The following is a 72,089-nucleotide window of genomic DNA, read 5'->3' as shown; positions in this document are numbered from 1 at the left end:
CCAGAAAACATGCACTGGATAAAATTAGTCCTCTTTATATTAATTAATAAAGGTTGCTTGCAAACTAGAAGACAGCAAGTTGCCTTGAACTAAAACCGAGGTGGAGGTCATCTGTTTTAGAGGAAAAGAATAGCTACGCATCAAAGCGAGAATAGTATGCTAGTGAAATTAGCAAACGGGAGGAGGAGAAGGAGAAGGGGCATGATGGTTTAGACAGCTCCGGCACTAAGCAGATCCGGCTCATTTTGCGTCTTTGACTGGTACTTCCGCGAGAAAGAAGACAAAGGCGACGGCAAGCGCAAGGCAGCTGTGGATGACTTTTCCCCATAGCTTAGTAGAGCATGGCAATTTTCGGTAGTCCTCCGATGTCATGCAAGATGAAGTAGCAGGACCCTACATGTGGAATCAAGATTTAATTTACGTAGAGGTAGTTTACAATGTATGTGATTGTATGGCTTCGAGTGTTTTCAAATGATGTATCTGATTGTGGAAGCGATCTTTTGAGGGGTGACCAGTCACTGTCCGCGGAAGCACCTGGGCGCGTCCGCCGACATCTTGGTGGTCAGATTAGATAGGTCCGGCTGCAGATACTCTAACTCCTTTTATAAGTTTTCAGTATTTTCTGCTAACCAGAGTTGAGAACTGAAATCTCCAAACTAGTCCAAGTTCCTGCAATTTGAGGACCACATTTTTCTGTTTCGGTATTCCCTCCCGTCATTTTGCTTCGGCCAGTCAATTCTCGTATAATATCAAGGTTGGAATAAATGTTAGGCGTAAGTGAGGCGGCTAGCCTTTGCCTAGTGCATAAGTGGTCCTTAAGAGCCTTAGGCAGTCCTATAGTTTAAAATATTATGGGTCTATTTGGGGTATTATATGTGTATTGATATTAATTTTGATGAGTAAATGACTATTTACGGTCATTGGAATATGACTAGTTTTGCATACGATTGCAGCATGGCCTAATTTCTTGCTTGAATCAAAAATTTCGTGCTTATGCTGCATAGACATCCGCTTATGTTTTAGGAAAGAAGCGTGGTCATAGCCTAGCACCTAACTATGCCTAATCGCCTCCTAGGTATCGCCTTCTCCACAAGTGGTTAATATACCAACCCCTAACTACAGGGATGTTAAACATAATCTCATTCCTTAACAAGGTGTTTGGCTACAATGGGGAAAGAGGATGGGAGTTTACAAGTGATTTAATGGGGGATCAAACTTGGGAAGTTGACTTTTAGTCCCAAATCCATGTTTGATGTCTGGTGAAAATTAGTAAGATGAATTTGAGAGAAAGTAACATCTAGACCAGGGAAGAGATATGTGGGAATGGACCTCCTAAATTTATTTTGCTCTCCCTTCCCCAACTCACATGCCCTCCAACAAAACAATAGAATATATGTCTTATACCCCTCAAATTCCCATTCCCTAGCACTAACTCCCATCAACCAAACAGGCTGTAAGGGTAGGCAATCTCTTATTGAAGTGTTGTCTGTATTAATTCGAAGATATATGAGAGTGCATTATTCGACATCAGAATTTTAGTCACCATAAAATGTGCTCCCACTCGCACCATGTCACTCCCATTAATATGCCACACAACGCACCACATTAAAGCACTCACAGCTCACGAGTATTGTCAGGTAATATATTTCTCAAAAGAATGAGTAAACTTATTTTAGGATGAGTTTTATTGCATTCGCAGTGTTGAAGGCTCCCCATGTGCCAATGCATTGTGAAGGTCAGTGCGATGATGTCTGACGAAGTTTTTCAACTAAATGCATATTTGGAATGGGCGGCACCGGGAAAATCTCCACCACGAGGCTCGACGAGGTAGTATCTAGCCTGGCTAAAGTGCCCAGTCTGCACTCTACCATCTGCGTGGAAAAACCTACAAAATTCAGAATGGGAAAGAGACCATGTGGACACTGTGGATATGCCTGCCTGTGCAAGAACTAATGGTTCGCGTGCAAAGGTCTAGGTTCAACCCATTAGTTCAATGCTTTTGGCAAAAAGAAATAAAGTAGCCAGACCTGTCGGAAGCCTCGTTGTAGGTGTTGCCAGAACTGCATCGGCCCACGAAACAAGTGATTGATTCATTTTGTTCTCTGAAGCCTCGTCGTAGGTGTACCTCGCCTAGGCTAGCTGTTTCATTGTCCGGTTTGGTCTAAGAGAAAAAAAAAATCAACCCCACAGAAGTTGCCCAATTTTTTAAAGGGATGCTTTATTACTTAAAAAGTTTAAACATTACACCCAGCCTCTACATAACTATGATGCACAAAACTGAACGAGGTCTTCTCGCACAAACGAAAAATAAAAGACGAAATACAGAGACATGTAGAGTCTATATAACCCCTAAAGCAGAGGATCCACACGTTGTAGAGAGCACCATAAAAGAAGAGTCCCGGCATATTTGTAGATAACCTGCATCAGGTAAGTACATTTATCGTTATTTATTATTATTATTTTTATATAGCGAAAGCGATCAAATAACGGCAAGCGCTCCCAGCCAGAGAAGAGATCTAAATCTGTGATCAATCTCATGTAACCAGTTGCAAAATACATTAGCAACACTACATGGAGGATACAAGCCTGAAGCTATGTGGATGGCTGACCATACAGAATGGGCCAATTTGCATTGGGAAACTAAATGTTTTATTGTCTCATCATGATGAGAAAAGACACATTGCAGACATACATGCCAATAACTCTTTATGAGATTATCTTTAGTGAGAATGACTCCACGACAAAGATACGATGCAAAGGTTTTATTCTTAAGAGGTATCTTCATCTTCCAGATCATCTTGTTAATATCATCTGGCACATCAGACTAGTTTAACGCTTTATACATAGACTCCACTGAGAATTGTTCATTCCCATGGAGACAATTGCACCATGGACAACCGTTGGAGAAGGAAGTTCCACGATTGGAGTCTGGATCCAGTTAAATCTCTTCTGAATGTCATATTTGTCGGAAATGATTCCATTACCATCGCGGAAGTATAACAATTGAGGTGTTCAAGTTGCGATTGGCCGATACCTGCATAGTCTTGAGCCGTAGCGTTAGGGTGGCAACAAATGATGGGCCAGTGATGCGCGCGGCCGACAATTGCGCTACCAGGTCAGAGGTAGGCGCATTGTGGCCGGCCACTAGCAACGCATGCATGGCGTAGGATGACATGATGCAGAGTCAAGTCTAATATGTACCTTATGCAGAAGATTTTTAATTCAAACTAGTCAGGAAGACAATTACATAGTCATCCGACAACTGATTTATAGTTAAACTAGGATGTGTTATGCAATGCTTCCCAAACTGCCGTATCAAGTCCAATATGTACCTTATGCATAAGGTTTTTAATTCAAGCTATTCAAGAAAGACAATTGCATAGCCATACAAAAAATGATCTATAGTTAAACTAGGATGTGTTATGCACTTGAGAACAACGGAACGTGAACACAACAGGTTTCTAGTTATATGTAAATGATGAATGTTGTAGTTAGGTCGTCTCCGACAACAATCACAAATTGACTTCCTCAAATGTCATGTGTCCACGGAAATTCCACCAGGCCTTGGCCATCTAACGGTATCCCTCACTTCCGAACTCAGGTTGTTCATCATGTATCGGGGACACTGTACAAAACTAGAAAGGAAGACGGAGGTGAGGTCTTCGACATTTTCAATGAGTGGGTGTTGGGTGGGTCAATATTTCATTTGCTGCCCCTGGGCCCGGGATTATGCCAGGCCTTGGAGGACAAGTTCACCACACGAGTCCGTGAAGTACTCTAGATCGCAGAATCGAAGGATCTGGCCTAGAGTGTAGGTCTCGACTTGGCCGAGGTGGATGGTCTAGTCGACCACATAGCCCATGGCGCTGAAAATAATGATTTGACCCAACGTGCAGATCATGCCAGCGTCAATTGGCGATCCCATATGATTTTTGAGTTCACCACGCGGGACCTGCATGCTCCTCCACTGTCGGAGTAGAATCAGGCAGATCCCTTGATAGGCCATAGAGGTGAGTAGATCACAAGGGAAAGACGAAAATAGATGTATCCAGGTTCAGGCCTTCTTACGAGGTAAAACCCTATTCCTTTTCGTGTCTCAACCTGTGCAGAATAATTGGCTTCAAGCTTTTGCAATTTTGGAAGGTTAGAGGTGCCAATTCGTGTATGTCATACAAGCCGAGCTCAATTACAGAAACAAAGTTCTCTAGAGCATGGAGACATTGGACACTCCATATTTGTGACTTATTCAGAGCCATTGCAGGAGACATAATCCACGAAGGCATAACTTTCAAAGCATAAAAAAGCAAGTGTGGTAAGATATTTTCTTTTGTATCAGTTCTTTCAAAACATACATTGACCAAACCATCTACCATTGTACCACCACATTTTAAAGCAAGTGTGGTAAGATATTTCCTTTTGCATTTATCCTTGCATTTGTAGACAACAAGGCACTAGATACTATTTATAGACTATCTAAGGAAAGACAAGTGAGCTGTGAAAGAGAGCTCAACTCTCCCAAACTACAGCAGTCACCATCAATATAGGTTGGAAACCCGGATACACCATAAAATTTGTAGGAGCCCGAAAACACCCAAGATTACTATTTACATGTGCGTCGACAATGTCAAGATATGTCGATCCCCATAGCTTGATATTGCTATCTGAAGGGTAACAAGACATTCACAACCCTGAAGGTCAATATGTTGTACGAATTTCATATTGTGGATGTTTTGTAGTAGTCTACATAAATCAGTGCAGCTTAATGCCAAATATCTGAAGTGCCTGACTTGGTACATAGATTCGACTAGTGCAACAATTTTTGGAGATTGGGTGACGATACCGTAGGGGAGGTCCTGTGGCAAAATAGCTCAACGCTAGAATAAAAAAATTAAATGTAGAACATGTACACTTGGTGGAAAATCAAGGAACCAGCAGACTGAATTTTGATGTTATATTTATGTCTCACTACAACATGAATGCCTAGCAATGGCGGACGCAAAAAGGCCAGCAATGACGTGACGTGCTACCAGGGACGCACTATTAGTGATAAGCCTAGTTGTGGCGCGGGGTAAAACGCTAGCAGTAACGCATGTGGCCGCGCTACTAGTAGTTCGCTACAACTAACTTTCTAGTAGTACCGCAGGGTACCACCCCGTGCTACTGCTACTTCTGCTAGCATAAGCTCAACCCGTGCTACTACTACTTAGAACTAGCACAGCGCCGTAGCCCGCGCTGCAGCTATACCCGCCACTGCTGCTATCCCTTTACCCTGTGCCACTACTTTTAATTTCTATATGTTTTCTTCTTCGTATTTACGCAGTCTATGTATAGGTGTTTATACAATACAACAAAGAAGTTATATGAGATGGTACAGAAGAGAAGATATATGAGACAACAATGCCGGATCATTATCATCATCATCATAGTGTTACAACAAATATAGTCTCATCATCATCAAATAAGTTATTACCAGTCCCGAATACAACTAAATGGTCACGTACACATTTCCGCAAGGAAGTTGCTCGGGTCCCTGAGCTTGATGCTCAGGTCGTCGATCTCATCGGAGACCCCGGTCAGCATGGCCACTTCTTCTCTGGCCATGTCGTCGAGCATCTTGGTCACATAAGATGCCAAAGCATTTAGAACCCCCGCCATTTACTTTAGTTGGTATTGAGGAGCTGCATATACAGTTAAAAAAGAAATGAACCATCAGTAACAACTGATTGGTGACAAGAAATAAAAGTGAGGCGAGCATCGAGCATGCATATCCTAAATTTAGATGAGAAATAGCTATGAATTAAAAACGGTAAAGGTAGAGTGTTTGGGTCGCGGAGACAGTTAAGATCACATAAGATGCGTTGATGGCTCGTGCTTGGTTATCTTGCCGCACCTAAATGGCCTCTGGGCATACGAGCTTTGGACATTACTATAGACCGTGTCTTGTTAGCTCTAGTTTAGCATGGATTGTTAATTAATCTGATATGGATCGATTCACACAATGACACCATTATGATTTTTTAATGTAAATTTTTGTTTCCTAGCCTTGGGTTAGGCCGGTCGGACGGACGGTGCAACCAATGTTGTTGGCCCGGCCAGCATTTTATTCTTATTTCTAGCTGAGCTAGACATACGGACAGCCTTTTTCATCTTTTCTGGATTCTATCTTTCATCTGTCGTTACAGAGTTGCTCATCTTTCTTACTGCTTGCGTTAATTTGTTTAAGTTGTGAATATACATAATTTGTTGCTACGTTACTTCGAAGTTTCTTACAAACAATAACTTGGTAGTCCAGCGGAAACACTAGCTTCTTTCATTCTTTTCTTCGTTTTTCGGAGAGAATCTAAGGCCCTAAACTACATTCGATTGCACTGCATAAAGAATCAACAAGGCGCAGCGAATTATTAGCGAGTGCGGTTTTTTGTAGACTAAGCTACATGGTATCCTCTATCTCAGCCGTGCATATGTAGTTCTATTCATGGGATATGTGCCCACTCTGACTTGGTTCAGAGAGTGCCAGGAAGATTAATACCGCTAATAGTGGGAGAGATTCCTTACCTGTGCACCGCATGTGGCTAAGTAGGCCATAGGGGACTGTTGCACCATGTCCCACATGTGACATGACCAAACGAGTACAGTGTTTGGAATTCCAAGGCAACTGCATCGTTCGGAAGAAACTCCAATGCTTAATTAAAGTGGATGTTTACTAAATCTGCAGTCCTATCGTTCGGAATTCTGACGCTTACTCTAAAATGTTCTGTAACATCAAGTGTGATGGTTCTTTTATCCATGGTTTCAGCATTTACGAAGACTGTACATAATTAAGCAATTGCAATCTGGAAAGTTTGATGTTTCACGCACAATTTGATAGCATGTTAAACGAGAATTAAAATCTGCATCTCTAAAACAAGGTGTCTGCGGTTCAGTTTTGTTATTAAGTTTTTTTGGATAAACTAAGCATCTTCGGATATTATAAACTTGTAACAATTGGTGTAGTAATTTTGGTTGTCCAGATTCAGAAACTAACGGTGTCTCGGTTTATGTGGATAGAAAGCAGGAGGAGCGGCTGACAAGACGTGAGTCTGAGAGAGGTAAGTGCGTGGGGCAGAAACCATCGGTGCGAACAGTGACATATCAGCAAGAATGGGGTGGACCCAAAGGGGCATGCATGCAGGAGCTGTACCAAACATGACAGCTCCTTATAATGTCAGCTAATCTAACAAGTGCATGTCTGGTGATGCTGTGAGATGCACACACCGCGAGGCAAACCAAGGGTCCAGATATCAGGTACCGTGTAGCTCAGTCTACAAAAGAACTTTGCGATTATGAGCTGAGCTGGATATATAGTTTATCTCTAAATTGGTATAGTAATCTCAAGTGGGATTGATGATGGCCTGGGTAGCTAGGCAGACACACTCGAATGGCCATTGGCCAAACTTTATTAGATTGGGGAGAAGAATACAACAGGACTGTCAGTCTAGGCGATGTAGAACTGAAAAACCAAAAGATACAACACCGAAGAACCCACTATTGATGCCGTGAGATCAACAATACAACCCGCGGCCCTCCAGAATTGTATATCTTCCTTGACCTGGTACAGGACGCGATCCGCACTATAGCAATCTGCTCAAAGATCTGAGTATTCCGCTCCTTCCATATCTCCAGTGAAGAAGAATTGTGACGGTATCGAAGTTACGACTCGGATGCTTGGGGACCTCACTCCTGGCCTTCAACCACCAGTCCTTTGTGTTGTTGAAATTCTAATCTGGTGTGATGAAATGCTCCCGGGTTGATAATTTGAAGAGCCACCAGAGGTGCTGTGTGAAGCGACAATGCACAAAAAGATGCATGCAGTCTCAGGTTCCGCCCGACAGTGGGGGCATGTCGTTCTGGATGGCCAGCCTCGGCGTTGTAGATTATTAGCCGTGAGGCAACGTTGATACACTGTCAGCCACATAAACCACTTGCAACGAGGAGGCGCCTTGGATTTTCAAATAGGTTTATTGCAGGCAAAACGGACGTTGGCCATGAAGAACATTCTGTACGCACTACTGACAGAGAATTGGTGGTCCCCACAGCAGGCGATCACTGTTTTCAGGCGATAAATGTGTCTCCTGCGCCATGTCCCAGACATGCAAATATTGCCCCATTAGGAGGACTGACATGCCTCCTCTGATATCTCTGATCCATCTATGAATATGCAGTGCCTCTCTGACCGACAGGCCTGAATCTTTGACAAAGAAGAAGAGGGGGCCGGAGCACTGTTGGCGATCGAGTGACCATCCACTGGCCAGTTGTCAGTTCAGAATCATGCAGTTGTGCCGACCCCAAGAGCTACCACGCAAGCGTTGGAAAACATCAGTTCAACCACTTTCTCCAAGCTGTTTGGTAGTCTCCGCCATGGCATCTTGTCTGCATCCCAGCTCATCCAGGGCCAACGACATGAAGTGAATTTGAAGGGCCGTATGAACTGAGCTTGTCACTACTAGGGAAAACCTTATACACAGAATTTTAGCAGTAGCACTTGTTAAAAAATGCGCTAGTGCTAAATAGCAGTAGCCCGTGCACGATAAATGCGCTACAGATATAAACACAGCAGTAGCGCGTCTAACTTTAAACGCGCTACTACTAAAGTACTCACTACTAAGCGGATAGGTTACACATAGTAGTAGCGTTCTTATAGAAACCGCGCTACTGCTAAGTTTATTGTAGCAGCGCATTTACGTAGAAAAGCGCTACGGCTAACGAAAAGAAAATAAATTGAAAAACAAATAGAAAAGTAAATGAAAATGAAAGAAATAGAAAAAGGAGAAAGGAAAAAATAGAATGTAAAGACGAATAATTAAGAAAGGGAAAAAAGGAGAAAGGGTTAGTACACTAGTAGAAAACGGAGCTTTAAAACCGGTTTGTAAGGGCCTTTAGTGCCGGTTATGGAACCGGCACTAAAGTGTGGGCACTAAAGCCCCCCCCCCCCTCTTTAGTACCGGTTCGGCACGAACCGGCACTAAAGTGCCAGCACATGGCGTGAGCTCGCGACTTGGTATGGGGAACCTTTAGTACCGGTTGGTGTTACCAACCGGTACTAAAGGTTTTTTTTTAATTTTTTTTTGAAAATTTTGGAAAAAAAATTGATTTTTTTTTATTTTTAATTTTTCTGAATTATTTGATGATTTAGTCTCTAATCACCTCTCTTAACTGCTCAAGTGTGGATCACTCATTCCAAATCATCTAACTTCCCGACCGGTCACCCGTCCCTCTCACTACTCCAGCCCGAGCACGCTTAACTTTCAGGTTTTATTCTCCTTCGTTTCCGAGTCTACACTTGTTGTTTTCCTGACAATAATAAGATGTCAATCCTATTAACCCTCAGGAGTTTAGCTTGAGCATGAAGTCACACATTTCACCGTTTGAGTTTGAAACTATTATTCTAAAAAAACAGTAATTATTTAGTAATGCTAATATTTCTTGAATAAGTTTGACCATAGTTTGACCAGATTTCACCAAAATTCAAAAAATTGAAATAATTATTTAGTAACACTTATATTCTTGAATAATTATGTAGTAACACTAATATTTCTTGAATAAGTAATTTGACCATAGTTTGACCACAGTTTGACCAGATTTGACCAAAAATCAAAAAAACTGAGATACTTATTTAGTAACACTAATATTATTGCGTAATTATTTAGTAGCACTCTATATTTCTTGAATCAGTTGTTTGACCGGTTTGACAAGATTTAACCAAAATTCAAAAAAAAACTTAAATTAGAGCATATCTTTTTTTCTTTTACAATTTTGTCATTTCAAAAATTGTCCTAAACCCTAAACCCGGGACTTAAAACGTCGGAAACTCTATGCTAAACAGTAAAAACTAAGGGTTTAAACCATAAAACCTAACCCTAAACTCTGAAATCTAAACCCTAGCACTAAACGCTAAAAACGTCTAAAACGCCCAAAAACTCTTTTTTCCCTTTGGAATTTTGTGATTCTAAAAAATTGTCAAAACGGAAAACTGGTTGCTTCAGCGGATCAACCATTTTGTTCTGCAAATTTTGATATATTATATGTATTTTCTGAATTAGGATGATTTACTTATGATTTTTTCATGTTTGAAAATTGCCTTATAGTCCCGGTTTGTGTCTCCAACCGATACTATAGGTCAGACCCCTTTAGTACCGGTTCATGGCACGAACCGGTACTAAAGGTTACTAAAGGTTAGACCTTTAGTACCGGTTCGTGCCACGAACCGGTACTAAAGGTGATCGTGGGGCCCCGGCCTGACGCCAGCCTGCCAACACGAACCGGCATTAATGCAAATCTGTTCGAACCGGTACTAATGGTACCATTAGTACCGGGCCAAAATCAAACCGGCACTAATGTGCTTCACGTTTGACCCTTTTTCTACTAGTGGTAGTAGCGCGTTTTGTTAAACGCACTATAGCTAACTTATCTATAGCGCGTTTTTCGTAACGCGCTACCGCTATGTCTCACTTACCTACCGGTTTCCCCCCCCCCCCCGACCACCACTTATCCCCGAAATCCCTCTCCCCACTTCGCCGCCGTGTCCCCGATTCATCGTCGCCCCACTTCGCCGCCGTCTCCTACCGCCGCCGCCGCCCCCGGAGCCACCAGAGCCGCGCGCCGTCGACGCCACCAGAGTCGCCCCCAACGCCACCGGAGCCGCGCGGCCTCATCAACGCCACGGGAGCCGCCCTCGGCGCCACCGGAGCCACCAGAGCCACCCTCGACGCCCCTGCCTCCCTCGCCACAACTACCTCCCTCGCCGTCACTGGAGCCGCCCCTACCTCCCACGCCACCACTGCCTCCCTCGCCACCACCGGAGCCATCCTCTATAAGCACCCCTCCTCTCTCTCTCTCTCATGCATAGCACAAACATTGGACATACTAACTAGCTAGGTTAACTAGTTTAATTAGGTTAATTATCTAGGTTAGTGCAAAAATTTAGTTAGGGCTTTGACAAAGAACTAGTTAGGTTAACTAGTTTAATTAGGTTAATTATCTAGGTTAAGAAAAAATTTATTTAGGGCTTTGACAGAGAGCTAGCTAGGTTAACTAGTTTAATTAGGTTAATTATCTAGGTAATCTAGGTTAACAAGCTAGGTTAACTAACTAGGTTAATTAGGTTAACTAGGTTCGCTAGGTTAGAGGAAAAATTTATTTTAGAGCATTAAGTCGGAAGGATTAGAGAAATGGAGTTTCTTTGCAATTTAATTGGGTTCTGTCCTAGGCAGAGAAGGGTTAGAGAAAATAATGTGTGTATGTGTGTGAGAGAGAGGAATAGCTAGAACAGAATTTGGGTTCTGTCCTAGGCAGAGAAGTGTTTAGTAAGATCATTTCGCAAAGGTTTTTGATTTTTGAAAACACCACTATTTTTCTAGGAAAAGAATTTAGGCAAGTTATATTTTAAAGATGATCTCTTCCTAGACTTTTATTGTTGATTATATCTTTTCATTGAAGTGGTCATGTTATATCTTTTCATTGAAGTGGTTCGATTGTCCTCAAGTGGCCTTTTGTTGTTTCCAGGAAATGAAGCCGAGTGGCCTATGTTTTGCTGGAATGTTGATTCATTTCCGTTCCGACAAATTTCAGGTGCTCGATTTGTCCACTTTTTAGCAAAGGTCATGCCGAAATTTTCCATGAATTTCGGCATGACTTGTGCTACAAACTACGATATATCAAGTGCCCGGGATTTGCCGCACCGCGAAGGAGTCGACGTTCCTTGAAAACACAGGCTTTTTTATGTCATTATTCATTTTATTAGGTATAGAATTAATTGACTAGATTTAATCATAGGAAACATGGCTAGCAACGATGAAGGACATGGTTCTTGTGATTGCGACGACGTCTACCTGGCGGCAGACGAATTTTTGAGCCTTGCCGATGTTCAACGGATGTTGTTGCTGGGCCCACCTGTCGCATCGGGCACTGATACCGACATGCAGACCGGCGATGAGACTGAGACCGGCGCCGAGACCGGCGCTGACACCGTTGCCGAGACTAGCGGAGCCGGTCTAGAACCGAAAGCAAAGAGGCCACAGTGCCCAAACCAGCTGATAACTACTATACTGGTGGTCACGGAGATGGACCACGACATTTTTGAGCCAATAGCGTCTGAGGAAGCCCGATCGTGCTACGGCAATCAAATAGGTTGCATCGTACGGACAACCGCCACAATCAACGATGACAAACTACAGAAGATAGATAATATGAGGCCCTCCCTCCTAAAGAAACTGCATCAGGTATTCTTGTTCTCGGGCCGGAATGAGAAGGATTATAAAGATCCAGATGAGGACCCGGCAATGAAGAAGATAAACAAACACGCCATGACCAAGTTTAGCGACACATTGGCCGCTTGGAAAAATTGAGTGAAATCAAGGATCATCGACAAGAAGGAACCCTACTCTGAGATTGTAAAGGATAATCCGACAATCGCGGAAGAGCACTTTGAAAAATTCAAGGCGGCTTGCGAGGCCGAAGCTACCAAAAAAAGTTAAAGTACATGAAGGGGCTTCAACAGAGGAACATGGGGTGCCACCACCTCGGAAGCCGTGGTTACGGCGGGAAGAGGTCCATATGGGCCAAGGAGGATGCAGAACGTGAGAGTCTTGGCATCCCAGACCACTTGGCGGACTTCACCGTCCCGCGGGAGCATGACGTCCTCAGGGCACGGCACCATTGGGACTCATTCAAGAAGGTTTTCGAGACGGACCCGGTCACGACGGAGTTCATGAGACTGCTGGTAATTTTTGTTTTATGATCAGTTCGACTGCATGTTAGTCATATTTGTAAACGATCCTTGTTCATTTTGCAGAGAGAGCAACACAGGATTGCGGCCGAAAGCGACTCGCCGTCTAAGGCGTTGGCGAGTCCCAAGGGGGACACTCCATTCAACCGAGCGTTGAACATATTGAAAGGAATCCCGCTTGAGACTCGACTGTCGTATGGATGCATGCACGGTGTTAGAGACGGCGCCACGTGGAGGAAGTACTACCGTGTGACCACGGAGGAGAGAAAGGAAAGACAGAGGTTAACTGAAGAAAACATCGACAAGAAGGTTGAGATTGCGGTTGAGAAGAAATCATCTGAGACAGTCGCAACAGTGGTAGCTGCCGCAAAGCAGGTGGTTGCAGATATGTCTACTGTCTTGGTTCCGGACGTTCTCAATTGGAGCAGGCAAAATCCAGAAAAAAATGCGGTGGACTTTCCCCTTGCGGACTTCTTTGGGAGCAACTCGACTAGCGTTGCACCAGCACCTACACCTGCTCCTGCACCTGCTCCCGCACTGGCTGCCGCACCTGCTCCCGCACTAGCTCCCGCACCTGCTCCGGCACTTGCTTCTGCACCTGCTCCCGCACCGGCTCCGGCACGGGACGTGCTCGGCGGTGCTTTGTCTTTGGCTGAGCTCGACGCCCTCACGATATCTGTCACACGGGCCCTCTTCAATAAATGTATAATCTCCCGTTTCCGTTGCCTTTCGGATGTCTCATGTCGCAGACAAGTCTTTGCAGGCCGACATAACCCCGTGCACCATATTGTACACTATAAGCGACCAGAAGGTGGACGTGGGGAAGGCGACGATAATGAAGCCGAAAGAACCATTGTTCCACGGCCGGCCGATCCCCCTGGACGCCTTCAAGGTTTCCGTGGCATGTATCAAACTGGGCCACGAGAATTTGGCTCCTCCGATACTAGGGGGGTGATGACGAGACCCCGCAGCGGCTTGGTGATTGCAATGGGTGAGTCCTGTTGTGGTCAAAGAGTCTGCTTCGTCTGGAGACGGCCGGGAGCACACCCACGAGAACGCAGTTAGGTATAAACATCAACACCCCACCTACCCAATTAGCGTCGGCCACTACTAGGAAAAGGCCTACTAATGGCGCACCTAATTTGGCCATTAATGACGCATTAGTGGTGCGCCATTAGTGCCACGCCATTAGTATATTTTACTAATGGCGCACCACTGGTGCGCCATTAGTATCTGGTATACTAATGGCGCACCTTAGATGCGCCATTAGTATATACAACAGTGCGCATTAGTATGCCTCCCAGGGGGCCATGTATACCCAGGTTCTTTGGCATACTAATGGCGCACAACAACAAGATGCGCCATTAGTAACTTCGGCATACTAATGGCGCACTGTTTAATGATGCGCCATTAGTATCCTTTGGCATACTAATGGCGCACTGTGATGTGATGCGCCATTAGTATGAATATTAGGTTTTTTTATTTTTTTATTTTCTGTTTTTTGCATAGGTTACAAAATGTATAATTGGACAAAATATAGACAGCACACATCAACAACAGATTCATCGAATACAATAGAAGATTAGTCTCTGAATACAATTCATCATATTAGTCTCCGAATACAATTCATCATATTAGTCTCCGAATTGAAAAGACCGAACAAAGATAGAACATTATATTACAAGTTTCGAGACCGCGAGTAGCGAGTTTGTCTTCACATTACAAGTCGATATCGATCATCTAAACTACCATCACATAGAAGAGAGCTGCGGTCATCACGATGAGCATCATCACGATGAAACTCGTCTTCATCCGGTTCCTCCAACGCTCCCTCCCCTCTCCTGCTAGATAGCGGGCGTATCTAGAAAATGCCTTTGCTGTAGGAGCTAGCACTTACGAGTTTGGAAACATTAGTCAAACCCCAATCAGATTAAGTTGATCAAAGGAACAGTAGAAGAGAGCCAACACTGCATAAATGGAGCCAATAACCCAAAAGACAGAAGTAGAGCCAGCAAAGTATAGATCAAAGCCAAACCCAAAGATCAACTCAAACTAGAACTAACTCCATGATTAGGGGATCCCTCAATTAAGCTTGGGTTAGTTTTCAGATGAAATCCCACTACTAATCAACTAGCCCAGAGGTAGGGTTTGAAGTAGGGATTGTCCTCAGGCAGCCTAGTAGTGCTAGGACTATTGCATCATTGGATCAAGTAGTGCACCATCTTTAAGTAACGATGAGAGCCTCAGGACACCATCATTGGCATGGCAAGATTAAGGAGCACCTGTTCTTATCAGTGAGAGTAGGAGAGAAAGAAAGAAAGTGAAGAGACCAGTGCAGCATCTGTTCAAATCAGATTTAAGAGAGAGGGAATTGGCAAGGAAAGATATAGTCCATAACCTGCAAGAAGAAATAGGCCATTGATAGCACATTTACTAAACATCTGCTATAAGCAGAACACATACACCCACTTACACATGGGTACTATTCTGTATATAGGTACACAAGCACAACACATGCACCTGGTATAGATAGGAGTATAAGCATGCATCTAAATTATCTGAAACATATGAAATAGCTAATGCAAAGAAAGAATTATCACTACATGCAACCGTCAGGACTATGTCCTGTACAATATACAACTAAACCGCCAGTAGATGATGTACTAAACCATACAAGAAATACCAATACATGGTATTTAGATAAAGACTAGTATATATCAAACACAGATACCAGCTTGAAAGAGAAACTATAATTTTATACCACTACAGGAGCAAATCATGAAGTACACAGAGTAATTGCAGTAAAGAGATGAATCAGTATATGTTGATCAATAAGAGAGTTACGGCTATATACAAATGAAGGACTATATCCTTTATAAGATAACAAAGAAACAGTAGCACTTATGCATATGAACAAACAGAACCAGCAGCCAACCAATAAAGAAACTAGCATGTGCTATATGACAGGAACAATAACATCTATAAGACCAAGATAATTGAAATGATAGGCCAACATTAGGGTCATGCAATCATTCGATCCCATCATTGCAGCACTAGTTGAGCAACAAATCAAATATAACAGTAGTTCCATTGGTTCAACCAACAAGTTAAGAAAAGTTTACTTCCCACTACTAATTTTGCAACTCGTGATAATAAAGAAAACAGAGCACAAATAAATAGGAATGATCTTTTCCATGACACAAGCACAAACAAAATCACCCATACACATGAAACAGAGCAAGGTACTAATATAGCAGCACAAGAGCGGGAGCTACAGGTAGGAGACGGATTCACGGGAGAGGAGGTTGGTCGATGCCGCACACGACCACGTCGTCGTCACGCGGTGGATGTTGTAATTGAGTTGGACCATGTGCGGGGTGTCGTCGTGGCGGTGGATGACCTGGTTGTCGTCATCGTCCACGGAGGATGCCTGCTGCTCCGAATCTAACAAACAAGTAAGTGCTAGTATCGTTGATCTAGTACAGAAATTAAGCAAGCTACACTATTGGAATCTGGGAATTTGCCATCAGCCAGCTCTTTGCCATCTGCCCGCTGATGGCAAAGAACGTCTTTGCCATCTGCTTATAAAAAAACAGATGGCAAAGAACTGACAGACGGCAAAGAACATGATTGCCATCAGCCAATTCTTTGCCATCTGCTAGTGGATGGCAAATAATCTTTGCCATCTGCCAGCAGATGGCAAAGAGGTTGGCAAATCCTGTGGCCGTCAAAAGTGTAAGGACGTACCAGCCCCACCTCTTTGCCATCTGCCAGCAGACGGCAAAGATTCTTTGCCATCTGCTGGCAGATGGCAAAGAGATGGGGTTATTTTTTTCCAGGTAAAAAAACCTGTGGGGTTATCCCCTCCCTCTCTCCCCACCCATCCAGGTAAAAAAACATACTACGTTCCCATCTCATCCACACACCGAACAGCCCCCGTCGATGGCGCTCTAGGCTCGCCCGCCGCCACCCTGTCGCCGGCCCGGTTGCTCCCCCGCTCCGTCGCCGGCTCTCCCCCGCCCCGTCGCCGGCCCTCCCCCGCCACCCTGTCGCCGGCCCCGTCGCTCCCCCGCCCCACCCACGCCGTCGCGGCTCTCCTGGCCGTCGTTCTCGCGCTGGCGTCCGGCGCGGCGTCGCAGGCGCCGGCGGCGGGGCCGGCGGCGCCGGCGGTTGACTGTGGCTCCGCGCTGACGGGCCTCATCAGCTGCCTCCCCTACATCTCGCCGGGGTCCATGCAGGGCAAGCCGCCCAAGGAGTGCTGCACCGGCGTCAAGACCGCGCTCGCCAGCCCGGCCAGCGTCGCCTGCCTCTGCGACACCTTCGGCAAGGACTACAGCATCCCCATGAACCTCACCCGCGCCTGTGAACAACTCATCCATATGTGATTTGTATATGTTTAATGTGCTTTTGGATCCTAGTTTCAGAACAATTCAGTACCAACTATCTGTGAACCTGCAGAGATAAGCGCAGATTAGTAGTGCTCCAGTCTCCTCTGCTTTCATAGGAACAGTCTGGTGTTTTGTGTTACTTTGTATTGCATCCAGTAAGTTATAACCTACTTTTAGTGAGATAGATCTTTGTCGGTGTGCATCATTGGTATTTTGTCATCATTTTGTTGCAGAGTCCTGTGTGAACTAGATAGCCCATTATTATTATAAAAAAGAAGCAAGATAGATCTGGATGATGCATCATGAATTAGTGTGGCCATGTAATCATTTTAAAAGCATTTCCTATAAATCGTCATGATCATCAAACTTGTTCACAGAACTTGTTGCTGTGGTCCCCAGCTGATTTGTTCTTTAATTCAGAAATTGGTCTATTTTTTTGCATATACTGGGGCCTCACGCAAGGTTTGTCCGAAGGAGACGTTATATCACGCCCTGGCACTTTTCATCAGGATTGTCTATCTAATAATATTAGACCAAAAAACAAATACTACTCCCTCCGTTCACAAATATAAGATCTTCCAACTTTTTGTGAATTGGATGTATGTAGACATGTTTAATGTGTCTGTTCTCTAATTTCAGTCCGTATGTAGTTCATATTGAAATATCCAAAACATATCATATTTGTGAACGGAGGGAGTACCTTATAATATGGGTTGATGGGGGTGAATTCACTCGCTTGGTTCATCTAGAATCCACCAGAGCCCCTAAAAGAATTAGAATCCCCCAACCCCCTTCGATTTGAAGAGGAAAAAGAATTTATACTCCATCTTCCAATGGTGCTGCTTAGTTGAGTTTTCCCTAGAGTGTTGCAGGTGCATTGGTTGTCATAAAACCTAATCCTTTGAATCTTTGGTATCCTTCAAATCTTCCCTATACTCCTATATATGTAGTCCTACTAATATAAAAAGACAGCGAGGAAAGAGTGGACAGAGAGATCTTAACAAGGAGGCACAAGATGCCAGAAGGAAGAAAAAGGGGGAGACGTCCCCTTGTTTTCTTCCGAACATGGAGCCACGTGATCTGTGCTGTGCAGTTGGATATAGAGTACATAAATCACGCCGCCTGCGGCGGCAACCCGGCTGCCCTCAACAACTGCAGCCGTGAGCCATCTTCCCTTAGCGCCATCTTGTTCTGATTTTCTTTTCCCCGTGTCGATTTGTGATCTGTCACATGTGGTGTTGGTCTGACCTTGTTTTTGGTTCTCCTGCAGTGAAACTGCCCGGCGGAGCCCCTAACGGCGCCCCTACTGAAGGTAATTCCCCTCTCTCTTCTCCTTTGCAGTTCCTACATTTTGAATCCCTCTCTTTATTCCTGTAGATCCGTGCAGAAAAAAAACGTTAATTAGATCTAATCAGCAGATGCTCCAATCTGACTGATTAAAGAACTGCCGAGAGCTAGAGTCGATTTATCTCCACCTCCATTTTCCACTCTTGAGATCGAAGGGAAAACATATGAATGTGTCCTTGGGCATTGACATCAATGCTTTCTTGGACTACAGAGAATTTTTCTGGACACCTCTGGCATCTAGAGTACAACAGGACTATCTTTCAGTGGTCTGCATGTGAAAAAACAGAACATATTTTGTTGTTGAGAATCTCCATTTGAAAAAGAAACATCACAAAGAAGAATGATTTTCTTTTGAGATTCATAAAGAAGAATGAAATTGGCACATAGCACTTGTAGTGTAAACGAAGAAATTCCTAATAAAGAACTGCTGTCATAGTGGCGGTGCTTTTCAATGTCATCGTAATTTTGAGGGATGGCAGCCAGATGTTGCACTGGATCACGCACACAACAGAATTGATAAACAATTATGATGGGCGGCAACCACCAAATGAGCTCGTCCCTTTCTCTTCTTCCCTATGGATCAGTGTCCTGGCTCATGTTCTCTGTCCTGAATCATGAAGGTTTGATATAGGATTATAGGTGACTGCGTCCTCAGCTAAGCTGACATTTGACAATTATTACTGGGCTACACCCTGTCCAAAAATTAATCAGGCAAGCTGAAGCTATATTAATTCTGTACATTTTCTCATGGTTGACGAAGATAGATGATGCAGTTTGGCGATCCCAAAAATCATTATCTAATATGTAGTTTTCAACAAATAATTCCAGTGTCAGTTTTCAGCACTAATCTACTCTCTGTTTCACTTAATTTTCTCTCTAAAGAACACAACACACACACCTGAGGTTGAAGGAAACAGAGAAGAGAAACGCAGTCATAGAGAGAGGCTTTTGCCACGCCACAACTTGCGTTAGTTTCTGTCTTTCCTTTTATTTCATTGCTTAACTGAATCAACGGGAAATTTGTCATGATCTAATAGTTGCATGTGCCGTCCCACAAGCTCGGATCATGCCGTGTCAAAAGCTAACTAAACAAGCTAAAAGAAGGTCTGGGCTCCAGCAGGAATGCAGCAAGATTCTGGCTATAGTAAACATTTAGATCAAAGACATATTTGACTGCTTATGTAGGTACTGAAGAGATAAGAGAAACTAAAGAAAAAATTGCAGACACATTGAGGTTAACATCAACATCCACAAGCATGAATCGTCCGCCAGGAAAACAGCAAGCAACACCAGCCCTTCGTCAACTCTAATAGTACTGTTGTACGTACTGAAGTTCATTTGTTTCACTTCTTTTTTTTATAGCCATGAAACAGCCTTGGTACGTTACTGATTTTAGATTCTTAGATATCTCTGCACATGCTTCCATGTGGTAGCCCATGAAGAAAATTACCCGATATTCTCTCTTTTATACTAAAATCTAACATATAGTAAATCGAGAAAAATAGCATGTGCCATCCGCAGCTCCTTACTGTTCTTTGCATATCGTATATTTATAATACGTGGAGCTTTACCAATGTGTACTGTATTTGAAACAATACGTGGATTATGGCATCAAGGGTGAAAACAAATATGTAGTTGTATATGATCTCCAAATTTTGTTTCTCCTAGGTATTTTAAGGATACACAAATGTAGTTGTATATAATCTCCAAATATCTATTTCCTCAACAAGCTTCTATAGTCCCCTTAAATTAGGTCTAGATTCATTGTGCCACTTCATATTTCAGAATACATGTGTGGGAACGAAGCATATAACTAATATTTTTTCATGTTGTAATTATAAGAGGCTGATTTCATCTATTCATCGTTTCATCCATGTTGCATGAAAATGCCAATTGTATTTAAAGAAGAAAGAAACACTCATTGTTTGAGTTCAGGAGTTAATCTTCCAGATGATTGCGTCATTAACAGAATTCTCCAATCACTACCACCAAGCTACAAGAGCTTCGTGATGAACTATAATATGCAAGGGATGAATAAGACTATTCCCGAGCTCTTCGCGATGCTGAAAGCTGCGGAGGTAGAAATCAAGAAGGAGCATCAAGTGTTGATGGTCAACAAGACCACTAGTTTCAAGAAAAAGGGCAAAGGGAAGAAGAAGGGGAACTTCAAGAAGAACGGCAAGCAAGTTGCTGCTCAAGAGAAGAAACCCAAGTTTGGACCTAAGCCTGAAACTGAGTGCTTCTACTGCAAGCAGACTGGTCACTGGAAGCGGAACTGCCCCAAGTATTTGGCGGATAAGAAGGATGGCAAGGTGAACAAAGGTATATGTGATATACATGTTATTGATGTGTACCTTACTAGAGCTCGCAGTAGCACCTGTGTATTTGATACTGGTTCTGTTGCTAATATTTGCAACTCGAAACAGGGACTACGAGTTAGGCGAACACTGGCAAAGGACGAGGTGACGATGCGCGTGGGAAACGGTTCCAAAGTCGATGTGATCGCGGTCGGCACGCTACCTCTACATCTACCTTCGGGATTAGTATTAGACCTAAATAATTGTTATTTGGTGCTAGCGTTAAGCATGAACATTATATCTGGATCTTGTTTGATGCGAGACGGTTATTCATTTAAATCAAAGAATAATGGTTGTTCTATTTATATGAGTAATATTTTTTATGGTCATGCACCCTTGAAGAGTGGTCTATTTCTGATGAATCTCGATAGTAGTAATACACATATTCATAATGTTGAAACCAAAAGATGCAGAGTTGATAATGATAGTGCAACTTATTTGTGGCACTGCCGTTTAGGTCATATCGGTGTAAAGCGCATGAAGAAACTCCATACTGATGGACTTTTGGAACCACTTGATTATGAATCACTTGGTAATTGCGAACCGTGCCTCATGGGCAAGATGACTAAAACACCGTTCTTCGGTACTATGGAGAAAGCAACAGATTTGTTGGAAATCATACACACCGATGTATGTGGTCCGATGAATATTGAGGCTCGTGGCGGATATCGTTATTTTCTCACCTTCATAGATGATTTGAGCAGATATGGGTATATCTACTTAATGAAACACAAGTCTGAAATATTTGAAAAGTTCAAAGAATTTCAGAGTGAAGTTGAAAATCATCGTAACAAGAAAATAAAGTTTCTACGATCTGATCGTGGAGGAGAATATTTGAGTTACGAGTTTGGTGTACATTTGAAACAATGCGGAATAGTTTCGCAACTCACGCCACCTGGAACACCACAGCGTAATGGTGTGTCCGAACGTCGTAATCGTACTTTACTAGATATGGTGCGATCTATGATGTCTCTTACTGATTTACCGCTAACGTTTTGGGGTTATGCTTTAGAGACGGCCGCATTCATGTTAAATAGGGCACCATCAAAATCCGTTGAGACAACGCCTTATGAACTATGGTTTGGCAAGAAACCAAAGTTGTCGTTTCTTAAAGTTTGGGGCTGTGATGCTTATGTGAAAAAGCTTCAACCTGATAAGCTCGAACCCAAATCGGAGAAATGTGTCTTCATAGGTTACCCAAAGGAGACTGTTGGGTACACCTTCTATCACAGATCCGAAGGCAAGACATTCGTTGCTAAGAATGGATCCTTTCTAGAGAAGGAGTTTCTCTCGAAAGAAGTGAGTGGGAGGAAAGTAGAACTTGACGAGGTAACTGTACCTACTCCCTTATTTGAAAGTAGTACATCACAGAAAACTGTTTCGGCGACACCTACACCAATAAGTGAGGAAGTTAATGATAATGATCATGAAACTTCAGGACAAGAAACTACTGAACCTCGTAGATCAACCAGAGTGAGAACCGCGCCAGAGTGGTACGGTAATCCAGTTCTGGAAGTCATGCTACTAGATCATGATGAACCTATGAACTATGAAGAAGCGATGGTGAGCCCAGATTCTGCAAAATGGCTTGAAGCCATGAAATCTGAGATGGGATCCATGTATGAGAACAAAGTATGGACTTTGGTTGACTTGCCCGAAGGTCGGCAAGCAATTGAGAATAAATGGATCTTCAAGAAGAAGACTGACGCTGACGGTAATGTTACTGTCTACAAAGCTCGACTTGTTGCAAAAGGTTTTCGACAAGTTCAAGGGGTTGACTACGATGAGACCTTCTCACCCGTAGCGATGCTTAAGTCCGTCCGAATCATGTTAGCAATTGCCGCATTTTATGATTATGAAATTTGGCAGATGGATGTCAAAACTGCATTCCTGAATGGATTTCTGAAAGAAGAGTTGTATATGATGCAACCAGAAGGTTTTGTCGATCCAAAGGGAGCTAACAAAGTGTGCAAGCTCCAGCGATCCATTTATGGACTGGTGCAAGCCTCTCGGAGTTGGAATAAACATTTTGATAGTGTGATCAAAGCATTTGGTTTTATACAGACTTTTGGAGAAGGCTGTATTTACAAGAAAGTGAGTGGGAGCTCTGTAGCATTTCTGATATTATATGTGGATGACATATTACTGATTGGAAATGATATAGAATTTCTGGATAGCATAAAGGGTTACTTGAATAAGAGTTTTTCAATGAAAGACCTCGGTGAAGCTGCTTACATATTAGGCATAAAGATCTATATAGATAGATCAAGACGCCTAATTGGACTTTCATAAAGCACATACCTTGACAAGATTTTGAAAAAGTTCAAAATGGTTCAAGCAAAGAAAGGGTTCTTGTCTGTGTTACAAGGTGTGAAGTTTAGTCAAACTCAATGCCCGACCACTGCAGAAGATAGAGAGAAAATGAAAGATGTTCCCTATGCTTCAGCCATAGGCTCTATCTTGTATGTAATGCTGTGTACCAGACCTGATGTGTGCCTTGCTATAAGCTTAGCAGGGAGGTACCAAAGTAATCCAGGAGTGGATCACTGGACAGCGGTCAAGAACATCCTGAAATACCTGTAAAGGACTAAGGATATGTTTCTCGTATATGGAGGTGACAAAGAGCTCATCGTAAACGGTTACGTTGATGCAAGCTTTGACACTGATCCGGACGATTCTAAATCGCAAACAGGATGCGTGTTTACATTAAACGGTGGAGCTGCCAGTTGGTGCAGTTATAAACAAAGCGTCGTGCCGGGATCTACATGTGAAGCGGAGTACATAGCTGCTTCAGAAGCGGCAAACGAAGGAGTCTGGATGAAGGAGTTCATATCCGATCTAGGTGTCATACCTAGTGCATCGGGTCCAATGAAAATCTTTTGTGACAATACTGGTGCAATTGCCTTGGCAAAGGAATCCAGATTTCACAAAAGAACCAAGCACATCAAGAGATGCTTCAATTCCATCCGGGATCTAGTCCAGGTGGGAGACATAGAGATTTGCAAGATACATACGGATCTGAATATTGCAGACCCGTTGACTAAGCCTCTTCCACGAGCAAAACATGATCCAGCACCAAAGCTCCACGGGTGTTAGAATCATTACAGTGTAATCTAGATTATTGACTCTAGTGCAAGTGGGAGACTGAAGGAAATATGCCCTAGAGGCAATAATAAAGTTATTATTTATTTCCTTATAATCATGATAAATGTTTATTATTCATGCTAGAATTGTATTAACCGGAAACATAATACATGTGTAAATACATAGACAAACAAAGTGTCACTAGTATGCCTCTACTTGACTAGCTCGTTAATCAAAGATGGTTATGTTTCCTAACCATGAACAATGAGTTGTTATTTGATTAACAAGGTCACATCATTAATTGAATGGTCTGATTGACATGACCCATTCCATTAGCTTAGCACCCGATCGTTTAGTATGTTGCTATTGCTTTCTTCATGACTTATACAAGTTCCTATGACTATGAGATTATGCAACTCCCGTTTGCCGGAGGAACGCTTTGGGTGCTACCAAACGTCACAACGTAACTGGGTGATTATAAAGGAGCATTTACAGGTGTCTCCAAAGGTAGATGTTGGGTTGGCGTATTTCGAGATTAGGATTTGTCACTCCGATTGTCGGAGAGGTATCTCTGGGCCCTCTCGGTAATGCACATCACATAAGCCTTGCAAGCATTTCAACTAATGAATGTTAGTTGTGAGATGATGTATTACGAACGAGTAAAGAGACTTGCCGGTAACGAGATTGAACTAGGTATTGGATACCGACGATCGAATCTCGGCAAGTAACATACCGATGACAAAGGGAACAACGTATGTTGTTATGCGGTCTGACCGATAAAGATCTTCGTAGAATATGTAGGAGCCAATATGGGCATCCAGGTCGTGCTATTGGTTATTGACCGGAGACGTGTCTCGGTCATGTCTACATTGTTCTCGAACCCGTAGGGTCCGCACGCTTAAGGTTACGATGACAGTTTCATTATGAGTTTATGCATTTTGATGTACCGAAGGTTGTCGGAGTCCGGATGTGATCACGGACATGACGAGGAGTCTCGAAATGGTCAGACGTAAAGATTGATATATTGGAAGCCTATGTTTGGACATCGGAAGTGTTCCGGGTGAAATCGGGATTTTACCGGAGTACCGGGAGGGTTACCGGAACCCCCCGGAGCCATATGGGCCTTCATGGGCCTTAGTGGAAAGGAGAAAGGGGCAGCCCAAGGTGGCTGCGCCACTTCCCCCTCCCCTAGTCCTATTAGGACTAGGAGAAGGTGGCCGGCCCCCCTCTCTCCCTTCCCCTCCGAGGAATCCTAGTTGGACTAGGATTGGGGGGAGGAATCCTACTCCCAGAGGGAGTAGGACTCTCCTGCGCCTCCCCTCCTTGGCCGGACAGCCCTCCCCCTTGGCTCCTTTATATACGGAGGCCGGGGGCACCTCTAGACACACAAGTTGATCCACGTGATCTATTCCTTAGCCGTGTGCGGTGCCCCCTGCCACCATATACCTCGATAATACTGTAGCGGAGTTTAGGCGAAGCCCTGCTGCTGTAGTTCATCAAGATCGGTCACCACGCCGTCGCGCTGACGAACTCTTCCCCGACACTTTGCTGGATCGGAGTCGGGGATCGTCATCGGAGCTGACGTGTGCTTCGACTCGGAGGTTGCGTAGTTTCGGTGCTTGATCGGTTGGATCGTGAAGACGTACGACTACTTTCATCTACGTTGTGTGATCGGTTCCGCAGTCGGTCTGCGTTGGGTACGTAGGACAACACTCTCCCCTCGTTGCTATGCATCACATGATCTTGCGTGTGCGTAGGAAATTTTTGAATTACTACGGAAACCCAACACTTTCTTCATCTAAGCTGTTAGTAACATTAGCTGTCATCAATAGGGTGGAATGCATTAACCAGTAGAAACCTTGCTTCAAGGTAGATTCTTACATGTTTGGAGTTTTGTCTGGATCCAGGTACCTCAACTATTGGCCTTACATGGCCTGACATGGGTATTCCCTCTTTCTAGTCCCACTCTTCTCCAACAGAGCTCCCTCACTGAGCGAGCATTCGGCATTCCTAGTATGCTCCACTCATTCTACGCCAAGCACCCAATCACGGGATCAGAATCACACTCTAGATCATACCTTTCACGAAAGAAAAGGACAGGCAGCCGCTGCTAAACCAAGATCTCCATCTCTTGACTCCGTCAATCAATCTTACCTTATAGGGCACAAAGGTATATTTACCATACGAGATGTGTGCACCTACTAAAGGGAATAGAAAGATCTTGGGCACAAATACTCCACTTTTCACGAAAGACATAGATTCACCAATGATTGGTTGGACTAAATACTACATTTATTTGCTCAGAAGAAGGAAAGTTGGCTGTGAGAATGATTTCTCGTACGTAGTCTTTCCTAGGACCATTCCAACAGGATGCTCAGAGGTGGGTGGAGAAAAAGCTCAAAAGGCATACTTCCTGCGCTTTCAGAGGATCTAAATCAGTCTTCATCCTTTCGCTTTTCAAAGCCCCTCGCAATAAATATGTAAATTCGTTTCGCAGAAATTCAGAGATTTTCGATCTCCTCGAAAGAAAATGAGTTCGATCAGCAACACCGGTCTCCGCAGCACCAGGATAAAGACCTTCTTTTTACCCATAACCTTTCTCTGCAGCATTGGAACCAAGATCGGGCTTGGCATAGTTACGAGGTTCCCGTTCTATTTAACTAACACTAACTGAAGCTAACCGGAAGCTTTCTTCTCATGCGACTCTTGGATCGAAAAGAGGCTGCTGGACTGGACCACGGCTGAAACTGCCAGGCACGGACTAAAAGCTTTTATCAGGGATTCCCGAGTCAAACGACTACCATACATAGCATAGAGCTGGAAGCTGCACTAGTGTACAGAGAAGACTGGATGTGAACACGGGCGGACATTGGCTATGTATGGGGCACTCACTAATCACTATTAGCAGGAAACAACTAGCAGAAAGAAAGATGAACGCACTTTCACTCCTTGCTCTTCAGCACGTACTCACACGAGGGACTCTCAAATCTCTATTTCAGACCATAATCTTTCGATCCCTTTACCGAAGTGATTGATAGCAGGGCTAAAAAATCATAGGGCTTCTTCTATTTTTAGTGTGAACTCACTTCTATTCTATATCAAGATAGGGGCTTCAGTACTTGGCTGACCGCCCGGTGGAAGACCTGGTTCTACCACACAAGGGCAGCTTTCGTAGTCCAGGATTATTTTCCTCATATGTAATTTCACCTCAATGTGGAAATGTCCGATCTTATTCCAAAATAGAAGGTCTTCATGAAGGTCTGTCTTGTTTCAGGAATATAGGTACCGAAGTTCAATAGCGGTAGGTACCAAGGAGAAGACGAGTCAGGGCCGATTGACAAGACTAGCTAGGCTGACCTTCCAGCCATACTCCATCCAATATCGAACGGAAGTGCTAAAGGTTTCATGTGATGCTGACCTCAATGAACCAGACCTCGAGAATTCGTTCATCCCTTCGCTCCGAGGATTGGTCGAGTACTTGGCCACATGCATGAGTAGGCCTGTTGCCGGGATGTCCCATTAAAAAGGCAGGTCCCATATTTGAAATACAAAAATAAGATCAGATAGCGCTCAAGAGGTTTTTCTCCATACGAGAAATCCTTCACTCGCAGGGAATCAAATAGATGTGTTGAAGATCATCAAAGAAAGGAAGACTAAGCAGCTCAATAGGGTCTCGAGTACGACTATAGTACCAAAGCTTGGTGCTTCTACCAGTCAAGCAATTACCACGGGTGGATATTCAATAGAAAGCCTACTTGAGTAGGTCAAACAGCGGGGATCTCTCAGTTCCAATGGCTGGATCTCAGAATCGCGTAGATGGGTAGAAGTAATGGGCAAACGCACCTAAGTTAGAGATTTCAACTACTACTTTTTTGATTCTGAACTAATTGTATCCTTTTTGTTCCCATCGAGCGGGGACTTTGATCCAACTTCAGCCGATGGGGAAACGGCAAGGGATGCACCGGTATCTGGACACGTGATGGACCCAGTAGTAAATATTCCTTTGTGGAAGGATTTGGTTATACCTGGGTGGCAAATGGTGGGTAGGTGTCTAAAACAACCCTCTGCAAGGAAGCACGCCCGTATCAATCCTATAATCGGAGACTAGACTAGCATTAGGAAGGACAAAGGAGACAGACCGAATTTACATCAGAAAAAAGGACTTTTTGAAGTTTGAGTGAGGATAATTGTCTTAAATTTCAGAGAATCGGCTGAAAAAATGCGGAATTGTCTTCGCCTTTGTAAGCGAAAATGTCCAGTAAAGCCTATCTCGCTTTTAGCCTTCATGGTGAATGGCCCACCCTTTCTTTGAACCTTGTCAATGATCGAACGAACTTATAGATATCGAACAAGGGAGAGGGATATGGAAAGGATGAAGTAATGAAAGAGGAAGTCATTGCTAGTAGTAATGACTTGTCATGATCCATTGGTTCATATAGAATCCATGTCCTAGGTCTATCAAAAAACATTCTTTTCGCTAAGCGTATATAATAAAATAGAGTGAAAGGGTCCACCCCCAAACCAAGGGGGTACTAATTAACAGCTGAGTCCTCTCCGAACCGCAGGAGATAGTTGCCCATCATATGGCTCACCAACTTCACTTGCCTCTAAGGGGGGCTCGCTCCGTGCAGGTTCGGATCACTTACTATACACGGCCCTACGAAGGGGTTAGGAGCGTTTTCAAGATGATTCTTTCTTTGTCGAGACGAAAAAGGAACCCATCTTTTCGATTGAAAAATGTGAGTCTGTTTTGCCCACTTTATCCATCCCCCTCTATCAAAATGATCAAAAAGGCATTTCAAATGCTTCTTATTCCCGTGTTTGATCTTATCCATCTCTGCCCCGCTTCCATGTGGGCAGAGACCCCTGTAGAGAATGAAGAGGAGCCAAGGATCTTACTCTCAAGAGTGCTTCGATAGGCTCCACTCTCTCCCCTGAATAAGTCAGGCTCCGTTAGCCTGGGCTGAGATGGGGATAACGAGTCGACGATTGAAGCCCCCAACGTTCTGCCAGACACTGGACAGGGGTAAGCTCTGTAAATGTGTAGAGCCAAGTGTAGTGTGGTGTAGTAGTAGGCACTTCTAGGCCCCTTCCCGGCTACTGGATCACTCCAGTGCTTCGGGTACTACGGACCCTCTGCCATCCATTGCAGCAGAGCCGTTTCATGAGCGGGGGGGCTAAGCGCAGTTCTTTGAATCAAAGGTTTCATGAAATCGAAATCGATTCTTTTTTAGATATCTGGATAGATGGATGGATCTATCTTTCTATTCAGATATCTTTTGCAATCAGCCCCAAATCCTTGATTTGGCCAGGAAACAAAGCACTGCTTTGGGCCCAGGAAGCGAAGGGAATGAGCTCGGCTGCTTCTCCCCCACACTTCTTTATTTCTCCGTGCCCCTTCCGCATGCGCTTCGCGCGCCATTGGCGCTTTGCTCTCCTCTTATTTCTTCATTGGAGGGTTCGGATGGACTTCGCCGTTCTTTCCCAACGAAAATGGAAAGGGCTGTATCACATCGAGATGTCGATTCGTTTTCCGCCCCAAATGATATGGGGAATTAGTCACCTCTGTCCCTTCATCTTTTTGAAAGGAATCGAGGCCCGGCCCGGCTCGCGTCGTTCCAACAACCGACGGGGAGCACCTCAGTATACGATCGCGCGCAGTAACTGGGAGTCCTATTACACCTAAGGCCAACTTCCATTCACCAAACCCAGGTTCATCTCGTGTAGTGATTGTGGACTCGTACAAGGATATGGAGTCGACGGTTGATGTATCAGACTCGACCCTGTCTTTCGTAGCATGCATTCCCATCTGTGTTGCAACTGATTCGGTAAGCTACGTGTCCGTGCACGGAAAACTGCCTTCGGTCTCCCAACCTTACTCATGGCAACCTTCCGGCCGCCCAACGACCTATAACGCTAGTCACTACTCCCACTGGGGCTAGGAAGTAAGCCCCACGACCCAAAGCGGCGAAGAACAAATAGAATTTGCTACAAAAGCCGGCTAACGGGTGTATTCCTGCGTATGAGAACATTGTAATGGAGAAGGTCATAGCCGAAATAGGATTCGTTTTTGCTAGAGCGCCCAAAATCCGCTATATATTTGACACGGGTTTGCCGTAATTCTGGAACTATGGCGAATGCATCTATCGTCATTGATGCATAAATAAATATACCAATTAGTGGTGATTGAATTCCTTCTATGGTTCCACATGAGAAACCAGTACGAATATAACCTACATGTCCAATCGAATTATGAGCTAGAGGTCTTTTGACTTTTGTTGGGGCCATGGCGGCCAGTGCTCCTTAGATCATAGAAGCAATGCTGCAGAAAAAGAAGATTTGTTGTAATGTACCCCCATAGGAAGCAACAATAGAAACACGTGACATATTTGCAGAAATAGAGATTTTAGGCGCAATAGAAAGGAATGCTGTCACCGGGGTGGGTGAACCCTCATAGATATCAGGTGCCCACATATATAGAGTCAAAAGAGAGATTGAGTCCGAGGGAGAGGGGGTTTTCTTGGGGCTCGAGAGATTGAATAGATAGGGCCCCACAAGTTGTTAATTCCCCGCTGGGGAATTCACACAAAAGGGAAGGACTTATTCTCAACAAAAAAGTGCTCTCTGAACCGAACGTGAAAGTTGTTTTCCATCAGACGGCTGTTCACGTAACTCCACTCTTGGCTTGGATTATATATCCATTTGGTCCACTCTCGGCCATTCCACACGCTGCCTAGCAGAGACGTGGTTATCTGAAGTGGATTCTCTCTTTTGTAGTAGATGACGAACCTCTGCTCAGTGGGCGGGCGCAGCAGCTACATGGACCCCTTTCTTTATGTTGTTGCCAGTGCTTTCCTAGGCCGAGCCGGAATTCTTTATTAGAACGTCGGCAGGCAAAGCCCGAAGGAAGGCTGCTATCCCCTCGGCCTTCTTCCTTTTCAATGAAAAACAAATTGACATCTCAATCTCCGAAAGCGTTTTCCTTACCCAGCTAATATCCCCCCTACGTCGATCCTTTCCTTTAGTGGTAAGGGATATGCACCTTATCTGAACGTCGGCAGGCATTCCGGAATTCTCCTTTTTTGGCCCCGGGTGAACATAGGCTCAAACATGATTGGAGGGGTCCTAGCTATGCCATGCGTTCAATAAAAAAAAGAAAGCCTCTGGGAAGCTGCAGGGATTACAAAAAGAGGGTGCTTTCCTGTGTTGCACTGAAAAAAGGACAAAGGAGAAGACGCTCTTTGACTTTCTTTCTTCCTCCCGCGCCCGCCTAAGCCCGGCCCGCGTTAGAGGGGAAGATTAGCAAAGCGGAAAAAGACAGAGGGAGGGGGAGCTGCATCTTATTCTCTTCGCGAGAACTTCAGGATCGGAGAAGCATTCGGAAGGGGAGAGGCCTTCATTTCGTTGGCAGAAGCTGAAACGATCCAAAAACGAACTCTGTTTAACATTTTCATAGATAGATGATATATATGGGAATAATATATACATCCCTTTACTTTACATGTCTATGTATCTATTTTGGAATCATCTCCCGATTCTCTTTTTTTTTTCAATTTCACACTGCTTTTTCTCTCTAAATTGCATCAAAGAAAATAGAGAGAGAGAGAGAGCAGATGGATCCTATCCCCTATAACGAACACTCATTCCTATCTATTGATAGAAAAGAAAGATCTTCGTCACGGACTTTTTCTTTGTTCTTTTTTTTTTTAGATTGGAGGAATTCCTCATATCCAAGGCAGCTCCCCACAAACACCCCACCCATATGACTATGCCCCCTTTTGAATCGACAGTAGATTGGGCTTCATAGCTACTTTCATTCTAAAGACGAATATTCGTCAATAGGCAGGCTTCTTTCAGTAGCAAACATATTCATTTTCAGCGGGCTCCGCGCACCTTTGGTACTTCTGGAGGGCAAGCAGTTTTATAGTGACTTCTTTCTTAGGGTAGGGCGACGAATACTTCCAATTCCGGAAAGGTCATTGGGTCGCCTTTGGAAGCTAAAGCGAAAGTTGTAGAAAGCCAGTAGAAAAAGTGAAAGCTTGCTCGAAATGGCCTATACCCTAACCCTCGGAAGCGAAGACGCAAAGCGTCACTTTTTTCAAAAGGAAGGAGTTTTTTCTGACTGAATCCATCCATAAAGCCGCCAAGGAAACGAAGTTCGTTCCCTTTCATCAAGTGGGTAAGGTAGGCAAACCACTTAAGCTTTGCCTTAGACTGACGGAACAAAGCTAAGAAGTAGGCTGAATGGAAAAAGGAAAGGGACAAGGGCGGTCGTCACTTGGTACGAAGGCTGCTGGTTCGGTACGGTACTAAAGGTCCTCGGACTTCCAGGCGGTTTTTCTTTTGGGCTGCTGTGAACCCTTGGATCTCGCCAATACAGCCTCCTATGGTTTTCGTTACCGAGATATCTTTTCTTTTTTCCCAGGGATTTTTTGGGTAATCAGCTCCCATGCTGCAAACAGTCAAATCTGAACCTTGTCGCTCTTCTTTCCTCGTGGGCAGGAAGCACACCAGCAGCGTGCGTTGCATGATTCCACTGTGTTTTTTGCACTTGACTGGGTGGACAGTTGACTGGAAGATAACTTCGATTCGCCCGGCCAGCAGGCGGGCGGCGTGCTTATCTTGTGTGACAACACTACAGAGCGAGTAGCTCTTCTAGTCGGGCAGCTGTGTGACAACACTCCTGAGAAAGCGGCGCTTTTGTGTAACATGCTATGGTCTCAACGCCCTTACGAGGTAGTGATGAGTTTCACGCGCTCTAAGCCCGTACCGCGCGCAGTTAGGAGGATTGGCGCTATCTGAGCGGTACCACCCACCCTACCCTACTACCTATAGGGGGCTGTCCATCCTACAGCCGCCCGAAAAGGAACTGCAGTAATCTTGAATAGGAATCCTACAGCGATAAAAAGAATCCCCATAAAAATACCACTAGATCGAGCACCAGTGATTTCGTATCCGGTCAAAATCTTGGCTAATTGATCGAAGTGGGTAGCTCCAGTAGACCCATAGATCATGGAACAAATAGGGTGGGTAGGCCCAACCACCACACTACACGTATAGACGCGAACCCCCCTCCTTACCGTACGTGCGACTCTCACCGCATACGGCTCGCACAAAGACTCCAAAATCCATCCCGAGCTTTTTATTCCACCTCTCTCTCCTCTCCAATCCTCGATCAAACTAGCCTTCCCCAGCAAGAAAACGTATCCGCATTAGCAACAAAGCGCTCATCCCTTGCTTGTTTTTGAGCGCGCAAGGCGCTCAAGACGGTGATTCTTGCTTAAAAAAGGGCTAAAGCACTCCAGCTTCGAAGCTGGAGTTTGCAACTTCAAAATTACAGGTTTTAGCCCTCCTACTGGGTGGGCGCTTCCTTCGTCTATCGTATGTCTCGCTTGGCTTCGTCCCGAACCAAGGAGGCATGATGGCGGGCGCGTGCGTGTGCCGACTGCAGAGACTACAAGCCGACACGCCGGAAGCGACTTGCTTCTATTCTCGACTGGATATAGATGGGGAATCTCTATAGATCGTCTTTTTTCGATAACCTCTCTAAAACGCATACGAGAAAACTGCACTTCACGGCACGGCAAAAAAAGAGCTTCGCTCGGTTGGCCCTCCTAGGCTTCCGCCTACTTTCTCTTCTCTTAAGTCTACAACAAGTGGGAGAGGCAGGATTCGAACCTACATAGAAAACCTTCAACAGATTTACAGTCTGTCGCTTTTGACCGCTCGGCCACTCTCCCCTTCCCGTGGATACGCCCTCCTCAAACAAAGGGTTCCTGAATAAGAAGGATGGCGGCCTTCGTTCTTAAGTTAAGAAGAGCAGATGGAACTATTAGATTTGCTAGCGTTCCGGGAGAATAAATAAGGTCATTTAGTAAGTTCATAACAACATGTAAAGCAAGGGGCAAAGCTTCTACGACAGCTTCCCCCTCATTGCCATCGTCGGCCTTCCCCAGCTCCCCTCCTTCGTCGCTTCTGGCTAAGCATCTTTCGGCGGAGGAAAGGAGGCGACTAGTCGCTTCTGGCGAAGCAGCGAGTTCATGAGCAAGTGAATGAACGAGCAGCGAGTGAAGTGCAACAGTCGTAAGTAAGGCTCGCCATGTTCCTAAAAGGAGTGACCATCTTTTCTTCCCTTCTACTGACACTGAGCGAGCAGCAAGCATAGGCAATAGTTTCCGTAGGGGTGGGGCGCAAGCAAGCGTTTTCAGGATCCGCTAGCTAGCGTACTCTTCTGCTATCAATGAAACCGAAAGAAAAAACCAGTGCCCTTTCGTATAGATTGAGACGCAGTACTTTTTCTTTACTTCTTCCATACTAGGAAGAATGGAAGGAAATCCTTCGATAACACTTCTTCCTTATTTGAAGAAATGATATCCGACGCCCGTGGAAACTCTTTCATTTCAAAAAAGTTCTTCTTCTTAAGAAGCAAATAGCATTTCCTATTGATTTGTCCCCTGGACTAGACCTATGTAGATTCGGAATTATCCGTCGCTACGCTGTTCCCAAGGACTAGCAAAATCGAAATAGCGAAATTCTTGGGTCATCTCAATGGGTTCAGAAACCACACGTTTCTCTGGATCATCATAGCGTACTTCCACATATCCACTCAGAGGAAAGTCTTTTCGTAATGGATGACCCTCGAAACCATAATCTGTTGATATACGGCGTAAATCCGGATGATTGATGGAAGAAACACCAGACATATCCCATACTTCTCGCTCCCACCGGCCGGCTGATGGAAATAGACTGACTACTGGAGATATTCGTGTTACTTCGTCTGCACTTGTTTGTACACGAACGCGTGAGTTATACCGAGTACTCGGTAGATTATGGACAACTTCAAATCTTCGTTTTCGAGAGGGATGATCCACTCCGCAAATATCGATCGAAACTTGAACCCTTGTATAGGTATGCCATTTTAGAAAGCACAACAATGGAAATGGGTAGTCAGTATTGGTATAAGATCTATTCCCATGTTCCGATCTTTTCATTTTATGTACCCATTTCTTTGGTAAAAACTCCCAACTATATTGGAAAATGGATTGGTTATCCATAAATGAAAATAAAGAAAGCTTCATTTTGGTTCCGCTTCTTGCTCTAAGCAGAAAGACTTGAATGGCCGGTTGGGTTGGTCCGACCAAGAAAGGCATGGGAGTGGAGAGGCAGAAGTGAAAGACTGGCTACCAATAAAGAACCAAAACTGCATGCACACTTTATATAGTGATGTATCCAGGATCGGCTGCATGCTCTAGTGTTGAATCGGGTATAGAACCCAGGATGCTTTGTTACAATTCCGAATCCGCTAAACCATTGCTCGGGGAAAAGTATTTTACAGAGCATTAGTACTTATTCTGATCCTTTCCTTATATTAAATTCTAGTAGTTTATTTCAGTCGTATTCGTATCCTTACTACAGTTTAGTAAGGGTAACAAATAAAAGTATGCAGGTTCTATTTTATTGTTCCGAGACATATGATGATAGCATTGAGAATGAGAAATCTTTGCAAAATGCACGTATTATTAAGGAGTTCTGGAACGATTACTACGCTAAGCTGTTGCTGTCAGGACCCCGATCCTAAGTCACACCGATCTAGCATGTAACACATCATATCACTTTGCGGCCTCATGCACGGTATTCCCATGGGTGCCACCTTACCTGGCCCGGGACCGTTTGCGCCTTTTGGCTCACGTATATGATAGTGTCGCTAGCATCCATATGACAAAGAGCCCGGGCCGACATGGCTAGTCGTGAACCCAAAGCGGCACTAACCCATGGGGACAGGCATACATGAATCAACTTCGAGCATGTCGGTCAGCAGCGTGCGAATCCGGGCTGTAGCACTGGGCTAACAGGACTCCGGTAACCTGGGCTGTAGCAGGCTAGGCAGGACTCCGGATGTCACCGCGTGACATTTCCCCGAAGGGACAGACACAGGAACGAAGTGAAACACATGCCGGCCAGTCAAGTGTCCTGAGCAGTAGTGCTGGGCTAGCAGGACTCCGGTGAACCGGGCTGTAGCGGACTACTATGGCTCAAGGAGCACTAGACTACATTTCCCCATATGAGAGGCTGCCAAGGATAAACAACTAGATTGTCGGATCCCACACATACCAAGCATTTCAATCATACACACAATATGCTCGATATGTGTAAATACAACATGGCATCACAACATAACCCTACGACTCAAGTATTTATTCATTAGGCTCCGAGGAGCGAGATATTACAAACATAGGTCTCATGACCCAACATTCTGAGCATACAAGTCAAAGCACATGCGGAAGCTTAACATGTCTGGGTACAGACATCTACAAATGAAAAAGGCTTGAGAAGCCTGGCTATCTACCAGATCCTGCCGAGGTACAAGATCGTAGCTGAGGTATCAAGCTAAACGTCGAAGTCCACACAGAACTACTAGCGAGACTGACGTCTCTCTGCAAAAACATAAAATAGGCAAACGTGAGTACAAATGTACCCAGCAAGACTTACATCAGAACTAGCTACATATGCATCAGTATCAATAAAGGGGGTGGTGGAGTTTGACTGCAGCAAGCCAGCTTTGACTCGGTGGCTATCCTGAACTACGACTGCAAGAAACTCTCTTGAGGTGGCGCACACGAGTCCACATATTCACCATGCAATACACCACTATGGATCCGCTCCCGTCTACCTACGAGAACGCCATCCATAGCACTCACGCTTATCTTGCGCATTTTAGAGTATCCACATTCACTTGTCTATGTACTGTTATAGGCAACCCAGAAGTCCATTACCGCAGACACGGCTATTCGAATAGATGATGTTAACCCTGTAGGGGTGTACTTCTTCACACACGCTCTCACCACTTACCGCCGTTTACATGACATGTACTCGGCAACCTTCAAGCGGAAGCCCAACGAGGGTGTCGGCAACGACCTGAGTAACCACACAAGTCTCTAGTCCAAGTTTATCGCCTATTCGGGTTCCATCCATGAGGAGATCAGGCCGGAGTTTCGCTCACAGCCCCAAACAATGTGTGCAGGGTTCCCGAGACACCAAACGGGCGCCCGGTACACCATGCCACGTGCCTACCACAACACAGCCCACCCCTCGGTCAGCGCTGCGCACGGCCCCCAGCATACTACAAACACCAGTAACTACTTGCAACTCCTGGGCAGAGGACAAGGGCAGTTAATAAGTCGAGAGGGTCCATTGGTTTCGGGCCCAATGCATGGTAGTAACTGTTTCATGGATCACAAACACAGAACTCAGTTCCGGAGGACGGCTTCAATGAGACAACCCACCATGTACTCCTACATGGCCTCTCACCGCTACCTTTACCAAATCGTGTTCACACACTTAGCTCTTAACAGTAGGACATGTTTACACACCTCTGATTCATCCCCGATGAATCAGACCTGACTCAACTCTAAGCAGTAGCAGGCATGACAAACAAGCATGAATGAGTAGGCACATCAGGGCTCAAACAACTCCTACTCATGCTAGTGGGTTTCATCTATTTACCGTGGCAATGACAGGTCATGCAAAGGATAAAGGGGTTCAGCTACCGCAGCAAGTAACAGATGAATCGTTGTTGTCCTAATGCAGTAAAAGAGAGCAAGAGCGAGAGAGTGGGACTGTATCGGAATGAACAAGGGGGTTTTGCTTGCCTGGCACTTCTGAAGATAATATAGTTCTTCATCGGTGTCATCGAACTCGTCGGAACCACGTCTATCGGGAGGGGACAAACACCGGCAAACAAGAGGGAACATAATCAATGCAATGCAACAATATGATGCATGCTATGACATGGAATATGAATGTGTTTTGGGCTAATGCAAGCTAGAACAGACTGGAATGAGTCCATTTGAACCAAAGATTCAAATGCAAACCCATTTCATGAAATCATATTAGTGCATTAACTTGTTTCACCTAAACAGCAAGGTTAAAGTGTTCTAACATGCATGAAACCAGTACAGATGGATAGATTGAATTTTTCTGATAATTTTTCATATATAATTTGTTTGATTTGGAGTTACGGTTGAATTACTATGAATTTTTGAAGTTTGCAACATTTTCTTGAATTTCCTATATAAAAATAAATCCAGAAAATGCTTTACTGCGTCAGCATGACATAGGTGTGACCTCAGCAAGTCAACTGGGTCCGCAGGTCAAACCTGACCTGTGGGACCCATACGTCAGTGTCTTAGGCTGGTTTGGGTGGATGACAGGTGGGACCAGTCAACGTTGACTTGACCAAAGTCAAAGCCGACACGTGGGGTCCACACGTATTAGTACTAATCTTAACGTGGTGTTCGGTGGTGCACGGGCGCGTCGCTACGGTGCATTCGTGAGCAAATGGAGAGGCTGGGCAGCACCTGCTAGACACGGGGAGCACTAAGAGCAGCACGGTGAGGCCAGGGGAGCACGGAGGCTATGCATGCAGCAACAATGGCGGACGGCGGCTCCGGTGCTCGTGGGGAACGGCGCTACGGCATGGGGGCGAGCTTGCTGAATTAGGGGAGAAGGTCAGTGGCTCACGGCGATGACGAGGGGACGCTCGGCGAGGTCGGGGACGGTCCGGAGCCGACGAATTTGACAGAGATGGCCGGCGGTCCCGAGGTTGAAGAAGGAATCGATGGCGGCGCTTCGAGGCGTCCGGCGTCGCGTGAGTCGACGGAGAGGACGAGGTAGACGAGGCAGAGCTTCTGGACTCGGGTGGAGGGCGAGGAGGTGGCTCTAAGCATGGTGGCAGCGAACGGCGGCGGCGGTTGCTCTAGGGTGAGCTCGGGGAAGGGCTAGAGGCGAGGGGGAGAGCAGAGAGTGAGGGGAGAGGCAGAGGGGATCGAGGGGGGTCGCGTGGCAGTGTCCAAGGCGAGGGGGAGCAGCTGCGGGGCTAGCAGGAGGTGGCCGCGGCTCGGCTGTGCGCGCGCCACGCACAACGCCAGTAGGCGTGAGGAAGACGACGCGCGAGGGGCTGGGCTGGGCCTAGTGGGCCGGCTGTCTACTGGGCCGCTAGTGGGCTGCTAGGTAAGTTGCACAGGTAACCTCTCTCTCTCACCTTTGTTAATGTTTTTCTATTTCTGTGTAACTTCTGGGCTTTATTAAAAATACCAGAACGTTTCCAAAAATCCTGAAAATAATTGTGGCCTCTGGTTGGAATATTCCCAACAGCCCTCACTTAAGTTATGATTAATTGAGCATTTAAAATATTATATAGCATTTAAATGCCCAATTGTAAATAACATATGATTTAATTCAAAAATCCGGGATGGCCTAGAAATATGTGCATCATTTTTGTCAGAGGTGCTGGACCAATTCAAAAATGATGAACATTTCAAAAGGGCATCTTGGGATCATTGAAAAGATTTAAGTTTGAACCTGGTTCAATTTCCTTTGCTGCTAGGGTTTATTATCCCCCATTTCAAATTAAAGAAGTAATTTAGACAAGATGCATGGATGCTTGTGCCACTAATTGCAAACAATTCTAGGGCTGTGACAGCTGTTGGATATTGACAAAACGAAAAAGACTTCTAATGTTGATAAGTATCAGGATGATGTTAGAAAGTTGTTGATTAATGAAAAGAAGAATCAAAATGGTGTGTTTTACGATACTGAATTAATAGATTTACATAATCAAATTGCAGATTGCACAATGAAGTTCGATGAGGATAATCTATTTAAAGTAACTCCTAACATAGTAAAGTTCCTTGATTAATAAAGATCAGCCTAACGCTAAGCAATATCTAAATGGTTTCCTACCAAGTAGCTTACCTATGCTTAAGATGTTTGGTATCTATACGCTTGAGGCTATCATGATTCATGTACTAGGCTTGGTATTCAACACTCTTCAGGAATCATCCGCAGTTAAGGCAGCTAGATTTATAGATCAACTTAATTCAACTGTACGATAACAAGCAAGGTTTCTACAATACAAAGCACCAGGTAGTGGTAAGGTGGAAGCAGTACTCACTAGTAAGGTAGAATCAGTTAAGGATGTTGTTCAGCCCAAAGGTGCTAGCAAAAAAGAGAAAAAGAAAAAGATTCAGTGTCACTATGATATCGGGAAATACTTGCTCCAATTCATGATTGAAAGAAATGTTCTACATATATCAACAGATAGGGGAGTAACAAAAGAAGATCCAGTGCTGGTTCTTAAGAAAGGTCAAGGGTATATAGAGAATTCTAGTTATGTTATGTGCAATTTGAACATAAATCTGCTCCCTATCAAACTCAATCTTCCGATGCTTTGCAAACCCTTGGATTGGCAACCAGCAGAGAGGGGGTCTGATCCTGATACATTATCGGATCTGATAGGAGGTTACTTATGCAAACCCACGGGGCATATCTAGAATCACTTTCGGCTATTAACTTCCCATGACTTAAACCACTTCTATATAAAGTTACATAAAAAAGAATACAAGCAGATGTGTGATATTTTGAATGGGCTTCAGTCTCAAGCGTTTGAAATAAACAAAAGGCTCTTGAGATTTCTGGAAAAGAATCGTCAATGTTTAGTTGAGTGTGGGCTTCTTTTACCAAATGCTCTAGCCCGCGTGAATCCGACAGAAGCCTCAGACATATTGAGGGAGTGCTACTTCAATAACGTCAAAGGTATTAAGAATGCTTGTAGCTATAACATACTGTTAAATAAATTATTAAAACAGGTGCAGCAGGCTAGTTATGAAGATTTTGTAATAAGACTTGCGTCAGCATACGAAGGTTATCAATTCTATTTGCCAGCATTCATGGACTTCCATGGTAGAATCTACCGTTCAGGTGTATTGCATTTTCATGAGCGTGATTTGTCAAAAAGTTTATTACTCTTTTCTGCCGATCATCCTCAACCTCCAGCACAAAACCACCTGTCGGAAAAAAAGAATCTCAGTCAACACTTAGCATGTGCTGCAGCCTTTAAGTATCCAAAGTTCTCGAACTTAGATGATGCCCTTAAATGGTATAACGAACACCAGACTGAAATGTTTACTTCGGACGAAAGTTTCATTCAATTTGCTGCGCAAGCTAGTGATCCATTTTTTTCATAGCCAAGATCCTTTCTCAGGATGAAGGAGTGAGTAATTATCATCAGGTTCCAGTGACCCAAGATGCGAGTGCGAGTGCATATCAAATTATGAGTTATCTCTTGCTTAACTTAGAAATGGGAAGGAGAACGAATCTTCTTCCATCTTAAGACGGTAAAATCCAAGATGTGTACATGTGCTTGCGGGATGAGCTTAATAAATTCTTGGATACCAGATTGAATAATGGTAGTAGTAGTAATTAGAAGAAAAAAATCATAGATTCTATGTTAACCAGAAAGTTCATCAAAGGATTGTTTATGCCATCTCCACAGGGGTCCGTCCGGTTCTTCCTCAAATGGGTTGCCTCAATCTTTATCAAAGTTTTGGTATCTAGCTTATCCAGCTACAGTATAGTATACTCCTTCTTTGCTCGATAGAGCTCTTTGAATCCGCTTCAACTAAATGCGTAAAATAGAGTAATTTCTTCAAAAGCCAGTTTCTTTCGAGAAGGCAGGAGGCCCATAGCGAGTTACAATAGTGCCAGTTCTTGTATGGAAGGCCGTAATTCCGGTAACCTCGACTGCTCTAAGAATGATCCGGGCTAGCCGGGCACATCACATCAAAGTTAGGTCATTTGTTAAAAACATGGCAAATAGCTCAGTTGGTTTGGTAAGGGAGCTATTCTCTCACTTAAACCACTCCCATATTAGGTATTCTATCTCGTCTTAAAGTTCCCCCGCATTACCCATAACTTACCACCTGTATCTCCGGAACTCAAATCACAAAATGACAATGCTTTCGATAGTCTGTACTAAATTACTTTGTATGAATGCACATCTCGGCCGTCAGGTAGCTGATCACCATTTCAAAGTCTATATCCGTGGTTCAAGAAATGGAATTGCTATTCTCGATTCAGACAAGACACTGATTTGTTTACGAAACGCTCTTCATTTTATAGGATCTCCCAGTCGTCAAAAAGGCCGTTCCTTCTTTTTAAAGACCAATCATTTATTTATTTATGAGATAACGAAAGAAATGGCGAGCTACTTAAGAAGCTATTTAAGAAATGTGAATTCTCATTGTTTCGATGATTCTCAATGGAAGATCGGGGCGTTTTTGACCAATTCTTTTGCAAATAAAAAAATTCCATTCAAGAAAGAAGAAGATCAATTTTGGGTTGAACCAACAACCTGATTGTGTGGTTATTCTGAATGCAGATAGAAAGTCTTCGGTCATACTGGAAGCTGATCGATCACAAATACCTATTCCATCCTTAGTTGATTCTACGATCCCATGGGAATCCTATAAAAGAATCACTTATCCCATCCAAGCGAATGATCCTATATAGTTCGTATATCTATTTCGTCATTCAATCATGAAAACAGTGATTCTTGAACAGAATGCGATTAGTAGAGAAGCACAATCTCTCAGAGTCACTTTGAGTACGGGGAAGTCCGCGGGAGGGATGAGATCCGCCTGCTACTCCACCTCTTCTTCTTCCCCAATAGACGAAGAAGAAAATAGGGCCAAGGCACTATTGGAGATGCGCAAAAAATATCCATCGGGAGATGGCGCTGACGCTGACGCTAACGCTCGCAAGGCAGTTTTGTAGGCAATTTCTAAAAATACTTTTTTTTTCGTTGAGCTCATAACCCGGTTTGGGCTGATTGACTCTGAGAGAGATCAAGGGGTCGCGGGCTCACACCTTGCTTTTGCGCATAGGATCGAAGAGATCCTAGAATTTAATGGAAAGAGCAGCGGCTCTCTGAAAGACCTCATTGATCTTAAATTGGATTTGGAAGACGCCTCTAAAAGAGAGGAGATTCTACTTCCATATTTTTCCTCAAAAAAAGAGGCAAAGTCCTAGTGTGATACAAAAAGAAATAATGGGCAAGGGCGGGGAATGATAGGTTCATAGATGTGGTGTAATCAGTTCTTCATTTGAAGAGTTAGTTGGCTGGCCTACCGGCCCACAGATGTAGAGAGGTTGCCCCCACCATCCTCTTGAACTGCAAAATCAAAGCGATTCCTGTTGATGGAAGAAAGGCTAATTTCGTTTGATCCGATCCGCCTATGCCAGTTCGAGTCTGGCGAGTCGCTATCATCTGTTGCCCTAACTTTTTCTATTAGCTCATCTTGTCCGTAGTGATATTTTGGAGAAGGAGCAATTAGCGGCGTGAGAAAGGTAGAAAGAAGCAATCTCGAAAGCTAGTGCTAGTTGTGGCTTTTTGTACTAATCTTGTTTGTTCGGTAGCTCGCATCAGCAACTTGAAAAGGAATAGAAAACAAGGCTATTTCCCCCACACCAGGGGCGGGCATTACGCTCAAGCAGGGGAAGTCAATTTGACTGCTGCTCGAGAACCTGTTTGAACAAGAAGAAGTAGCATGGCTCCAGCAGGGCAGAGCCAATTGGCTACGACATGGTGACCGAAATACAATTTTTTTCCACCACTTTGCAATTGCAAGAAAAAAGAGGAATCTGATCAAGTACTTGATGAGAGATACTGGAGATCGAATAGAAGGTAATGACTTACTCGATGCACATATTTAGGGCTATTTCTCTCATTTGTTTAATACGCAATTCTCTTCGATAAGAAGGGTTCTCTTGTGTTCCAGGGTTGATTAAGCGTCTGGTGGAACAGAGATACATTGTGTGAGGCCAAATTGCCTGACGAATTGATGAATATGGCTCAATATAGACTGGTCCAGGTATACCGGTCAGTCTTGAGCCACCAGGATAGCCTTCCACATATCTTGTTCCTCCCTTGAGTGGTAACTCTTTTCTAACCTTAGAATCCTGAACCAATTTGCTCCAAAGACTCTGTCATTGAAAGGAGTCCATAGGTTGATAAAATAGGTTTTCATGAAAACCACACGTAGATAGAAAAGGTAAGAGTTACACGTGCCAGAAGCGAGGAATACCGCTCGGAAGCACGATTGAACCTGTCCTCATTCACTGCTATCTCCATATATTGGATGCCAAGCTTGAAAGGGTAATGGTCCGAGAGGATGGGGCCGTAGTCTTCTATTACGCACGCTACGCAGACGATATGGTCTTCGGCTTACCGAGAGGGGATAAGTCCACGCGAGTCACCCAGGGTCTCAAAAATGTCTTAGCTAGAGTCCTTAGGGAGCTCCTACAGGGCTTCACTTCTACTGAAATTTCCAGAAAATAACCAGGGAGGCTACAAATTATCGGCTTGCCCCTGTCTCTGAAAAGTGAAGGTCAGCTCCACGTGGGTATTCCATCCAAACGATGAGAGAAGAGGATGACACTTGTTCGTATTGAAAACCAGAGATGAAGGGAAAGAGGTTTGATTGGAACATGTTCTACAAGAACTCCTGTGTAGAACACGCCCGTTTCTATTCTATGGGCTGGCTTCAGGCCAACCCTACTGCTGAAGTAGAAAGCATCATATTCCGGTTTTTCCAACACTTGATCAGGAACCGGGCGCAGAAATTCCTTGAAGAGAAGGGGATGCCTACAACCAATGCCTAAATAAAGGCATATGTTGAAAAGTGCAACTACTAATAGATTCAGTAAAGGAAGGCCCGGAATGGGCTGAGCTACTGCCCGAAATAGAAGAGGACGACTAGAGTAGAGGAGCCTAATTCCAATCCAAACAATTGACGAGGGAGTCTAATTATTTTTCCGTTCTTGATTGTTTCAATTGCACTTTCTTCATTGGAGGGTTGCTTGGAAAGTGCGATAGTTACGGCGCTTGGAGTATACGGATTGAATTCTTCCTTCTTCTATAGGTCTTTCTGGGCGGCGAGACGGAAAAAAGGTGTAGAGAGGGAGAAGGTACATAAAAAGGATTTCTAAGGTAGAAAAGAGGCATCCACCAGTCATTGAGAACAGCTAATCCCAGAATTAGCAGGCCGGTATGCGAAGAGAATTCGGTATTGGATCCGCGAGTCCAGGTGAAGAACAGTCCAATATGGGTGGATTACCTTTTTCTGAAGGATAAGTCTGGGACTGACTGAACTGAATGTATAGCGTCAAGATAAGAAGCACGGTAGTCGAAGATGTACCTTGTGGGGTGGGGTACGAGTAGACCAGACCAATGATGAAAAGCATAGATACGAGCATGGCCTCCCTGTCTCAAAAGCAGGCCGCCAAGGGTGCTCGCATGAAGCATTTCTCACTCATAAATAAGTAGTTATCACAAATTTAGAAACATGCTCTGATTTTTCTTATCGAATTTCATTCAGATTTTCCAGTATTCGGAGTTGCTTGGGAAAAGGTCTAGTCAGGGTCGGTTCTGTTCGGAGTTTCGGGTTGATCGGAAAAAAACACCTTAATTAAGACTTTTGTATAGTTTGTGTCAACCTGAGTTTGGTTAAGTGCCCGCCCGCCTAGATAGATACATAAGTGTCAGTTTGAATGAAGTCAAGTGTAAACCGTGTCAACAACGAGAAATTGAAGTGTAAATATGGATGGTTTGAAGTGGAAACCTTAACATGCAAAAGTGTCTACCTCATTAGAAAAGCAAGTATCTACCGGCGATATATTCATTCGAGTATCAACCGGCGTCAACCAGTTGTCAAACTCCAAATATTTCCTTCGTAGGGGCATGAGGAAGTTGCTAAACCGGTTGTAAAGTGGCTCCGATAAAAACCATCATTGCTTTATTTTTTTACATTTCATCTAGTAACATGCATGAATGGATATGGTGGGTAAGATTTGAAAACGTTTGACATCAACCGGGCTCTACTTTGCTTTTACTTTACTTCACTTGCCAGGTCATTGTTGTTGATATTGAGGTGAGGACTCTCTCTTTATTCTCGTTTTATTTCTCACTAAATGATCTAACAAACGCATGATTTGATTACTAAATACTGAGTCATTGAACGGATATTTGAGTAAATTCACCTTTTTCTATGAAAGCAAGGATTGGGCTGGGTTGCTTATTCGTCATCACGGAGCAACCCGGTACCTTTTCTTAGGCGAGCGACTGAGACGAGAGCTTTCAATTATGCTGTTTTGGTCAAATCCCAGGGCTCTTTCTGATTTGATTAAATACTTCTATGTTGTATGATAATAGAAAGTCAAGATCTCACTCGCTTTTTCTGCTTTGTATTCTCGGCTGTTGCCTTTTTCCACATCGATTGCTATATGAGTTCCATCCTCAACCTATCTATGCTCAAAGAACTGGATCACGGAACTCCCAGCCCTTCGCCCCAAGGCTACGAAAACGTTTCTACTCCCTTTCCCTTCCCAACGTCATATCTTTCTTCGACAAGAAGGAAAGATCACTCTCTATCTAAATGATAGAACCACTGGCACGGTACCTTTCACATTGGTAAGTCAAATCCTGGTGAAGACATCACGAGCAATGACACGACGACATCATCTCCACTTCGTAGCCCATCGGTCTTCATTCATTGAAGCCAGGGCATTGACTGACTTTCAGCGATCGCTATAAGAAAGACATAAAAAAAGTTCTCCTAAACCTGTTCCTTTCCGTTACTACTACATGGAATTGGAAGTCTAGGAGCAGGACTAACCTTTTTCTTTCATTTAAATAAAGTCGAGATGTAGCTTTCTCTATCTCAGTAAATTATTCCACCTCCATTCATTGGAGAACAAAGCGTTATCTGATTAGATCCTTGCTTCAAACTCAACCAAATCAAGTTTCCAAAATAGATGTGGAAGAGGCAAAGGGAAGAGCGGGGTTGCTGAATTGTTTCTTAGAGCCGGACGAAACATCTATCTCTATTTACAATACCCTTACCCCCAAGAAAACTTTGTCGAAAAAGGTTTTCATCGTAATAGGGATTGCACCTCAACATGGCAGCCCTCAATTCTGCCAATTGTGTGTGAGTTGTACTCTTCTAGGCTTCCTCTTTGCCTCAAGTGATTAAACTCATCAACTACACCAACCACATTTCTTACCTCAAACCTCTCTACAATCTCTTGAATTCACTCTTGCCAAGATACTTGTCCCCTATTCACTAAGAAACTGTTGTACCAGCTTTCAGCTCTCCCCCTAAGGTGCATAGCCGAAAGTTCTACCTTGTACCAATCCGTAACTTGGTACACCGGAAAATAATGTTCACACTTTTGTATCCAAGACCTGGCCCCTTCAAATATTGGAAAATAAACTCTAGGAGGTTGATGTATCTGCTGCCCATATTGATATTGATTTTGCGGCCTTTGTTCTTGCAGGTATTGGTACGGGTCATGTTGTTGAGTTGGAAGCAGTTGGTTAATGTAAGTATATATTGGCACTTCTGGTTTCATGGAATTTCCAGCATAGGGCAAATGTATTGGTTGGGAAAATTGGATATTTGGTATTGAATTGGGTCTTGGTTGTGGTGGTGGAGGTGCAGGATTAGGTCTAATATTATCATGTTTTGAGCTGTGAGGAAGGCCATAGGTGGCTGGAAACAAGTGTTCGTGCCAAGGTTTTGAGGGGTATAGAGAGGGTTATTTTTGTGATTGGGTCTTTTAGTTGCTTTGCTACTAGAGTTCTAGGTGGTCAGGGGTTTAAAGGTCTGGAATAGGTGTGAGTGGTGGTCGTATTCAGTACCAATGGTATGGTAATTGGAGGTTCGGGTGGTTCAGGCCTAGGATAAGAGCTAGAGGCTTGTTGAGGGGTAGGCATGGTTTCAACTTCACTGGCAACAGCTAGTAGGGACATTTGTTGTGGTGTTCTAGGAAAATGAACCATATTGCCCCTAGTTGTGTTAATCGAGCTATGCTCTTCTTCAACGCTCCGCGCCTTCCAAAAAGTAGTTTTGTTGCTTGCGCTTTAATTTAGGAGTTTCAACTTAACTAGCATATGTGCATTTGGGTTGTTGGCATATGTCGGCTACATACTGGATGCTTTTCCATCATTGTTCGACTTGCACAGAAACAATGGGTCCCTTCTGGTTTATTTTTCTCCCTCCAAGTTTGTTCTTCACTGTAATGTGTGTCAACTCAACAAGAGTGAGCACACCCTTCCTGCTAGTCTTCTTCAACCTTTGTCTGTTCCATTACAACCTGGGTCTTCTATTTCAATGGATTTTATTGAGGCACTCCCCAAGTTTTATGGTTATAGCTCAATACTTGTGGTCGTGGACCATTTCACTGGCTCATTTCATTCCTCTATCTCACCCTTTTAGCTGTATACCCTATCTTGTATCCAGTAGTAAGTCTACTCTTCTTACCCCCCTCTCCTCTACCTTTTGTGGCCCATCTATTAGCTTTTTGACCATCTTTGAGTCATAGCGAGACGGCTCTATCTCTTTTCACAAGTACAGCCGTAAGTACAATTGCGGGCGTCAACGATCAGCAGTACTGAGCTACGGAAAGTATATTGAATTATAGCTACGGAAAGTCTATTGAAAGGACCTAATTATTGCTCTATATATCAATATAGTGGGGCTTCATTCATAAGATTTATAAACTTCCATAATATTTTCTCTATGGTGAAGTAATTTCATCGATAACCACTAAACGATTAAGTAGCGATGTATGCAAAGCTAGACAACAAACATTTCATAATACACTCGTTCTGCATATCTTTAGGATAAAAGATAAAACTGCGAAAAAATCCGTTTTCCTAAATAAAAAGATCAAGAAATCTATTATGTATGGTTCTTATTTCGTTGAAAACGTTTCCATGAGACTTTCTTTCATTGAAGAAGTCCATGACTTGTTCTAGGTGATATGAGGTTGAACAGGCTTTAGAAAAAAATGCAAAGAAGGGTACATGAGGGTGGAATAAAAATCAAAAAGATGACCCCTTCTTTCTTCCTGAGCATTACCGATAAATATTCATTCTTTATACGTTAGGTTGGGTTTCAGATGTATATCATTTATTATATGAAACCAAAAAGAAGAAATGACAAGAAAGTTGTATATAGATGGAGGAATAAATTATGATGTGGAAAACAAGATAGGGGTTCAAATCCTGTCATCCCTACCTATTACTTCTCCTATGGGCAGTAACGAGGGATCAATTGAGATCGATTCAAATTGGACAAAATTCAGAGTTTCATTTTTCTATATGCATGAGGTACAAAAATCATCCTTTTCTTTACTGCTTTATCTCCCGGAAAGCGCTCTTAGTTCAGTTCGGTAGAACGTGTGTCTCCAAAACCCAATGTCGTAGGTTCAAATCCTACAGAGCGTGATTCTGTTCTTGTTATGTCGAATCCAAAAAAAAAGAACTTATATAAATATAAGAAAATGAGACAGTAATGAGGTCCATATCGTCATCGTAATAAAAAGAAAGATCTGCAAGCATTCTTTATGGGAGTCGGGGCTTTCTGATTTGAAGTTGCTGGAAAAGGACCTCTGTGATCGGTTGATCATTAGTCGTTTTTTTAAGGTAAGCGGGCAGGGGTTTCTTGATCGAAACCGAACTTCAATTCCACCCAGCTCAGATTCTATGCAGCAGTGGGGAAGACCTGTTTATACTTTTATTGAGAATTCCATTTCTTCCTGCCGCACCCCAATTCTTTCCCAGTAGTTGAAAATTGATATGATATCTTGAACCCAGGGGGCTCCTATGTTCTGGGCAGAGGCATTGATGCGGGCTATTAGAATAAGGTGGTAAGGTCCAGGCATCTTCAAACCCCACATATGCCCTCTTTGATCTAGTAAGGGGAATGAAAGAAACAGGAATGTTGCACAGTAAAGTGTCAGCACTCATCCCCAAACTCCATAGGCCCCGCAATAGAAAGAGTTTACTTCGGTGCCGGAGAGCCGAAACCGCTAACCGAAACAAGACATATTCACTTTGACCACAGCCACCCGCACTTGCCTACCCGACTGGCTAATTTAGCTATTTTCTCTTCAACCTTCCTCTAACCTAAAATAGTCGTACCGCTCCCCCTTTAGAGATAGATTTCTTTATTCTCTAAGCTAGCTAAACGCCCGAAACATAATAAGCTAAGCCTCCGTCGATTTAGCCAAAGCAGGCCTGGAGAAAATAATGGGAGTCAGTGTCCCTTAAACGCCTCGTTTCCTCTTCTTTACGGTGGCTTCTTCTTAAATGAAAGAAGATCTCTGCTGCGCTTATTCCTTCAAACTCGAAAACAGTGGTTATTACGACACCAGGTGAAATAGCTGCTTTTTCTTCTCTTCCTCCCCTCGACCTATTGAAGTTGCGCTCACCCGCAGCCCTAAGCCCTACAGTTCCTTCGCTTACCGCCTAATCTTAATCTATTGCCCTGCCTCCAAGAGAAGAAATGGCACCAACCGATACAATGGCAGCTAGTTCCAGGGAAGCTGCTTCAATGGAAGTTGGATTGCCTAGTTGCTTTTGAGTTCGATTTGAACTAGTTTCCAAGCTTTTTTTTCATCCATGCCTATAAGTATAATTATCTTTTCCAATCCGAGTGTTCCATCGGACTTACTCCATTTGCTTCTAGGGTCCATTTGCTTCTAGGGATAGATAGGGCTGGAGTCGTCAGTGCTAGAATGAAATGTGAATGAGAGCATAGATTGATTGTCTTACTGCATGTACGTATAGTAACCAAATAATAATACTAAGGGTCCCTAATACTAATCTCGACATGAGAGGAACGTGTCCTCTCGGCCTTGATATATACTAACAAATATGGTTTTTTCACTCAGACATGAGAGGTGAGATCAATTATATGATGGAGACAGATGGAGGAGCAGAAAGTGAGAGATTATGGCGTGAAACACATGTAAGGTGTACAACTCTTGAGACGGATGCATCGAGGTGCCGGCCTGTGAGAACGCTCGTCATAGTGTTGCGCCATAATTTTGTGATGGGTCTTTCGTTTTAAAATTAGGAGTTTTTCGGGTCTAGTTTACCGGTCCGTCAATAAATGCGTAAGAAAAGTGAAATAGTTGATGTGATGGATGTGCCCAGTATCGATCAAACATCGGCTCGATGCAGGATTTCAATAGAACGGAAAACATCGTAAGTAGTAGAGGGATAGGTACTTATTCCCGGCCAGCGGTATCATTGCTGCTCCCCGCCTAATGCGGATCATTGTGTAATGCTTATGTGAAATCTCAATCCAAAACGGATTCGTTTCGTTGGAAAAACCAACGCCGACGTCAAGATCAGTCTCCTTTCCTTTCAAAAGTGAGCGAGCAGAGCTTACTTTTCCGTGCTACCCCATCCCATGTTACCGTTTCAAAATAACAATCCTCTCTTATTATATGCTTCATCTACCGAACCTGATTTGACACTCATTTTCATACTTTTTTTTATATTATCTCCTCTGACGAAGACGAATTGGCAGAAATTTCCTTTTTGCTGCGCGAGTGCAGTTTCTATGATCTCAATTGCCAAATGGCTCTCGAGTTTATAAATCTTATGAACGAAGCCCCACTATATTGATATATAGAGCAATAATTAGGTCCTTTCAATAGACTTTCCGTAGCTATAATTCGATAGACTTTCCGTAGCTCAGTACTGCTGATCGTTGACGCCCGCAACTGTACTTACGGCTGTACTTGTGAAAAGAGATAGAGCCGTCTCGCTATCACTCAAAGATGGTCAAAAAGCTAATAGATGGGCCACAAAAGGTAGAGGAGAGGGGGTAAGAAGAGTAGACTTACTACTGGATACAAGATAGTCTGAGTACACACAGATGTACATGTACATGACTACTCGCCATCCTATATGACTCAACAACAGAACAACACGCAAGACACTGATACGAATTTTGAAGTTGTACTAGTAGTCTAGGACTAGGAGTGAGATGCATCAAGAATAGAAACTCAACATGAGGTTTGCTGTCAGGTACATGCCTGCTGGCAAAAAGATGTCTGTTCAAGATGAAATTTGCTGCCAGTAGTAGCGTCACTACTGTGTTTGTAGACGGCATCGTTTACAATTTACCACTTTGCCAGAAGCATTGTCAGCGTTTCCAGTATTTAAGAAACTCAACTTTCAATCCTTTTGGAGTTTTGGAGGATGGGAGTCATTTGAAGGAACTAAACGAAAAGGACGGGGAGATAATGTTCCTCAATTTGGTACACTGGTTCTTTTCAAATGTAGAAATTTGACATCATTACCAGGGGAATCAACCTTCCCTAACCTCCAGTTTTTCCATATCGAGGATTGTCCAGAGTTCACATGTGCGTTGCTAGTAGTGTGGCTTTATTGACCACATTGGATCTGTGTGTCACATATGAAGACAGGGAAGCAATCTCAGCAGCGGCTAAGCATAGTTTGAGTCAAGTGCTGGTGGATGGCAATGAAGATTCTAATCATCTTTGAGTCATCTGTATTCGAGCTATTTGCTTGTTTTGTCCAGCTCGAAAGTTTGTATGCTATAAGATGCGGCACACTTGTCCACCGGCCAGAGAAAGAGTTTCAAAGCTTGGTTCTTGGGAACCTAGAGATTCGGGGTGCAATAAGCTCTAGATACGCACAACATCCTCTTGAGCCATCAACATCTTCAGAAAGGAGTCAGATCTTGCAAAACATGCAGTTTCTAGAGATAAATGGTTGTGAAAGCTTGTTAGAGATCTTCAATGCGTATGAATCTCTCAGGGCAATTCAAATCTATGAGCGTAGTAAGGTTGACTCCATATTCGGCATGAGGCTGCCGCAGCAGGGCGAGCGAGCATTGTCGGTTTCACAAGGGGCAGTGTCATCCTCATCAACTGGAGGCAAGGAAGAGCATTTCCTCTATCCATTTCTAGAATCTCAAAAACTAAAACAACGGCAGAGCTTAACGTCAGCGTTTCTCGATCTTTCCCGTCCATGAAGTCTACCCACCATGAAAGATGCAGATCCCAGTCACCCCTAAAGGATGGGCCACAAGCATATACCCATATCTCCAATTTCTCTGCATCAGAAACTGCCCTGCTATCAAGACACTCCCCACATGCCTGCAGCAGCGACTGGGCATCTTGCATAAGAACTAGATGCGCAATATGAAGGTATGGGCAAACTTCAGTTTCCTTCTCTGTTAATTAATTTGCCAAACTCCAGAAACAAAGTCACACATGTCTTATTCGTGCATGTAAAATTACTAGTTAGTGAAAAAAAAGTAGTTAAGAAAATTACAACATATATGGCATGACTAGCTAGCTAGTACAGACGAACATGTGAGCAAATATTTCTTCCACCTAAATTCCCTTTCAATATTGATGGTTCACGTTTAATTCTAACGCCAGTGTTGATACGTATGAGCAGGACATAGACTATGAAAGCCCAAGACATGGAAAAATGTCATTAGTAAGAACTAATGTGCTGTAGGTCCAAAGTACTCTCCCCAAGGACTTGCAGAACATGATGTCCGTACCAGCAGCCGACCACCGTACATGAACAAAGCTGCTGCTTTCCCTACGTTGGTGTGCCATGATTGTCGTCTGGCTGTCATTCCGACTAGCTCAGATGTACTTCTCTATGTACGAAGCTTGAACAATCATTCATGTATGTGTGATGATATTCGTTTTCGATAATGCACTTGCGTGTGGCTTCTTATTCAGAACTTGGCGAGGTCTTCCTTTTCTAAAAAAAGAACTTGGCGAGGTCTCAATTTTCCTCCTAGTGAGCTGCACTTGTGTGCGTGATCGTACGCGAAAATGAGGTCCATACAATTTTTTTATGTTAATTCCTGAGAGAAATACACAATTATGCATGAATATATTTATGTTTTGTTTTCCACATCCTGCGGCTACAGCAAAGCTGAAGCACAGACAACTGTGTTCTTTGTGTATGAGTAACGATGTAGTATGTAGCTTCTGAGCTACGAGTACACTCGATGTAGTTGTAAAGTTATCCGGCAGATGCTAATGCTATGAGTAACAGGGTAGACTTTACACAATATGCAGCTGCATCAACACCTGAGTGGTGTGGTGGCAAAACACTACAGCCAATTTTCAGAAACTATTGAGTCAATTCTGAAACTTTAGCTAACATGGATCGTTATTATAATCGAAAAAAAGAATACCTATAGATCGCTGTGTATGATTGATGTGACATTTAGGATGACCGATTGCTCATAATCCTGTAGAATCTTTTTTTTTTCGAATACCTAATCCTGTAGAATCTATAAGAACCACAACTTGATTATAATGACATATATAATTTTCACTGGCATACACATAAGACTGTAGAACCCAGTATTGAATGCTGATCACTGAAAGGTTCCATAAGCTGCATTGTTCTGTACTGGAAACTGCAAACTAGAACTTATGAAGATTGCATCTGGATCCTGGATAACTAACACTTAAACAGACCAAAAATGCTCTGCCTGACGGAATTACACTTTCCTTTACTATGGTTTACTGCTTGCGTACCTTCTAGTCCAGCCTTTGAGGTTGTGGTTCCACCTTCTTGCTCCACTGGTGCCACATCTTCTGGAGCACAGATCTGGGCGCCCGCCATCCGCTCCTCAACCTGCATATCGTCGTTGACCTCTTCTAGCACCATCAGTAACTGGTTTGGCATCTTTCTCCAGATTTATTTTGTGTTGACATAGAGTGGGACTAATGCCCTTAATATCATCAAGAGTATAATCCAATAGCAGCACCGTGCTTCTTCAGAGTTTTCAATAATTTCTCTTCTTCATGCTTTGAAAGGTTAACACTAATAATAACAGGATATATCTTCTTTTCATTAAGATAAGCATATTTAAGATTATCAGGCAAAGGTTTAAGCTCAAACACGGGATCACCCTTGGGTGGAGGAGGATCCCCTAAGATTTCAACAGGCAAGTTGTGTTTCAGAATACGTCCTTGTTTAAAGAATACATCATCTATTTCCCTTCTTTCATTCATAAACATATCATTTTCATGGTCTAGCAAATATTGTTCTAAAGGATCATTAGGAGGCACAGCAATAGAAGCAAGACCAATAATTTCATCCTTACTAGGAAATTCCTCATCACGGTGTTGTCTACGAAATTTAGAGAAGTTAAACTCGTGAGACATATTACCTAGACCAATAGTAACAACATCTTTTTCGTTGTCTATCTTAGCATTAATAGTGTTCAAGAAGGGTCTACCAAATATAATGGGACAATAGCTATCTTGTGGGGAACCAAGAACAAGAAAATCAGCAGGATATTTAGTTTTCCCACACAAAACTTCAACATCTCTAACAATCCCAATTTGTGAAATAGTATCTCTATTGGCAAGTTTAATTGTGACATCAATTTCTTCTAACTCAGCAGGTGTAATATCATGCATAATTTCTTGATATAAAGAAATAGGTATTGCACTAGCACTAGCACTCATATCACATAAGCCATGATAACAATGATCTCCTATTTTAACAGAAATAACAGGCATGCCTATAACAGGTCTAGGTTTATCTTTAGCATCAGGCTTGGCAATTCTAGCAGTTTCATTGCAGAAGTAAATAACATGCCCATCAATATTATCAGCCAACAGATCCTTAACAATAGCAATATTAGGTTCAACTTTAACTTGTTCAGGCGTGTATACGTTTTAATATTACTTTTGTTGACAACAGTTGAAGCTTTAGCAAGATCCTTTATCCTAACAGGGAAAGATGGTTTCTCAACATAAGCAGTAGGAACAATAGGATCATTATAAGTGATAGTCTTTTCTTCAACTTTAATAGGTGCAACTACTTTCACTTCTATGGGAGGATTATATTTAAACCACTTCTCCTTAGGGAGATCAACGTGAGCAGCAAAAGATTCACAAAAAGAAGCTACTATCTCAGAGTCAAGTCCATATTTAGTGCTAAATTTACAGAAAGCATCGGTATCCATAAAAGATTTAACACAATCAAACTTAGGTGTTATACCTGACTCTTTATCTTTGTCGAGATCCCAATCTTCAGAGTTGAGTTTAATTCTTTCCAATAAATTCCATTTGAATTCAATAGTCTTCATCATAAAGGAACCAGTACAAGAAGTATCGAGCATGGAGTGATTGTTGTCGGAAAGCCGAACATAAAAATTTGAATAATCATTTCTCTCGAGAGCTCATGATTGGGGCATGAATATAACATTGACTTAAGCCTCTCCCAAGCTTGAGCGATGCTTTCTCCTTCGCGAGGCAAAAAATTATATATGTAATTACGATCACGATGAACAAGATGCATAGGATAAAACTTCTGATGAAATTCCAATTTCAACCGTTTGTAGTCCCATGGTCCCATATCATCACATAGCCTATACCATGTCAATGCATCTCCCTTCAAAGATAAAGGGAAGACCTTCTTCTTGATAACATCATCGGGCATACCTGCAAGCTTAAATAATGCACAAACTTCATCCACATAGATTAGGTGTAAATCGGGATGCAATGTTCCATCTCCTGCAAAAGGATTAGCTAGCAGTTTCTCTATCATACCCGAAGGAATTTCAAAGTAAAAAATTTCATTTTCAGTAGGTTCAATAGGTTGAGGAGCAACTCTTTGGTTTACTGGTCGGAGTGAAGATAGCCCGAACAAGCCCCTTAGAGGATTACTTTCCATAGTAACAAGTGACAGTAAATTTCAGCACACTATATAAATTTTTCCTTACCAAATTCCACCTACCAGAGGCGCTTCACTCCCCGGCAACGGCGCCACATGTTAAAGAGCGATTGGAGAAACGGTTGAGCAGTTGGAAAGGCAAGTTGCTCTCCATTGGAGGGCGACTAGTTTTGATCAATTCTGTTCGCACAAACATGGTTCTCTACATGCTCTCATTTTTTCAAATTCCCAAAGGGGTTCTGCAAAGACTGGATTACTTTAGATCCAGATTCTTTTGGCAAGGAGATAGTGAAAATAAAAAGTATGGGCTAACAAAATGGAGTGTGGTTTGTCGACCAAAAGACCAGGGAGGTTTAGGTGTTCAAGACCTCCAGGTTAAGAATGATGCCTTGCTCAGTAAATGGCTGTTCAAGCTACTTACCGAGGATGGTGTTTGGCAAACCCTGTTGCGCAATAAGTATCTAGGCCAAAAAGCGTTGTCCCAGGCATATTGGAAACCTGGTGACTCATATTTTTGGTCTGGTCTGATGGCGGTAAAGAAATATCTATTCCGCTTTGGATCATTCGCGATAAAGGACGGCTCCGAGATACGTTTTGGGGAGGACATGTGGCTAGGAAACACCACTCTTCAGGAACAATATCCGGCCTTGTACCGAGTTGTACGCGATAAGAATGATACTCTTGCGCACGTGCTCAGCTCCTCCCCGCTAAATGTATCATTTAGGAGGGATTTGGTTGGCCTCCGCTTTGCGTCATGGCAACATCTTCTATCCCGTTTGGATTCGGTTAACTTGACACAAGGGAGGGATGTGTTTCGCTGGAATCTCACTACATCTGGGTCCTACACAGTTGCTCTATGTACCGTGCACTCTCGCACTCAGAGGTTCCATTGAATAATAATAAACTAATATGGAAATCAAAGATGCCACTAAAAAATAAGATTTTCATGTGGTATCTTCGGAGAGGAGTTGTGCTAAAAGACACCCTCGCTCGACGCAACTGGCAAGGAAGTAAGAAATGTAGCTTCTGTACTCATGACGAGACAATTAAACACCTCTTCTTTCAGTGCAAGTTCGCGCGTTCTATATGGTCAGTCATCCAAATAGCGTCCAATTTGTATCCACCAACAAGTGCTGCCAATATATATGGTCACTGGCTTGATGGAATACCAAATACTTTTAGTACGCTAATACGGGTGGGAGCGTCTGCCTTATTATAGTCACTTTGGCTATATAGAAACGATTGTGTTTTTAATGGAAAAACCTCTTCTTCTATGCAGGTCATTTACCGTTGTACGCACTGGCTTCGTATGTGGTCTACGCTACAGCGAACGGAGTATCAATCGTTGTTCAAGGCGGTGTGTATGCGGTTGGAGCGGGTGGCCAGGGAGGTTTTTACCCAACATGGGTGCAACATAATCTCCGGATCGGTCCACCTCCTCCGTCGACATTGGCATAGTTTTGGACTCATATGGCTTTACTGTTGCCGACTTGTCTTTTTTTTACATACTTTGCTAGACTCTTCGTTAAGGCTGTGTGCATCTAACTATGCAGAGGCCGGGTGTCACTCATTATGCTTTGTATCCACTTGATGCTACATTATGAGTTAATAAAAGCGCCCTTTATCGAAAAAAGAACATCATGGTCTTGGCTGAGGCCCCTGTTCTATTCGACCGTTCGCTAGGAAATGTCAATTTCAGGGTGGAAAGAACGTCGGCAATGATAAGACATTTTTTTATTGTCTATTCACGTTGTAGAGAAGTAGTTGAGATGAGCCTGTATGAACTCCAGTCATGCAAGTAGGTGCAAGGAGTGACTGGCGATGGCTCATCGACCAACTGATGTGGGCATACTTATCTTGTGAATTGAGGATGAATTCTTCATGGAGGCGGACAAGACGCCCATGCTGCAGATAACAATATAAATATGCCGCATACAAACTTCAAGAAGCCCACATATAACTCCATCCACATACAAACTCAGATGTCAACCTGTGAGAGCCCATATACAATGCACACGAAACACCACAGTTCGGGCTTCAACTCATACTCCCAAGGCATTCCCATCTATCATACAGAGTCTCTTTTTCAGGCTGGGACCTATATTCCCGATGCATCCTATTCATAGTCTCTAATATTGAATCCCACCATGAACCACGCGGATACACCCCAATGACCATCGTCCTCGTATATCCAGGAAGGTAGTCACTCTTCTGTCCCTACTAACAATTACAACTCGACAAGAGAAGTTTATCCGGGATGGAGCACACGAAGGTCAAAAGGGAAACTGTTCAACTAGGGATGATGGAACATTGTGTAGTAGTAGCTGTGCAATTATATATTATCCGACTACACCACCATAAATAGAACATAATTAAATACAATGAAAGTTGAGCTACTAATTTTGACTTTAAGTGCAAATAATGAGTAGATCGTGGTGAACTGCCCAAGAATATACGGTACAATTATGAATGGCATTCACACCAAAGAAAACTAACGTAGACATGGCTACATGTACCACTAGCAATCTAAGAGCATCTCTACCTGATCCTCAAAACCGGTAAAAGGAGTAAAAAAATATGTTTTAGGGAGCTAAACCAGACCTAGCCGAACACTTATCTGGTTTAGCACCAAAAAAATTATATTCCTCCCATTGACCATCACTAATATTTACCGAGATGCGGCTGAATCTGAGGATAAAAATCCCCCCCCACCAGTGCCGCTCTCCTCTCTCTCTCTCTCTCTCTCTCTCTCTCTCTCTCTCTCTCTCTCTCGCACCACATTGACCTGGCACACCAGCACCGCAGCCACCACGCTCCCCCGCCAGCACTTTCAATAGACCGGCATTGCCCCCGAAATTGCGGGATCCAGCCGTCTGAGGTCCCCGCCGCCACTTAGAAGCATGGACACGCATCGTGCTGCGCAACCAACCCAAGGACGTGGCAGCGCAGCCTCCTCCCACTGCTTCATCAACATGCCGCCACCTAAGAAGAAGAACCGTGACGTGCGGCAGTGGCTGTGGGGAATGCGGGTGTCAGAAATCAAGGATAGGGACACGATCCAACGCTACTTGTTTGTCTCCTTCCAAACGGAGAAGCTAGCCGTGAGGGCGTACAATGTGAAGGCAGTGGGTCTCTATGGCAACTTGACGAATATCAACTTCCCCCTCAGCAACCGGGAGGTCCTGGAGTTCGTCACCATTGACCCTCGAGTGGTCTCCCGTGGCGAGGAGCTGGAGAATCGGGAGGCCTTCAAGCGGCTCGATGTGGCGCACACCCATGAGGAGTACCTAGCCAAGCTTTGCTGGAATCATCAAGGGTTTGTCACCAAGGACTCTTGATTTCTCGAGTAATACAAGAAGGGGGCTATTGACGAGGTGGGGCTATCTGGTGGGGAGGTCATCATCCTTTGCTCCAGCGACTCTGGCTCCTCTGTCTGATTGAACACATTCAAATCCATTTTGCCAGAAGGGCTTCTCCATCCAGAGCTAGGCTGTAGCAGAGTATTTTTGACATAGAAATTTGCAAAATACATACGGATCTGAATGTGGCAGACCCGTTGACTAAACTTCTCTCACAAGCAAAACATGATCACACCTTAGTACTCTTTGGGTGTTAATCACATAGCGATGTGAACTAGATTACTGAATCTAGTAAACCCTTTGGGTCTTGGTCCCATGGCGATGTGAACTATGGATGTTAATCACATGATGATGTGAACTATCGATGTTAATCACATGGTGATGTGATCTAGATTATTGACTCTAGTGCAAGTGGGAGACTGAAGGAAATATGCCCTAGAGGAAATAATAAAGTTATTATTTATTTCCTTATTTCATGATAAATGTTTATTATTCATGCTAGAATTGTATTAACCGGAAACATAATACATGTGTGAAATACATAGACAAACAGAGTGTCACTAAGTATGGCCTCTACTTGACTAGCTCATTATAAAGATGGTTATGTTTCCCCTAACATAGACCAAAGAGTTGTTATTTTGATTAATGGGATACATCAATTGGATGAATGATCTGAATTGACTTGACCCATTTCCGTTAGCTATCACTTGATCGTTTAGTTTGTTGGCTTATTGCTTTCTTCATGACTTATACATGTTCCAATGACTATGAGATTATGCAACTCCCGTTTATTCAATTCTTTATACGTTAGGTGATATGAGGTTGAACAGGCTTTAGAAAAAAAGCAAAGAAGGGTACATGAGGGTGGAATAAAAATCAAAAAGATGACCCCTTCTTTCTTCCTGAGCATTACCGATAAATATTCATTCTTTATACGTTAGGTTGGGTTTCAGATGTATATCATTTATTATATGAAACCAAAAAGAAGAAATGACAAGAAAGTTGTATATAGATGGAGGAATAAATTATGATGTGGAAAACAAGGCAGGGGTTCAAATCCTGTCATCCCTACCTATTACTTCTCCTATGGGCAGTAACGAGGGATCAATTGAGATCGATTCAAATTGGACAAAATTCAGAGTTTCATTTTTCTATATGCATGCGGTACAAAAATCATCCTTTTCTTTACTGCTTTATCTCCCGGAAAGCGCTCTTAGTTCAGTTCGGTAGAACGTGTGTCTCCAAAACCCAATGTCGTAGGTTCAAATCCTACAGAGCGTGATTCTGTTCTTGTTATGTCGAATCCAAAAAAAAGAACTTATATAAATATAAGAAAATGAGACAGTAATGAGGTCCATATCGTCATCGTAATAAAAAGAAAGATCTGCAAGCATTCTTTATGGGAGTCGGGGCTTTCTGATTTGAAGTTGCTGGAAAAGGACCTCTGTGATCGGTTGATCATTAGTCGTTTTTTTAAGGTAAGTGGGCAGGGGTTTCTTGATCGAAACCGAACTTCAATTCCACCCAGCTCAGATTCTATGCAGCAGTGGGGAAGACCTGTTTATACTTTTATTGAGAATTCCATTTCTTCCTGCCGCACCCCAATTCTTTCCCAGTAGTTGAAAATTGATATGATATCTTGAACCCAGGGGGCTCCTATGTTCTGGGCAGAGGCATTGATGCGGGCTATTAGAATAAGGTGGTAAGGTCCAGGCATCTTCAAACCCCACATATGCCCTCTTTGATCTAGTAAGGGGAATGAAAGAAACAGGAATGTTGCACAGTAAAGTGTCAGCACTCATCCCCAAACTCCATAGGCCCCGCAATAGAAAGAGTTTACTTCGGTGCCGGAGAGCCGAAACCGCTAACCGAAACAAGACATATTCACTTTGACCACAGCCACCCGCACTTGCCTACCCGACTGGCTAATTTAGCTATTTTCTCTTCAACCTTCCTCTAACCTAAAATAGTCGTACCGCTCCCCCTTTAGAGATAGATTTCTTTATTCTCTAAGCTAGCTAAACGCCCGAAACATAATAAGCTAAGCCTCCGTCGATTTAGCCAAAGCAGGCCTGGAGAAAATAATGGGAGTCAGTGTCCCTTAAACGCCTCGTTTCCTCTTCTTTACGGTGGCTTCTTCTTAAATGAAAGAAGATCTCTGCTGCGCTTATTCCTTCAAACTCGAAAACAGTGGTTATTACGACACCAGGTGAAATAGCTGCTTTTTCTTCTCTTCCTCCCCTCGACCTATTGAAGTTGCGCTCACCCGCAGCCCTAAGCCCTACAGTTCCTTCGCTTACCGCCTAATCTTAATCTATTGCCCTGCCTCCAAGAGAAGAAATGGCACCAACCGATACAATGGCAGCTAGTTCCAGGGAAGCTGCTTCAATGGAAGTTGGATTGCCTAGTTGCTTTTGAGTTCGATTTGAACTAGTTTCCAAGCTTTTTTTTCATCCATGCCTATAAGTATAATTATCTTTTCCAATCCGAGTGTTCCATCGGACTTACTCCATTTGCTTCTAGGGTCCATTTGCTTCTAGGGATAGATAGGGCTGGAGTCGTCAGTGCTAGAATGAAATGTGAATGAGAGCATAGATTGATTGTCTCACTGCATGTACGTATAGTAACCGGTTAAAATAATACTAAGGGTCCTAATACTAATCTCGACATGAGAGGAACGTGTCTCTCGGCCTTGATATATACTAACAAATATGGTTTTTTTCACTCAGACATGAGAGTGAGATCAATTATATGATGGAGACAGATGGAGGCAGAAAGTGAGAGATTATAGCGTGAAACACATGTAAGGTGTACAACTCCTTGAGACGGATGCATCGAGGTGCCGGCCTGTGAGAACGCTCGTCAATAAGTGTTTGCGCCATAATTTTGTGATGGGTCTTTTCGTTTTAAAATTAGGAGTTTTTCGGGTCTAGTTACCGGTCCGTCAATAAATGGCGTAAGAAAAGTGAATAGTTGATGTGATGGATGTGCCCGGTATCGATCAAGACATCCGGCTCGATGCAGGATTTCAATAGAACAGAAAACATCGTAAGTAGTAGAGGGATAGGTACTTATTCCCGGCCAGCGGTATCATTGCTGCTCCCCGCCTAATGCGGATCATTGTGTCAATGCTTATGTGAAATCTCAATCCAAAACGGGATTTCGTTCGTTGGACAAACCACGCCGACGTCAAGATCAGTCTCCTTTCCTTTCAAAAGTGAGCGAGCAGAGCTTACTTTTCCGTGCTACCCCATCCCATGTTACCATTTCAAAATAACAATCCTCTCTTATTATACGCTTCATCTACCGAACCTGATTTGACACTCATTTTCATACTTTTTTCTTGATATTATCTCCTCTGACGAAGATGAATTGGCAGAAATTTCCTTTTTGCTGCACGAGTGCAGTTTCTATGATCTCAATTGCCAAATGGCTCTCGAGTTTATAAATCTTATGAACGAAGCCCCACTATATTGATATTAGAGCAATAATTAGGTCCTTTCAATAGACTTTCCGTAGCTATAATTCGATAGACTTTCCGTAGCTCGTACTGCTGATCGTTGATGCCCGCAACTGTACTTACGGCTGTACTTATGAAAAGAGATAGAGCCGTCTCGCTATGACTCAAAGATGGTCAAAAAGCTAATAGATGGGCCCACAAAAGGTAGAGGAGAGGGGTAAGAAGAAGTAGACTTACTACTGGATACAAGATAGGTCTGAGTACACACAGATGTACATGTACATGACTACTCGCCATCCTATATGACTCAACAACAGAACAACACGCAAGACACTGATACGAATTTTGAAGTTGTACTAGTAGTCTAGGACTAGGAGTGAGATGCATCAAGAATAGAAACTCAACATGAGGTTTGCTGTCAGGTACATGCCTGCTGGCAAAAAGATGTCTGTTCAAGATGAAATTTGCTGCCAGTAGTAGCGTCACTACTGTGTTTGTAGACGGCATCGTTTACAATTTACCACTTTGCCAGAAGCATTGTCAGCGTTTCCAGTATTTAAGAAACTCAACTTTCAATCCTTTTGGAGTTTTGGAGGATGGGAGTCATTTGAAGGAACTAAACGAAAAGGACGGGAGATAATGTTCCTCAATTTGGTACACTGGTCTTTCAATAATGTAGAAATTTTGACATCATTACCAGGGGAATCAACCTTCCCTAACCTCCAGTTTTTCCATATCGAGGATTGTCCAGAGTTCACATGTGCGTTGCTAGTAGTGTGGCTTTATTGACCACATTGGATCTGTGTGTCACATATGAAGACAGGGAAGCAATCTCAGCAGCGGCTAAGCATAGTTTGAGTCAAGTGCTGGTGGATGGCAATGAAGATTCTAATCATCTTTGAGTCATCTGTATTCGAGCTATTTGCTTGTTTTGTCCAGCTCGAAAGTTTGTATGCTATAAGATGCGGCACACTTGTCCACCGGCCAGAGAAAGAGTTTCAAAGCTTGGTTCTTGGGAACCTAGAGATTCGGGGTGCAATAAGCTCTAGATACGCACAACATCCTCTTGAGCCATCAACATCTTCAGAAAGGAGTCAGATCTTGCAAAACATGCAGTTTCTAGAGATAAATGGTTGTGAAAGCTTGTTAGAGATCTTCAATGCGTATGAATCTCTCAGGGCAATTCAAATCTATGAGCGTAGTAAGGTTGACTCCATATTCGGCATGAGGCTGCCGCAGCAGGGCGAGCGAGCATTGTCGGTTTCACAAGGGGCAGTGTCATCCTCATCAACTGGAGGCAAGGAAGAGCATTTCCTCTATCCATTTCTAGAATCTCAAAAACTAAAACAACGGCAGAGCTTAACGTCAGCGTTTCTCGATCTTTCCCGTCCATGAAGTCTACCCACCATGAAAGATGCAGATCCCAGTCACCCCTAAAGGATGGGCCACAAGCATATACCCATATCTCAATTTCTCTGCATCAGAAACTGCCCTGCTATCAAGACACTCCCCACATGCCTGCAGCAGCGACTGGGCATCTTGCATAAGAACTAGATGCGCAATATGAAGGTATGGGCAAACTTCAGTTTCCTTCTCTGTTAATTAATTTGCCAAACTCCAGAAACAAAGTCACACATGTCTTATTCGTGCATGTAAAATTACTAGTTAGTGAAAAAAAAGTAGTTAAGAAAATTACAACATATATGGCATGACTAGCTAGCTAGTACAGACGAACATGTGAGCAAATATTTCTTCCACCTAAATTCCCTTTCAATATTGATGGTTCACGTTTAATTCTAACGCCAGTGTTGATACGTATGAGCAGGACATAGACTATGAAAGCCCAAGACATGGAAAAATGTCATTAGTAAGAACTAATGTGCTGTAGGTCCAAAGTACTCTCCCCAAGGACTTGCAGAACATGATGTCCGTACCAGCAGCCGACCACCGTACATGAACAAAGCTGCTGCTTTCCCTACGTTGGTGTGCCATGATTGTCGTCTGGCTGTCATTCCGACTAGCTCAGATGTACTTCTCTATGTACGAAGCTTGAACAATCATTCATGTATGTGTGATGATATTCGTTTTCGATAATGCACTTGCGTGTGGCTTCTTATTCAGAACTTGGCGAGGTCTTCCTTTTCTAAAAAAAGAACTTGGCGAGGTCTCAATTTTCCTCCTAGTGAGCTGCACTTGTGTGCGTGATCGTACGCGAAAATGAGGTCCATACAATTTTTTTATGTTAATTCCTGAGAGAAATACACAATTATGCATGAATATATTTATGTTTTGTTTTCCACATCCTGCGGCTACAGCAAAGCTGAAGCACAGACAACTGTGTTCTTTGTGTATTGAGTAACGATGTAGTATGTAGCTTCTGAGCTACGAGTACACTCGGATGTAGTTTGTAAAGTTATCCGGCAGATGCTAATGCTATGAGTAACAGGGTAGACTTTACACAATATGCAGCTGATCAACACCTGAGTGGTGTGGTGGCAAAACACTACAGCCAATTTTCAGAAACTATTGAGTCAATTCTGAAACTTTAGCTAACATGGATCGTTATTATAATCGAAAAAAAGAATACCTATAGATCGCTGTGTATGATTGATGTGACATTTAGGATGACCGATTGCTCATAATCCTGTAGAATCTTTTTTTTTTCGAATACCTAATCCTGTAGAATCTATAAGAACCACAACTTGATTATAATGACATATATAATTTTCACTGGCATACACATAAGACTGTAGAACCCAGTATTGAATGCTGATCACTGAAAGGTTCCATAAGCTGCATTGTTCTGTACTGGAAACTGCAAACTAGAACTTATGAAGATTGCATCTGGATCCTGGATAACTAACACTTAAACAGACCAAACACTTGTTTGAATTCTAGAACAATTTCCACAGAACTAACCAAAGCAGTCCAAAAATGCTCTGCCTGACGGAATTACACTTTCCTTTACTATGGTTTACTGCTTGCGTACCTTCTAGTCCAGCCTTTGAGGTTGTGGTTCCACCTTCTTGCTCCACTGGTGCCACATCTTCTGGAGCACAGATCTGGGCGCCCGCCATCCGCTCCTCAACCTGCATATCGTCGTTGACCTCTTCTAGCACCATCAGTAACTGGTTTGGCATCTTTCTCCAGATTTATTTTGTGTTGACATAGAGTGGGACTAATGCCCTTAATATCATCAAGAGTATAATCCAATAGCAGCACCGTGCTTCTTCAGAGTTTTCAATAATTTCTCTTCTTCATGCTTTGAAAGGTTAACACTAATAATAACAGGATATATCTTCTTTTCATTAAGATAAGCATATTTAAGATTATCAGGCAAAGGTTTAAGCTCAAACACGGGATCACCCTTGGGTGGAGGAGGATCCCCTAAGATTTCAACAGGCAAGTTGTGTTTCAGAATACGTCCTTGTTTAAAGAATACATCATCTATTTCCCTTCTTTCATTCATAAACATATCATTTTCATGGTCTAGCAAATATTGTTCTAAAGGATCATTAGGAGGCACAGCAATAGAAGCAAGACCAATAATTTCATCCTTACTAGGAAATTCCTCATCACGGTGTTGTCTACGAAATTTAGAGAAGTTAAACTCGTGAGACATATTACCTAGACCAATAGTAACAACATCTTTTTCGTTGTCTATCTTAGCATTAATAGTGTTCAAGAAGGGTCTACCAAATATAATGGGACAATAGCTATCTTGTGGGGAACCAAGAACAAGAAAATCAGCAGGATATTTAGTTTTCCCACACAAAACTTCAACATCTCTAACAATCCCAATTTGTGAAATAGTATCTCTATTGGCAAGTTTAATTGTGATATCAATTTCTTCTAACTCAGCAGGTGTAATATCATGCATAATTTCTTGATATAAAGAAATAGGTATTGCACTAGCACTAGCACTCATATCACATAAGCCATGATAACAATGATCTCCTATTTTAACAGAAATAACAGGCATGCCTATAACAGGTCTAGGTTTATCTTTAGCACCAGGCTTAGCAATTCTAGCAGTTTCATTGCAGAAGTAAATAACATGCCCATCAATATTATCAGCCAACAGATCCTTAACAATAGCAATATTAGGTTCAACTTTAACTTGTTCAGGCGTGTATACGTTTTAATATTACTTTTGTTGACAACAGTTGAAGCTTTAGCAAGATCCTTTATCCTAACAGGGAAAGATGGTTTCTCAACATAAGCAGTAGGAACAATAGGATCATTATAAGTGATAGTCTTTTCTTCAACTTTAATAGGTGCAACTACTTTCACTTCTATGGGAGGATTATATTTAAACCACTTCTCCTTAGGGAGATCAACGTGAGCAGCAAAAGATTCACAAAAAGAAGCTACTATCTCAGAGTCAAGTCCATATTTAGTGCTAAATTTACAGAAAGCATCGGTATCCATAAAAGATTTAACACAATCAAACTTAGGTGTTATACCTGACTCTTTATCTTTGTCGAGATCCCAATCTTCAGAGTTGAGTTTAATTCTTTCCAATAAATTCCATTTGAATTCAATAGTCTTCATCATAAAGGAACCAGTACAAGAAGTATCGAGCATGGAGCGATTGTTGTCGAAAAGCCGAACATAAAATATTTGAATAATCATTTCTCTCGAGAGCTCATGATTGGGGCATGAATATAACATTGACTTAAGCCTCTCCCAAGCTTGAGCGATGCTTTCTCCTTCGCGAGGCAAAAAATTATATATGTAATTACGATCACGATGAACAAGATGCATAGGATAAAACTTCTGATGAAATTTCCTATTTCAACCTCTGTTGCTTGGCACGTCTCCCATTGTGATGGTGGGCTGCGCTCCCGATTGATTAGCATCAACATGAGGTCACTAGCTTTTATGACAGAGGGTTATGCATCCCGAGCTGGTCATCTACCTCCTAACAAGAGATAAGAGGGGAGCGACCTCTTCTTTGATACCTATTCCATCCGGGCCATACTGCTATGGTCTAACTGAGGTGCAATAGGCAATTTTATGGACCTCACGAGTAGTATTTAGAGTGGCCATAATTGTGATGATGCAAAGTGTCTTGGATCTCCACTGGGGAACTAAAGGACTTAGACCTGAGCTCATGGTAATATATTCTCGGAGGTCGAGCACCGATGTTACGCAGCATTTCAAGTAAATTTTAAATCCTTGAGTTGATCAGTTGAGTTCAATAGGTCAGATGGCGATGCGACTGGTGTTGAGATATTACTGGCAGAGAGTGAAGACAGTATCACTGAACATTAGCTTTGCCTGCCGAAGGAGAACGCATCGCTCCCAAGGCCTTGGAGAGGCCTTCGCTTCATATGTGAGTGGTATTGATTACTTTTATGCACTCCAAGTATTATCAAGTGACCTGTTAAATTTCAGCACAACTTCATATAATTTTTCCTTAGCAAATTCTTCCACCTACCAGAGGCTGCCTTCACTCCCCGGCAACGGCGCCAACATGTAAAGAGTCGATTGGAGAAACGGTTGAGCTAAGAATGCAGCTGCTCTGTGAGAGCAGCTGAAGCTATCTATGTCAAATGACTTTCTGTCTCCGGTCCATTTTTTGGAAGCAACGAGTTGCCCGGCTGCCTACGTTATTGCATTCGACTTCATCTGTCTTGCTGCACTGGTTCTTACTATGACTAAACATTGGAGAGTTCAAATCGTGACATTGTACTTGGAAGAATTAACCTTCAACGTCTGAAGATTTGGTTATATCTGCAGAAAAAGTATAAAGACGGTCAACGGGGTGTATCTGCAAAGCGACTAACGTTTGGATTCGACTGGTTACTTAATACTGATTCTCATGGAGATACCTGCATTTGTCGTTCTGCTGTAAAGTTTCAGGAGCCACTACCGTCTCCCTGATTATTGACATTGCGCTTGGATCGTATATAATGGTCCTTTGGTGCTCCACCATGGCCTTGTTCGGGACCGGTGCTATTTCACCTCCTCAACTCGAACCCTTCGAAGTCAAGGTAAGTTGACATACCTATTAAGTGCGAAAGAGCTGATCACTATGATAATGATGTCCTGAGTTTGTTTCGCTAACTTGCTCTATGTTGGAGCAAACCATCTTTCCCCTGTTAAGAGCAAAAAAGACGATCTTGGCTAGAAGCGAGACGTGTCAAACTGGTTTGGCAACATAAATAATATACAAACGTGTTGACTACGCTGGAACACGTTAAAAGTATTGGAACCTAATACCTTGCTATTCCGCTTAAGGGGAAGTTTGTTAAGGCGGAGTAAGAATTGAGTCCTGGTGGATCGTTATTCTCACTTCATGGCAATGTAGTAAGAGCTGTATTACATTGCATAAAAGGCTGTGAGCTGCCTAATGATAAACCTATAGCACCTGTTTGGCATGCCGTTATTTGTGAGGTTATTATAGGGAGATTCAAGTTTGTTTATTCAGATGGCGTCATCTAGTAGATTGAATGCTAGTGCTATGCCCAATACCTCATTTTTTATATCACGACTTATGCACTGAGTTATTACTGCTGGAGTTTGAAAAGACTTTGATATCAAAATTTCACCTTGCCAGATCGACGATATAAACGTATATTTCTAGGCACAAAAATGGCGGTGTGATTGGTCCCATAAGGCAAGAATGGGTTGATTAGTTTTGAATAGTGGCTGAAGTGACTCCTATCTGCTTCATGAATTTTTTGGTTTCTTTGGTTCGCACCAGTAGAGTCATGTCGGTCTCCTTTGTGATCTGTTTGGTACAGTGACGCCTTGGCTGATACACATTCATCCTAAGATCGGACACCGACAGAAGAAATTAGTCTTGTTACAATTGGTAAGGTAATATTGTTCAGAGTTTCTCGATATTGGTTTCACTTAAATTTTGTTCAGAGCACAACCCGTGAATGAGGTAATTACTAGTAAAGGGATGGAAAATCGTGATTGGTCTGTCGCTTCTCTCATGGTGTAGCACTCCTATAATGCCGTCTTTTTTAGATAGATGGGGCTAAGAAGGATGAAACAATTGGATAGTGGTTATGAATGAAGGAAGGGTACTGGAGGGAAATCGATGTAACTCTTTAACTCCCTATGCTGTATTACGCGAAAACAACCAACTATAGATTGTCTGGACTCTAAGAGGGTCTCCTCCACCCAAGGCGTGCTCCGTGTGGGAGTATTAAACCTTTGGTATGGATAATTTAAATTGCTTTAGTCTTACCGATGAAAAAAGGATCTGAATCTGTTATTTAATATCGTGGATTAACCTGATTAAACGCATATGAAGAGAGACATTCAGTCGCTTGAAAACAACTCTGGGAGAGAAGGCCCACTGGTGGCTGGGTATAAGTGCGATTCCTTCCATACTCTCTCGATGCTAGCTTAAAAAGGGCTTGTTAGTCAGCTTCCTATTCTGTTTAAGTACGGATAATTGGTTAAGTCTGGCTACGAAGATTTGTCCGAAACGTCAGTATTACTGGACTGGATCATCCGACGTAGTGTCACCGAAGAATTCTCGCGATGTTTGGGAGGTTACGGAAGTTTAGATGCGCCGTGGTGACACGCAAGGGAGGCCGAAGTGGATTGGTGTTTTCGCCTGCGAAGAAGCACTGTGGCGCCTAAGTAGAGTACCCATCGGACCTGGTGGGTACCTACACACCCCCAGAAGGGTCTGGGACTGACGGATTACGCAGCGTTGTAACAATAGGGTAACAGGGTGGTGAACTCACGGTCAGTGCAGAGCATTTTTGGTCTGTCATTGTTCGATAGAGGTTATGCTAGATTCACAGTATGATGATCTTCAATATGTAATAATAGTATTGCAAGATTTCAGTCACAGAACTAATCAGCTTTATGGAACGTATTTCAAGGATCAGTCCAATATCGAAGCCGTACATGGGGTTTTCAAACAGTCTAAAGTTGTATAAGGCCAAGTGACAAATGTGTTATTACTTCGTAGGAGTAGGATTGAATACTGCATAGGCTTGTGTTATCTTTACGAATATACGTAACAGGATTAGGTCCATGTCGACCATAAAAAAAAGAATTTCACAGAGATTATGAGCACGATCCGGTCAACCTTGAATGCCAGCCTCAGAATATATGCACTAGAGCGGACTAATGGTATATATTCTGTTTTTGTTGCGATTTCATTAAATAAGCTCATCTGTGTAGCTATAAGTTTTCAGAACATTTGAGCTCATACGAAGGGTACCTAGGGATATAATTAGAGCTGCAACGTCGTTTTTGCCAGACACTACTCCCTCCATGTGTTGTATTGCCACGACGGCTATAGTTCGATTGAGGTTATTCAGTCTACCTTGTACTGGTCATAGATTCAGCATCTGAGCCGGTACTTTATCAGAGTCATTCGAGTGCACATTCGCTAGCCTACAAGAATAAGGCTAGATATCTACAATCTGTTTGTCCTCTCAATTCCACACCAAGAAACACGAAAGTTGTCTGGTGGTTCAGCTTTGGCTGTAGCCGCAGGAATGTATGGAAATAACATGAACATAAAATATTAGGTTCATCCTAAATTCTGGGTCTTTCTCTGGAGATTTGAGACATAATAAAAATTGTATGGGAACTCTTCGGCCGCCAATACACCCACCCTGCAGCTCACTTATGGAGGATAAATTGAATAGTACGTCGTCCAGTTCTTTTTACGAGATACAGGGATGAGCGGCTACGGCAGTTCTCGATCTAGATGCCACATAGTGAGTGTGAGTGGGGCGCCTGCCCCTCTGGCGCATAGTGATGTTTATCCGATAAAAACGAATATACAGCTCAGACACATACGTGTAAGTTGTATTCTAGTTCAAGCTTAGTTAGACAGTACGAAGAAAGATACAATTCTGAGCTCTGTCGATGTACTTACTTGACTGACGAGGTCCTGAACGTACATATCTGGATCACACCCGCTATGACTTAGAGGGAAAGCACGCAGGACTTTTTGG

General features: G+C 43.2%; 3 non-coding genes and 3 pseudogenes across 3 annotated transcripts; 3 read left to right on the top strand and 3 right to left on the bottom strand.

The window, feature by feature from the left end:
• Positions 1 to 29,791: 29,791 nt before the first annotated feature.
• LOC125523427 lies at positions 29,792 to 33,112 on the bottom strand (annotated as a pseudogene).
• Positions 33,113 to 33,596: 484 nt separating this feature from the next.
• TRNAY-GUA lies at positions 33,597 to 33,679 on the bottom strand. The gene has a single exon. It is a non-coding gene; the product is annotated as a tRNA-Tyr (tRNA).
• A 547-nt stretch (positions 33,680 to 34,226) lies between these two features.
• LOC125522778 lies at positions 34,227 to 35,279 on the bottom strand (annotated as a pseudogene).
• Positions 35,280 to 41,725: 6,446 nt separating this feature from the next.
• Positions 41,726 to 42,825, top strand: LOC125524056 (annotated as a pseudogene).
• A 6,166-nt stretch (positions 42,826 to 48,991) lies between these two features.
• TRNAW-CCA lies at positions 48,992 to 49,065 on the top strand. The gene has a single exon. It is a non-coding gene; the product is annotated as a tRNA-Trp (tRNA).
• An 11,826-nt stretch (positions 49,066 to 60,891) lies between these two features.
• TRNAW-CCA lies at positions 60,892 to 60,965 on the top strand. The gene has a single exon. It is a non-coding gene; the product is annotated as a tRNA-Trp (tRNA).
• Positions 60,966 to 72,089: the final 11,124 nt, after the last annotated feature.

Source organism: Triticum urartu, chromosome 7, assembly GCF_003073215.2.
Source record: "Triticum urartu cultivar G1812 chromosome 7, Tu2.1, whole genome shotgun sequence".
Taxonomy (NCBI): domain Eukaryota; kingdom Viridiplantae; phylum Streptophyta; class Magnoliopsida; order Poales; family Poaceae; genus Triticum; species Triticum urartu.
The sequence above is the reverse complement of the archived record's forward strand: the minus strand, read 5'-3'. Positions and strand labels throughout refer to the sequence as shown.